At 43.7% G+C, this 72089-nt stretch overlaps 1 protein-coding gene across 3 annotated transcripts; it reads right to left on the reverse strand.

Moving 5' to 3' along the window:
• Positions 1-531: 531 nt before the first annotated feature.
• Positions 532-60615, reverse strand: PLEKHB2 (pleckstrin homology domain containing B2). 3 transcript variants are annotated; one of them, XM_038748465.1, is made up of 10 exons: positions 60537-60612; positions 51600-51627; positions 46873-46893; positions 25530-25575; positions 22662-22814; positions 13393-13495; positions 12348-12387; positions 10453-10542; positions 7649-7754; positions 532-4593 (listed from the first exon to the last, which is right to left on the reverse strand). In XM_038748465.1, exons 4-10 carry the CDS (start codon positions 25564-25566, stop codon positions 4457-4459), a joined length of 666 nt encoding a protein of 221 aa, XP_038604393.1. In that variant the 5' UTR covers positions 25567-25575; positions 46873-46893; positions 51600-51627; positions 60537-60612; the 3' UTR covers positions 532-4456. The 3 variants fall into 3 exon arrangements, with proteins under 3 accessions (XP_038604393.1, XP_038604318.1, XP_038604244.1); XM_038748390.1 differs by lacking the exon at positions 46873-46893 and having other exon boundaries at positions 60537-60611; XM_038748316.1 differs by lacking the exons at positions 46873-46893; positions 51600-51627 and having other exon boundaries at positions 60537-60615.
• Between the last annotated feature and the right edge of the window lie 11474 nt (positions 60616-72089).

Genomic DNA, 72089 nt, shown 5'->3' on the forward strand with positions numbered 1-72089 from the left:
TTATTTATTTACTTGTACATAACTATTCTATTTATTTTATTTTGTTAGTATGTTTGGTTTTGTTCTCTGTCTCCCCCTTTTAGACTGTGAGCCCACTGTTGGGTTGGGACTGTCTCTATATGTTGCCAGCTTGTACTTCCCAAGCGCTTAGTACAGTGCTCTGCACACAGTAAGCGCTCAATAAATATGATTGATTGATTGATTGATTGATTGATTGCTGCCGGCTGGCAGGAACAACCAGTATCAAAGAGCTCTAACCCAGCTCGGCCACCTGCTTCCCAGTCCTCCCTACAACCACTGTCCTGGAGCCTTGGAAACCAGCAGTCATTTCTCTAGAGGTCTGCCCAATTTTTGCAGTTCACACGTTTGGTCTTCTTCGAAGTCCTGGAAACACAATCCGTGATGGGGAGATGCTAATTTGGAAGTAATTTTTCTCTAAGGTACCACCAGATCCATATTAAAGTGGAAGGGGTAGCACTTTCAGACAGGTTTACTGAAGAAAAGTAAATAAAAGAAGTGATAAGGTCTAGGTTGCAGTTTAACAATAACTTTATTAAAGAACATTTTCACTATAAATGTAGATTTGTATTTAGACAAAAAATGGACACAGCATTTAGGAGAAAGCAGGAGATGGGAATAACAGTCACAGATAAAAATTATATCGACTGGTTATTGAAGCTATGCAGGGGAATTGGAGTAGAGAGCTGAGCAATCACCTGGATAGTCTGATCAATGGAGCCAGCCAATCTTGGTCAATTAGGCCCTCAAAAGCTCTTTTTTTCCTCAATAGCCTGAATTATCCAAATAATTGCTTCGATTCTCCACTTACGCTTGGCTTGAGTTGACACAACAGATATTTTGCCTTGTGGGTAAGCATTTTCACCATTTAGATCATTCACTGTCTACTCTACAGGAAAAAAATGAAGTCTAAAAATACAGTGAGTAATTTTTCCCTCACTCCCTCAACTTTATCAGCTGACTGAAGACAAAGAGCCAAAGTATCAGAGCAAACAGTAAAGCAGTATAGACTGCTACGGATGCGACAGTCAGATCGTCCTAGGCTTAATTCTTTAAAAAAAAAAATAGACAAAAAAAGGAAATGAAAAAAAAACTCTTTTAAACACATAAACCTTACATTCCTGGACCATCAATACCTCTACATTTTCATCCTTTTAGAAAGAAAACCACGGAGATGCAGCATCCCATGATGCATTAGAGGCTACTGTTTTAGAGATGCTAGTCTTTAAAGCTACTGAATGAGTTGTCCACATTACACAATTTTTTTGCACATTCAATTCTGATCACACTTACCACAACACCCAGGCCTCGCCTCCTCACAATACCATAACAATCTCTGCTATTCTAAGAAACTCCCAGAGAGCAGATGAAACTGGGTATGAGCCCAGACGCTAAATCAACCCCCCTAAAAAGAGCCACACTGGCTCTGGGAGGAACCAGATGACACACTTTTGGGGCAATTCATCCCCAGATTTATCAAAAAGCTTCACACCAGTGTTCTATAAGATTGGAGTGTTAATGTCTAATCTCAACACCTCAGTTCAGAGCTTCGTGCCTCAATCTAGATCACTGGATATTCTTCCAACTAGGTCCAGAAGGGATTAGAAAGGGTTTGAAGTGATCTCCCTCTGGAGTGGTGTAAATATAAAGATGTAGTGATTGTTTAAGGTCATTCGAGTCATACACCAACAACATTAGGGCAGTAATATGGGGCTCCAATTCTACTTCATAATAAAAAAATCCCTCTGAATGTTGAAGCTTGCTTCAAACTCTAGGGTCTGTGTTAACTATTTTGAGTGATCAAATGATTATCTCCTTAGAGGCGTTATTATTTGTTACAGTTGTTAAAGTGTAAGGATGAACAACAATATTTTTTAAGCAACCAAAGTGTGCTAGATAATAGCCTGGAACGCTCAGCTTCTAAATGCTTTGTATTATTCATTAGGGAAAAATCTACATGGCAGTTTGTTTTTCCTTTTAGCTCTAAGTATTCATTTAAAAGGGATTTGACCCTGCAAACGCTTGCGGGAAGGTAGCAAATGTGTAAATTTTGAGGTTTGGTTAGAGTTCAGTTGCCCAGGTATTTTTGCATTGAATATGAATTAGCTGGTAGAAACGTCAAGGACATTTTGCCGCATAAAGTAGAATATAATCATGAGGAGTGAATCTGATTGTGACTCTAGGAAATATGATACCTTATGCTTCTCCAAACTATTTGAAAGAATGCTTTACAGAAAACAGGAAAGGTTAGCAGGTTTGACCCATTTCTATAAGTGTGGCCCTGAGGATCACGGAATAGATGAATATTAACAATGCTAGTAATATCACTGAGCTAAGAAAAAATACTGGGTTGCGATCATAATGGAAATCAATCATCTATAAGGAGTAGGCAAGTAGGCATATCATGGAAAATGGAAAGAAACAGGGGTTTGAGCAATTTAATGAATTAAATCTTGGATTTACTTTCTATCATTTAGGCATTTTATTCCTTTAAGTAATTTCACCATCCATATTCTAATGAAGCACTACTCTCCTTATCATAATATTTTACCCTTGAGGAAGAATTCATCACAGAATTCCAGGCTCTTCAATCTTTCCATTGCTATCTATAGGTATGTTAAACTAGCATTTGTATTCTAATGGAGTCAAGAAAGATGTAATCATCTCATCAACTTGTTAAATCTTTCAGAAAGACAGAAAAATCCATAACACTACTATTTGCACAAAATAATGCTTCAAAGAGCCCCCAAAAGCCTTATGTTGTTTTAATCTTCCAAACATGCCTCCAATTCCATCTACTTAAATATTTTCTGCCACAATCCAGCTTTCCCAACTCGTGGATTCTGATTAGTTTGCAAGTGAAAGCACAAACCCCGCCAAAATAATTAAGACTAGAGTTAACACCAGAAATAGAAAAATAGAAGTGTCTTCTATACACAAGGCAATTCTACCATTGTAAAAGGTACAATAAATATTGCTAAATGACTATGCATATCTCATTGGTGGCTTCCCTTCCTCGGTCACAATGGGAGTGAAGGAATAAAATGAGTTTTCAAGCACATCAGGTTGCCATTTGGAAGCGACAAGTCATTAGGAGAACCCCTAAAAATCTTCTATCAAAGGAATTCAAAAGGGATTAAACCAGACCAGTTTGGACAAAGCTGTGTTCAAGTATGTCAGCTGCTAGAATGCTAGGGCAGCTGGCAGGAAGCTCCATAAAGGGCCGCCTTTTTTTTTTTTAACTCATTTTTCCCGGCTCCTCCATTTTTCCAATTAACCTTGTCTTCCCACCCAAACTCAACTCTCTAGACTAAGCAAGCTCCTAACCCCCTAACTGGTAACCTGACCAAGGATTCACATGCTTCTCCCTACCTGCTGTGAGCTGAGGGGTTTCTGTTCTCCCTTTTCCTACTGCCAAACGGAGAAGCCAATGGCCGTATCCTATCCCGGCCCTGCAAAAAGGTCAGGGAGCTGACATCCGGACAGTGGCAAAACCAAAGTCCGCCAATGTTCTTTTTCCTTTATCTGGACAGAACGGGTGGTTTTAAAAGTTAGGTGCAGGGCGAGAGCACTGACTCATGAGCAGAACAGCCAAATCAGCCTGGACTTTTAATATGATTTACCCTGAAGGTGACAAACCAATTAAGGAAGTCTGTCATCTTTCACATGCCCTGAAAATACCTGCTGCAGTTTTTCAGGTCTCCAAGGTGTTTCTCCTTAGGGGAAGTTCCTTAATCCCTATTAAGGGGTTCCCCCCAAATAAAAACATTAGTTCTGCAAGGAATCACCGACCTTTAGAATTCGTAAATTCACTCGCATTTATGGAGGAAATAGGGTCACCAGTTCAATGACACTGTCTACTGGAGGTGCCGGCTACTGGATTCTGCCTTCAGAATATCTCCACCACCAAGGGACTTCAGTAATGTGCACGGTTTACCTCGCCTCATCTGTTCTGCACTTAACACGTAAGCTTGAGAGTTAACCATTGGATTAAGTGGGCTCTCCGTGGCTGGAAATAACCACTTGTACGAGGATCATGCCATTAGCAGTATATTCCTAAAATGGGTGACAAAGTCGTACCACTTAATGCTCTGCGTTGAACACTACAATGATAATGCTCTTCATAATGGATGAGATCATATAAGTCGTTCTTATGTAACTGAGCTTCATAAAAGAGCTCTCCTGAAATGAGCAAGTACCCCTTTCAACCATATTTCAACTAAACGGTGCACTTAAATTCCCTCCTTGTGATATTTATCACCAGTTAATTACAACTGAGATGTCACTAATAAAAAAGTACTATTCTAATTGTCTTATTAAAAATCTTTACAGTAAAACAGGAGTACTTTGCAAAATATATTATTATTGCACGCGCACACATACACACACAAAATAAATAAAGGTTTTTGGAGCTAGGACGACAGAGGTTGCAAGAAATCTAGAAGACCCAGAAAAGCGATCCCAGCGCCATTCCGGTTGCTGCTCCGGCGAGCATGCCCAGGGCCAGGTCTCCATCGTTGTCGCGATAGCGCTCTCTGATGATCACGTGATTGGCAGGGGGTTGCCCGTACGGCCCTAGCAGGGATGCAAACAGAGGTGGTAATTATGTACCTGTCTACAAATCATTCGCTAAAAGTTATTTACATTCGTATCTTTCTAACTGTCTAGACTGCAAGCTTGTTATGGGCACCTGTCCACCAACTCTGCTGCAGTACACTTTCCTAAGAGCTCAGCACAGTGTTCTGCAGAGAGTAAGTGCTTAATAAATACCACCATTCATCATCCAAGCATATTTAGTGAGCGCTTTCTGTACGCAAGGCAGTGTATTAAGTGCTTGAGAGAGTCCAGTGCTTAGAACACAGTGCTTGGCACAGGGTAAGCACTTAACAAATATCATTTTATTGTTATTGCAATAATGATGTTGATAGGTGATTGAGGAATACAAAATTAAACAGTCATTTGATCCTAGAAAACAGACTGTGGTTTCACTTTAGGGCCCACTTTCTAGCCCTTAAATAGATTTTACCTCATTTCTAATCCTGGACTGAAGGAGCATTACCACTCATTTTTCAATTTAATATGATGAATGAAGGCATATTCTCTTTAGGCGTATATCAGTGCTGTTTTGTGAGTTATTAATTTTAAGATAAGATGTTGCCCCAGTCCCCAATCTAGCCATGCTAATAGACGTCACCTACTCACCATAAGTAGATACTACAGATGGATTGCAGCCATTCTGGAGCCTGAGGTCCCAATGACCATTAAGGAAGGAGCCAATACAGTACCAGATTCCCCAAAGCTTCTTGCCTCTATTTTCCAAGGCATTGGAACCCCTTCCTACACCTGTTGTGGTCCTGGACCCCTCAGCAGGCAAGGCTGTGTCCAGTCTGAATGCCAAATAACCTAATCCCAAGCTTGTCAGATCTTCAGAAGTATAATTAATCACTTTTACTGAGCACTTACAGTGTGCAGAGCACTGTATTAAGTGTTTGGAAGAGTGCGATAACAGAGCTGATACACATGTTCTCTGCCCACAAGGGGCTAACATGTTTCTAACTCTGAAAAACAGAATCTTAAGACATCCGCAGCACCTCAGCGCTTCATTTCCCATTGGCAAACTCCTATTCCCAGATCCAATGGAATCACAAATAGAATAATCAATTATAAGTGAGCAAAGAAAGAGAGAGAGAGAAGGAGAAAGATACAGAGGAGAAAAAGAGAGCTCCAAGTTGTGGTGTATGGGGAGTTCAGGGATTCCCAGAGAAAAATCTAATGATAAAACAGTAGCTAGGAGCTAATTGGCTTACTGGCAATATAACATAAGGAAAGGGGAGGACAAACTCATTAAACTTTCAGCCATTATTACCTAAGAATTACTCTTTAATAGGGAAGTTATGAAATTTAAAACAGAAACTTTCCATCATGCAAATTAGACTTTAAATTAAAACTAAAGCTTCTCATATAAAACTTGCCCTCAAAGTTTAACCATTAAGTGGAAGTGGATTACTATATTTCAGAGCACGGAAGGTGCCACATTTTTCTTGGCTTTATTTTTATATGCCAGTGTGTTTTATAGAGAAGACTACTGCTGCTGGCATACGCTTAACCATCTCTCCCAATACTGATTTAATGTGTCTGCCTCTGGGTGGGAGAAGACTAAAAGATAGCCAGCAAACACACACATGAGTAAAAGTAGGTTTGGAGCTTAAGTGGAAGGAGAGAGGAAGTTCGGAGAAGAAGCAGTGATCAGCAGAGAAGCAAGGCTGATAACAAATAAGTGAATAGGGAATATATACTAGATTGTAATTCTCCTGGAGGACATTGTAGTCTCCCAAGAACTTGGTATGATGCTCTGAACAGGGTCAGTGCTCAATAAATGTCACTGACTGAATATAGGTAGTAAAGAGTACGATGCCATGTGGAAATCTACCACAGGAGGACACTAAGTAGGCACTTCTTAAATACATGCGCTCTTTGTTTGGTGAGTCTTGGCTTCTAGGTAATCAGATGGTCTTTGCAGAACTCCCCCTGACTGTATTCTCCCTCCAGATTAATCAGTTAATAAGACTGCAAAGGCAATCCTCTAGAGCAGGGCAAATTTGAGTTTAGGGATTGTCAGGGATCAAGGCAAATGGAGGTGTCCTTCCACAAAGAAATCAGGTGAAGAGAGCAGGACTGAATCTGAAAGAAAGACAGACACTGGCAGGACCAGAGCTGTCCCTGAGAGGAAGAGAACGAGCAAAAAGAGATCCAGAAACAGAACGAGCAACATGACAGCGGAATTCTCTGCTGCAACAGAGAGCTGGCTGCCGAAACCAAGCCCCCAGATAACTCTGAAATGTTCTTACAACCTCATTTTATCTTCCAGGACAAAAGCAGAGAGACAGGATAGGCTCAGTTAATCGTATTTATTGACCACTTACTGTGTGCAGAGCACTGTATTAAGCACTCAGTGAAGTACAATACAACAATAAACTTATCCATTCCCTGCCCACAAGGAGCTTACAGTCTAGAGGAGGACACAGACATTAATATAAATGAATTAATACAGATATGAACATAAGGGCTGTGAGGTTGTTGGGGGGAGGGAATGAGCAAAGGGAGCAACTCAGGGTGACACAGAAGGGAGTGGGAGAAGAGGAAAGGAGGGCTTGGCTGGAGAAGGCCTCTTGGATGCACACAGTAAGTGCTCAATAAATATGACTGAATGAATGTGCCTTCAATAAGGATTTATTGTCCTAGTGACAACCAGGACTGGGCTGCAGAATAGCCCTTCAACTGTCAGAATGGCCAAGGATGCTATTGCAGGGAGTACAGTGAAAGAGTCAATGCAGTTTAATTTTTTTATCAGCTCCTTTATTTTGGATTCATCTATCACACTGGATGAGCCTTACCGACTAACAGTATCCACCCTTTGTGGTGTAACTAGTGTCACCTGGTGAAGTTATATGTTTAAGCCATACCTACGCTAGCATTCTAAAGAACTTTCAAAAAATATTCCAGGCTGATATAAATGCGTAAAATGAAGATGGTTCTTTCTCCTGCACACATAAAACACATTAATTTACAAATACAGTTTTTGAATGGCTGTGCTGTGTAAACATTGGATGATGGGATAGGTAGGGGTTACCTGGATATGGGTATTGGTATGGTACGGCATATGCCTGTCCATTAGAGGCATAGATGACTTGAGTTCCTGGAGGGTATGCGCCATTATACTGACCATAACCAAGCACCTAATTAAATAAAATATACTCATTAGAAATACTGACATTTCAAAACCTTTCCTGGAATTACTGAGAGGACTGGAGTGCAATTTACAATCAACACAAACAGCCTGACATCAAATTGTCATCTGTGGAATGCCAGTCTTCCAAATGGAATGGCGGCCTTCCAAATGTCACCCATGGGCAGTGGAGGAAGGATAGGCAATATCCACTGCCTAAGACTTGAAGAAACCTGGAAGGAAGACCAGAAATGGGTGAGACCATGGTTTTCCCCCATTTAGCTCCCCTGGTCTTCCTTCCTTCCTTCCTTCAAGCAGCAGCATGTCTTAGTGGAAAGAGCGCAGGCTTGGGAGTCAGAGGACATGGGTTCTAATTCCTGCTCTGCCACTTGTCAGCTGTGTGTGACTTTGGGCAAGTCACTTAACTTCTCTCTGCCTCAGTTACCTCATCTGTAAAACGGGGATTAAGAATGTGAGCCCCACGTGGGACAACCTGATTACCTTTTATCTACCCAGCGTGGCTCAGTGGAAAGAGCCTGGGCTTTGGAGTCAGAGGTCATGGGTTCAAATCCTGGCTCTGCCAATTGTCAGCTGTGTGACCTTGGGCAAGTCACTTTACTTCTCTGGGCCTCAGTTACCTCATCTGTAAAATGGGGATTAAGACTGTGAGCCCCACCGTGGGACGCCCTGATCACCTTGTATCCTCCCCGGCGCTGAGAACAGTGCTCTGCACATAGTAAGCGTTTAACAAATGCCATCATGATTATGATTATGATTATTATCATTATTATTATTATTACCCCAGTGCTTAGAACAGTGTTTGGCACATAGTAAAAGCTTAACAAGTACTATTATTATTCCCCTTCCACCATCTCTCCCATTCCTTGACCAGTTAAATCTCAGGCCCTCCTTCTAGACTGTGATCCCACTGTTGTGTAGGGACCGTCTCTATATGTTGCCAACTTGTACTTCCCATGCGCTCAGTACAGTGCTCTGCACACAATAAGCGATCAATAAATACGATTGAATGAATGAATGAAAGTGCCCTCGGCTTTCCTCTGTTCTCCATGGACAAGGTTTAGGGGATGAAGACTTACTACTTGTTCAACAGAAATAAGGACAATGCATCATGGTAATGAAAAATACGCTGATCATACACCCCTGGTCCTACGTTTAACCAACCACTACTTAATGGGATGGATAACCGAGTGGTTCAGACTGGAAATAGATGCTTCAGGGTGGATTCCTCAGAGGAGGCCAAAACCTTGCTGAAATGCCTGGTGCCAGTAAATACAGTGTTGAATTGGCAGCTAGGGAATCACTTTTCTCTTCTTCTCATCCATTGACTCAATCGCATGTATTGAGTGCTTACTGTGCACAGAGCACTATACTAAGCTGTGGGTGCCCTGTACGGATCTGTTCTGATTCACCTACTCTTCTTGCTTTATACTCACTGTCTTGGGCAGCTCACCTGTTCACACGGTTTCAGCTCTCTTCACCCCGTTTCCTAACTCACTGACCTAGTTTCCAACTGGATAGCCTGCTCGACTTCCCTGCCTCCGTCCCTTCGCTTCATGCTGTCCCTCAAGCTTGGGACTTCCACCGTCACCACATCACAAAGACTAAAGTTCTCCCCATTCAAGGACTTCTTAAAATCCCACCATTCCCAATGAGCTTTCCCCAACTCATTTCCCAGCACCCTCAGCCATATCGTCCCATCAGCCAACCCTACCACTTATGAACTTATTAATGCCCTCTTTTGAACTTAGATATATAGGTGTACTCATTTCATTTGCTCTAGCTGTAAATATGTTTATTACTGTCTTTCCCGTTAGAGTGTATGGCTCCTTGTGGGTAGGAAATGTGTCACTTCATTATTCTGCACTTCTCCGGGGCAAGTAAAGGGCACCATATCAAGTGGGTGCTCAATAAATGCTGAGCCCTGGAGGAACACCAGAGATGGCTCAGAGCAGCCAAGGGGATTCTGCTCCAGGCAGTCCCACTTATGGGGTCAGGGATCTTCATAGAGTTAGGACAGTTCCATGAACCCTATTATTACTCAAACGGGAGATTAAAGCTTAAAAGAAGCATGGCTAGTGGGTACAGCACAGGCCTTCGAGTCAGAAAGACCTGCGCTCTGATCCTAGCTCTGCCACATGTCCGCTTTGTGACCTTGGGCAAGTCACTTAACTCGTCCATGCCTGTTACCTCATCTGTAAAATGGGGATAAGAATGTGAGCCCCAAGTGGGACAAGGACTGTGTCCAACCTGATTAACTTGTACCTACCTTAGCGCTTAAAACAGTGCTTGACGCAAGTACTTTTATTAGTATTATTATTATTACTACTACTACTAATAATAAAGGTTTGGTCATGAGAAAATGATGGAAAGCTACAGCTGGAGCACCCCATCAAAAGTTTCTTAACCAAAAGCCACAAGCGGATTCTACTTGGGAATATCTGCAGCAAGGTTCCCGCAGTCACCTCCAACTCCCATGGTGGTGCCAGAACTCTACCACAGACACCACAAGAGTGCTGGGGGCAGGAAACCCATAAGGAAAATGCAGGATGATGAAACAACAATCTGCCGTTTTCTCATAATACCCTTCACTCGGGCTCAGTTAGAGACAAGTGTTGGTGAGAAAGTCAAAACTAGACTCCAACCACAATTCTGACGATTTAATAGAACCTTCTAATTTATTCACTTACCTCATTGGACGGTGGGGCATAAGCTGTGTACGGAGGAGGAGAGGAAGCTACGGCGGTCTCATCGTACATGGCTTCTGAACCGGCATATCCCTGCACATTAAGGGAAAATAATGGGTCAGTCATTGCACAGTGAATAGCTTGGTCAACAGTAACTGTAAATACCCTTTTTCCCCGCCCTGTCTCTACATGTATATATGTTTGTACGTATTTATTACTCTAGTCATTTATTTTATTTGTACATGTTTTTACTATTTATTTTATCTTGTTAATATGTTTGGTTTTGTTGTCTGTCTCCCCCTTCTAGACTGTGAGCCTGCTGTTGGGTAGGGACCGTCTCTATATGTTGCCAACTTGTACTTCCCAAGCGCTTAGTACAGTACTCTGCACACAGTAAGCGCTCAATAAATACGACTGAATGAATGAATGAATGATCTGGCTTGGTTAAAATGGCAGGTGAATGACAGAGACCACTCTCCTAAGTAATAACAGTAATAATGAATAATTATGGTATTTGTTAAGGGCTTACTACATGCCAGGCACTGTACTAGGCACAGGAGTGGATACAAGCTAAGCAGGTTGGACACAGTCCCTGTCCCACATGGGGCTCACAGTCTCAATCCCCATTTAACAGATAAGGTAACTGAGCCAGAGAGAGGTAAAGTGACTTGCCCAAGATCACACAGCAGTCTAATCAGCAGAGTCAGGATTAGATCCCATAACCTTCTGACTCCCACACTTACCACAAGAGTGAACCTTCCAGTACAAAAGAAAAACTGAACCAAAAGGTAACCCAGTCATCAGAGCTTCGGATGGAGTCACGAAGACTCCCAGGATTCCCTTTCTTCTGTACTTTCCCAAGTTCAGTGCTCAGAGCACGACAGTCGCTCAATAAATACCATCGTTTCACTGATGCTTCATCTGGAAAATATCCTGCAACCTAAAATGCTCTGCTCTCCAGGATTCAGTATTGGAAATGTCAGCATGTTTGTAGAAGTTAATTTTATAAGTGCCCCAAATGAAACTGCTCCTTTGTTAAAAGTGGAGGAAAAAAAGGAACAGCTACTTCTTAAAAAGTTATAAATAATTCACCAAGCCATCCTGGACTGCAGCCACTTACTATTGAGATTAACTAGGATCAGGTTTTCCATAAAGAAAAGGGTAATTACTGTTGCACTGTTCTCATTAACTCAGAACAAGAGATTTCCTTGAGCCAACAAGGGTGCGTTACAGAAAATCTCTGGAAACCAAGTGGTTGGTTTTCCACCTCACACTAGGGCCTTTACTGTGGTTTTCACGAAGCACATGCACTCGAGCTGTGTGACATGCCTTTTACATCCTTTCCAAAAGGAGCAGCGATTTCACATTTTGCTTTATCTGAAGAACTAAAGCTTTAGGACTAGGAAACTTCCTTCTCGGGGTTTGACCTTCAGAAGTAATGATTCAATTTGTTCGACTGACGTTTGCAAGGATGGTATTCTCCACAGTGACGCTGACCTTTACCAACATTGGATATGTGGTATCAATTATCTCTCAGGGTCAAATGAAGGACTAAAGCAGCTCAGTGGTATCTAATACACTTCTAAAGTTCTTTTGGCATTTGTTCTCAGAAACTGGAGGATGAGCCGTTGCCTGATGTTTTCAGATTCTCATGCCAAGAATCATAACCCCATGGGGCTGCAATGCCTGGGAATCCTATCACCATACTGGTTTCCATCTTAACATTTACTTACATTAATATCTACCTCCCAATTAAGACTGTAAGCTCATTGTGGGTAGGGAACACATCTACCCACACAGTTGTAGTCTACTCTCCCAAGTGCTTAGTACAGTGCTCTGCACATAGTAAGTGCTCCATAAATACCATTCATTAACATATTGTAAACACTGCTACTTACAGTATTTGTTCTGGCATCTTGAAGGGCAAATCGCCAAGCCCTACCAAAAAAAGAAAAATGGGAGTTTAGCCACTTTCTTGGTGAAACAGTTCTGCAGACAGCTAGTACTTGTTTCAGCAATGTTCTAAATTCAGCAATGTAATAAACTATAGATGGAATTGCCATTTATCGAGGGATGATTTCCCCACTTAAGGAACAGTACACTACATTTTACCTAGATTTCAACTGAAAATCCATGTCAAAAATCACTGTTCCATCATCTTAGTAAAGCGATACAGCTGACTTGATTATTCTCTGGAGGATTGCTAGCGGCAGGTTTTACAACCTCACCACATGCTGGTCTTTCTTCCTTCTGACTTTCGCCCATCCCGGGTTGTTCATAATCCAAGAAATGCCTACGCTGGTTCATCCAACCTCCACTGTCCGCACTGGCCCTGGTCCACACTGTCCTGCTGCTCAAAAGGAATTCATGTCACCTTCCCTGCTTTCAATTATCTGTTTTCACGTCTGGACTGTTCAGAATGTGACACTGCGGGTATAACAGTATCAACAGACCAATTTCCACATGTGGAATTCCAAACAAACCCAAAGAAAGGTGATAAGGTGAAAACATGCGCTCTGCTAAAACAGTGCACGTTCAGTTTTAGCTAAGCAAAGGCAAATCAGGACTTACACATATTCATCCTAGACTTTTCCTAATTCTTCCCCCACCCCTGATCCATGTGTTGGCTTATCCCATATTTACTCGGCTTTTATTTTCTAGAAAAATAATCTGACCTACATTTTGTAATGCTCCCAGAGCTTTACGTTCATTTCAGTTTGCATTTCCTTTTGCTTTTTTCCAAAATCGCCACTAGCTCCAACACACCAAAACATCAGAGGGTCAAAGGGCAGGGAGGGAAATGAGTGAAGGGAGAAGTGTGTTGGCTCCATCCCCTAGTTAGGAGAAGGGGATCTTCCTTTCCTTCCCAGTAGCTCCTGGAGCCACCTGTTTCCATAAGGTAGGAGAGGGTGGCTGATGAAGCAGGGAAAGAAGGAAACTCACAAGCAGTCATCCGCACTTTCTGCACATAGATTGATTGTCTTCCCATCTCGGCAAACAATCTGTAGCATACGGTCCTTCGGTTTCCCTTCAGGAGGATGAAGATCTACGCAAAAAATAAAGAGGGTAAGAGGCTACGGAAACATTTCTCCAAGGCTAATTTGGGCTCCAATAAACGGGTGCTTTTGTCTTGGAAGAGGAAATTTCATAGCAGGCCAACGAGGGGCCCTCAGGAAGGGAGAAGGAAGAGTTCATTTTACTGCTTAAATGATAATCATCTTTGTGGTAGCTGTTAAGCGCTATGTGCCGAGCACTGTACTAAATGCTGGGGTATATACAAGATCATCAAGTCCCAAATGAGACTCCCAGTCTAAATGGAAACTGCTATGGACCCGCGGCTTTCAGGTTGACTTTCACTAACCCCGGATCAAAGTTCAAAAATTATCAGCTTCCGGGTGCTTAGCTGGGAAAAAAAAAACAAAAACCTCCCTTTGAGCCCAAAGAGCCACTAATTCTGATTTAAATGAGAACCCTGACTATACAGCTGAAGCCAAGAAGAGTTTAACGGGTAAAAAAAAAAAGGCAACCTATATTTGAGATGCTGGTTAGGTACCTGAAAGCAGTCACTTCATGGCTTGGGACATCTTAATAACAATAGCAGTAATAATAGTATTTGTTGAGTGCTTATTATGTGCCAAGCACTATTCTAAACACAGGGACAGATACAAGGTAATCAGGTCCCACATGGGGCTCACAGTCTTTGTCCCCATTTTACAGAGAAGTGAAGTGACTAGCCCAAGGCCACACAGCAGATAAGTGGCAGAGCTGGGATTAGAACCTACATCCTCTGAATTCCAGGCCCATGCCCTATCCACTAGGCCATGCCCGCTGCTGGGTAGGGACCGTCTCTATATGTTGCCAACTTGTACTTCCCAAGTGCTTAGTACAGTGCTCTGCACACAGTAAGCGCTCAATAAATACGATTGAATGAATGAATGCTTCTCCATTCCATGATGGACTGGAACAAAGCAAACCGAGCTAAGCTTGGGTGATATTTGGATGGCATCCTGCTCCCATTTCAGGCCAAAAGCTGAAGTAGCACTGAGAGGCAGCAGACCTAAGTGGAAAACAGCACAGGGCTGGGAGTCGAGAGACCTGGCTTCTAAACCCAGCTTCATCAAGTAATCAATCAGTTGCATTTATTGAGCACTTACTCTATGCAGGGCACTGTACTAAGTACTTGGGAGAGTACAATGTAAGAGTTGGTAGACATGTTCCCTGCCCACAAGGAGCTTACAGTTTAGAGTGGGAGGCAGACATTAAAATAAATTACAAATAGGGGAAAGCTCAGAGAATCATGGTATGTACATATTGTTATTAATACTATTAATAATAATTGTGGTATTTGAGAGCTTTCTATTTGCCAAGCACTGTTTTAAATGCTGGAGTAGATGTAAGTCAGGTTGGACACAGTCCCTGTCCCACATAGGGCTCACACTCTTCATCCCCCATTTTACAAATGAGGGAACCGAGGCACTGAGAAGTGAAGTGACTTGCCCAAGGTCACATAGCAGACAAGTGGCAGAGACAGAATTAGTACCCAGGTCCTTCTGACTCCCAGCCCTGTGCTCTATCCACTAGGCCAGGCTGTGGGGCAGGGGTTTCTAAGGGCTTAGACGATGAAGAGGGGAAAGTAAACAGACTTGGGACAAGATTGTTAGTCCAATCAATCAATCAATCAATCGTATTTATTGAGCGCTTACTGTGTGCAGAGCACTGTACTAAGCGCTTGGGAAGTACAAGTTGGCAACATACAGAGACAGTCCCTACCCAACAGTGGGCTCACAGTCTAAAAGGGGGAGAGGGAGGCTTCTTGGAGATGTGATTTTATTAGGGCTCTGAAGACCGGAGAGGGATGGTCTGTCAGATATACAGGGAGAGGGAGTTCCAAGCCAGAAAGAGGATGTGGGAAAGGGTTTGGCAGCAAGAAAGAAGAGGTCGAGGTAGAGTAAATCGGGATTAGAGTGCAGTAGATTGTAGCAGGAGATTAGTGAGGTAAGGTGGGAGGGAGAGAGCTGATGGAGTGCCTTAAAGGAGTTTCTATTTCATGTGGAAGTGGATAATAATAATAATAATGATGGTATTTGTTAAGTGCTTACTATGTGCCAAACACTGTTCTAAGCGCTGGGGTAGATACAAGGTAATCAGGTTGTCCCACGTGGGGCTCACAGTCTCAATCCCCATTTTACAGACAAGGTAACTGAGGCACAGAGAAGTGACTTGCCCAAAGTCACACAGCTGCCAAGTGGCGGAGCAGGATTAGAACCCATGACCTCTGACTCCCAAGCCCATGCTCTTTCCACTAAGTCATGCTGCTCAGTGGAAGATGAGAATGACTGGAGGTTTTTGAGGGGACGGGAGCCATGGACTGAATTTTTTTTTTTTTTAAGAAAATGATCTGAGTAGCAGAGTGAAGTATGGACTGGAGAGGAGACAGATATGAGGCAGGGAGGTCAGCGAGGAGGCTGATGCAGTAGTCATGGTGCTTGGATCAGCATAATGGGGAGTTTGGATGGAGAGAAAGGGGTGGATTCTAGAGATGTTGTGAACATAGAACTGACAGGGTTTGGTAACAGACTGAATATGCAGCTTTATTGAATGCAAGAGGTAAGTCGAGGATAATGCCAAAGTTACGGGCTTCTAAGACATGGTGGATGGTGATGTCTACAGTGATGGAAAACCCAGGTGGTGGACAGGGTTTGGGTGGGAAGATGCAAAGTTCTGTTTCGGACATGTTGAGTTTGATGTTTTGGCGGGGCATTCAAGTAGAGACATCCTGAAAGGCAGGAGGAAATGAGAGATGGAAGGAGAAAGAGATCAAGGCTGGAGAGGGAGATTTGGGAACCATCCATCAAGAGAGGATAATTGAGGCCATGGGAGCAAATGAGTTCTCATTCATTCATTCTATCGTATTTATTGAGTGCTTACTGTGTGCAGAGCACTGGGGAGTGGATGGAGATGGAGAAGAGGAGATCCAGAAATGAGCCTTGAAGGACTCCCACAGTTACAGGGTAGGAGGAAGAAGAGCCAGCCAAAGACATTGAGAAGGAGCAGCTAGAAAAATAGGAGGAGAATGAGAAGAGGGCAATAACAGTGAAGCCAAGGTTAGTGTTTCCAGAAAGAGGGGTGGTCCATGTGTCAAAGACAACTGAGGGGTCAAAGACGACAAGGATGGATTAGAGGCCATTAGATACGGAAAAAAGGGGGTCACCGGTAACCTTAAAAAGGTCAGTTCCCGTGGAGTGAAGTACGCAGTAGCCATATGACAACGTGTCAAGGTATTGAAAGAGAGGAAGTGGAGGCAGCAGGTGTAAACAATTCACTAGAGGAGTTTAGAAAGGAAAGATAGGAGGGAGATGGGGAGATAACTGAAGGGTGCCATGGGGTTCAGGGATGGTTGTTTTAGGATATACCACTGATTGATTGATAGAGGAAAATGGCCTTTCTTTAAAGTATTGGGGGAGGTGCCAGTGAAGAGTGAGTGGTTGAAGATGGTAGTCAGGAATGAAAGATGGGAAGGGGCAAGTGTTTCATTAAGTTGCAAAAGAACAGGGTGGGAGGTACAAGGGGAAGGGGTAGGTTTTAAGAGGAGGCAGGGGACCTCCTCCTGAGAAACAGCTGGGAAGAATGGGAGGGGAGGAGGAAGGGATTGGAGAGGTTCAAGGGAGATTTTAGGGAGATGACACCTGATAGTCTCAATCTGATCAATGAAATCGGTGGCAAGGTTGGGGGTAGGAGGTTTGAGAAGGGAGTTAAAAGGCTGAAACAGCTGGCACAGCAAGGGGCTTGGGAGTCGATAAGGGTGGAGAAGCACTGCTGCTGGCTGAAGGAAAGGGCAGAGTTATAGCAGGTGAGGATGGGTTTGGGATAGTCAAGCTTGACCTGATTTCTTTATTTCCACTAGCAGTTGCTCCGTAGCTCGGCCACGATAGTGGAGGGAGTATACTGTGGAGGTGATCCAGGGCTGCCGGTTCATTCATTCATTCATATAATCATATTTACTGAGTGCTTTCTGGGTGCAGAGAACTGTACTAAGCACTTGGCTTAGTGCCAGGAGGCCTTCCCACACTGAGCCCCTTCCTTCCTCTCCCCCTCGTCCCCCTCTCCATCCCCCCATCCTACCTCCTTCCCTTCCCCATAGCACCTTAATATATTTATATATGTTTGCACATATTTATTACTCTATTTATTTATTTTACCTGTACATATCTATTCTATTTATTTTATTTTATTAGTATGTTTGGTTTTGTTCTCTGTCTCCCCGTTTTAGACTGTGAGCCCACTGTTGGGTAGGGACCGTCTCTATATGTTGCCAACTTGTACTTCCCAAGCACTTAGTACAGTGCTCTGCACACAGTAAGTGCTCAATAAATATGATTGATTGATTGGGAGAGTATAATACAACAATAAAAAGAAACATTTCCTGCCTACAAGTTTACAGTCTAGAGGGGTGGCGACAGATATTAATATAAATGAATTACAGATATGTGCATAAGTGCTGTGGGGCTGGGAGGGGGGATAAACAAACGGAGCAAGTCAGGGTGATGCAGAAAGGAGAGGGAGAAGAGGAAAGAAGGGCTTAAGGAAGGCCTCTTGGAGGAGATGTGCCTTCAGTAAGAATCTGAAGGAGAGGAAAGTAATTGTCTGTCAGTTTTGAGGAGGGAGAGTGTTCCAGGCTAGAGGTAGGACATGGTCAAGGAGTCGGCGGTGAGACAGAGGAGATCGAGGCACAGTGAGAAGGTTAGCATTAGAGGAGCCAAGTGTGCAGCCTGGGTTGTAGTAGAAGAGTAATGAGGTGAGGTAGGAGGGAACAAGGTGATGGAATGCTTTAAAGCCAGTAAAGAGGAGTTTTTGTTTGACACAGAGGTGGATGGGCAACCACTGGAGTTTGTTAAGGAGTGGGGAGACATGTACTGAATGCTTTTGTAGAAAAATGATCCAGGTAGCAGAGAGAAGTATAGACTGGAGTGGGGAGAGACAGGAGGCTGATGCAGGAATCCAGACGGGATGGGATGAGTGACTGTATTAACATGGTACCAGTTTAGATGGAGAGGAAAGGGAGGATTTTAGCGATTTTTGTGACGGTGGAACCACCAGGATTTAGTGATGGATTGAATATGTGGGTTGAATGAGAGAAGTCAAGGATAACATCAAGGTTACAGGCTTGTGAGAAAGGGAGGATGGTGGTGCCATCTACTGTGATGGGAAAGTCAGAGGGAAGACAGGGTTTGGGTGGGAAGATAAAGAGTTCTGTTTTGGACATGGGAAGTTTAAGGTGATGACAGGACAGGCAAATAGAGATGTCTTGAAGGCAAGAGGAAATAAGAGACTGCAGAGAAGGAGAGAGGTCAGGGCTGGTGATGTAGATCTGGGTACCATCCGCACTGAGGTTGATGGTTGGTAGTACAAGATTGACAGAGGGATAGGAGAGAGAAGGTAGTTCAGGGAACAGAGCAGAGTTGAGGGCAAAGGTAGTACAGGGAACAGAGCAGAGTTGAGCGTGTGGCTTGTGTGTCAAGAGAAATGAGATTGGGTAGAGAGATCAAAAAGAGCCCACTGACTTTGGAAAATTGGAGGGTGTCAAAAGATGAGAAGTCTCCTAGGAGAAACAGGAGTTTTTTGCAGAGGGGTTATGAGGGCGAGAAGGCAGGTGAGGAGGTTGTGGTTGGAGCGTGGAACTTCAGCTATGTGACCTTGGGCAAGTCACTTAACTTCTCTGTTCTTAGTTTCCTCATTCACAAATTGGGATAAAATACCTGTGCTTTCTCACCCTTAAACTATAAGCCCCATGAGGAATAGTGACTGTTTCTGATCTGACTGAGCTGAACCTAGTGACTCGCCCAAAGCCACCCAGCTGACAGTTGGCGGAGCCAGAATTTGAACCCATGACCACTGACTCCAAAGCCCGGGCTCTTTCCACTGAGCCACGCTGCTTCTCTCATATCTGATATTCACCCCACCCTGAGCCCCACACCACTTAGGAGAAGCATGTATACATACATATACATATATACATACACATATATACACACATACACGTATACATATGCATATATGTTTACATGTACACATATATATGTATACACACACACATATATATATATGTACATGTATGTATATATGTTTGTATGTATTTATTACTCTATTTCTTATTTTACTTGTACATATTTATTCTATTTATTTTATTTGGTTAATATGTTTTGTTTTGTTTTGTTGTCTGTCTCCCCCTTCTAGACTGTGAGCCCGCTATTGGGTAGGGACCGTCTCTAGATGCTCCAACTTGTACTTCCCAAGTGCTTAGTACAGTGCTCTGCACACAGTAAGTGCTCAATAAATATGATTGAATGAATGAACCTACTCCAGCACTCAGTACAGTGTTTGGCACATAGTAAACACTTAAACACCACAATCATTATTGTCATTAACAAGTCTCTCGCTGAACCAGAAGTGACCTGCATCCAAGGGACTTGGCAAATTTTTCTCATGGTCTTGCCAAGAACTTCTGGTTCAGGGCCACTTGCCCTGCAGGCGGTCAGTGCTGGCAGAAGCGTGTCTTGAAGTGGCACGAACTGGAACGGCGGGCCCCAATGTGCTGGCTGTTTGAGGCTCTACATCACAGCACCCCTTTGCCAGGGAAACACAGTTGGTGATTTCAGTCGTTCTTTCCTGGTTGGGCATTTCCACTTACCGGAATACAGAGAAGAGAGTTCGGACAATGCCCGGCTGTATCTGATCACAGCGATCAGTACAGTGCAATTCCTCTCATGACACGAGGGGATGCACAGGGCTGCTATCTTTCTACATTAGTGAGCATAAAGCCAGGACTCGCAGCATTAACAGAAGAGGGAGTTTGAATATTCCTGTGTGCAACAAGTGGAATCAGAAGTAGGGTACCAGATTTGGTAGAGATTTCAAAAGCTATTTTCTTTAGACTCAAATACCTGGAAGACACAGGTCCGGGCAGGAAGAGCAACTCACTGCTTTTATGGCTCTACAACTCTTCTTACAGTAAGGCAGAATCGGTGGGGAGTTCCTCTAGGTTCTCATTTTGTTGGAGAACAGTAAAAATAACTTTTCAAAAAAGAGAAGTTGAAGCGGGGCAGGGTGATTGAATAATCGTGACGACAGAGGTGAAATGCGGATGAAGTGAGTGGGACAGAGCAGAGCCCCAGAACCCGGAGACAGATGGCAGAGCTGCTGAGCTGGCACCCTGCATGCCTAGCAAGAGCCTAGAAGTGGCACCAGAGGCCCTTCTGAGGTGGCTAAAGTGTTAGTGGTGGGGTTAGTGACCCAGAGCAGTAGGGTGTGAATGCCTCCATTCTGGAAATATAATGGGGAGAGTGGGGGAAAGGGGCAGCTATCTGACCTTCACCCCTAACTATGGTTAGGTCAGAGTTTGGGACGAGAAAGGATAAAAAGATTGTGGAGGTTAGGAAGAAGCAAGGAATACCTGTACCCTTTGCACACTTGATATTCACCCAGCCCTCTCAGCCCTAAAGCACTTACATAGATATCCATAATTTATTTATATTAATGACCATCTCCCCTTCTAATAATGATGGTACTTGTTAAACGCTTACTATGTGCCAGGCAAGGTACTAAGCACTGGGATGGATATAAGGAAATCGGGCTGGACACAGTCCCTGTCCCACATGGGTCTCTGAGTCTCAATCCCCATTTTCCAGATGAGGTACCAGAGGCACAGAGAAGTGAAGTGACTTGCCCAAGGTCGCACAGATAAGATCCCTATGGACAGGGAACATGGCTACTAACTCTGTTGTATTATACTCCTGAGCACTTAGTACAGTCCTCTGTGGACCGCAAGCATTCAATAAATACCACTGACTGATTGTTTGATTGGTACCTGCAAAGCCAAATGCCCTGATGTGGGTGCAAAAGTACCTAAGTTCAGCTCTGCTTGAAGGGATCACTGTTCATAAATGTACTGAGAAAGGGCTGTGTGCTAAGTGCTTAGTACAGTGCTCTGCACCTAGTAAGCACTCAATAAATACAGTTGAATGAATGAAAGAACCAAGTAGGAAATGAAGACAAGCTGTCCCTGATGTCTACAGATTCTTATGCTAAGCACCTTTTGAATCAATCAATTGTATTTATTGAGCGCATACTATGGGCACAGCACTGTACTATGCACTAGAGAAGCAGCGTGGCTCAGTGGAAAGAGCACGGCTTTGGAGTCAGAGGTCATGGGTTCAAATCCCGGCTCCGCCAATTGTCAGCTGTGTGACTTTGGGCAAGTCACTTCACTTCTCTGTGCCTCAGTTACCTCATCTGTAAAATCGGGATTAAGATTGTGAGCCCCCAGTGAGACAGCCTGATCACCTTGTAACCTCCCTAGCGTTTAGAACAGTGCTTTGCACATAGTAAGCACTTAACAAATGCCATTATTATTATTATTATTATTAACACAACAGAATTTGCAGACACATTCCCTGTCCATATGAGCTTATAGTCTAGGGGGAGAGACAGACATTAATACAAATAAATAATTTATAATATAAAATTTTAAGACGTACAAAAGTGCTGTGAGGTTTGGGTTGTGAGGTGAATATCAAACGTCAAAGTAATGGATCAAAGTGCAGTTTATATGCAGTCCCTTTCTTCTGAGGAGCTCCAAGTTCTTGGTCTCATTAATTCTCATAATAAGGACAGGGAAACTAGTTTTACATCCATTTTATATCTGAGGTGACTGACATGCTTAAAGCAATATGGGAAATCAGCAATGAAGGAGCAGCTTGGCCTAGTGGATACAGCGCAGGCCTGGGAACCAGAAGGACCTGGGTTCTAATATAGGCTCAACAACATGTCTGCCTTGTGACCTTGGGCAAATCACTGAACTTCTCTGAGCCTCAATTACCTCATCTGTAAATTCGAGACTACGACTGTAGCCCCATGTGGGACATGGACTGTGTCCAACCTGATTAGTTTGTGATTAGTACAGTATCTGGCACACAGAAAGCACTTAACAACAATATAAAAAAAAAGGAGGCTGTAACCGTCAGATCCTTGGGTAACAAGGCAAAGCTCTATCTGGGTTAACCCCATGTGAAAATCCCCAGAGCTTTCTTTCGCTTCAACAATGAAATGCAATCCAAGAGCACCAATATGTAAAGGATTTTCTCACTCCCATCAGGAAGAGAATAAAGGGTGGGCAAAAGGGTATCAGAAAGAAAACAAGAGACCAAATACTCAACCCCGGCATTCGTTTCCCATTCGGATGTTGATGCAGTCGACCGGTATGTGGATTTTATCCTCCATGTCCTGCCGCAGTTGGTCGTCGTAATAGATGAGGTGACCGTCAGACCACAGATCAAACCAGTTCTTCTTCCAACGCCTCAAAATAGTGCCTGGAAGAGAAATGTTGACTTTTGGCTAAGCAATTGAGTCAAGTGCCCCTTTTCTCTGATAGTTATTAAAAACCAAAGGGGGTTTTGCAATTCAATCCCTTCTGTGGGACTATCTGATAATGTACCTTTCAATAGTCAGTCAAAGCAAGAGTAAAGTAAAGGGCTCAGAGCTTAAACAACATAAAATAAGTGACCTGTAGATACCTGATTTGAGATAAAAGGATGGGTTGCGATCATTTCCCCTTCCCCACTAATTCTGGCAGATCAATCAATCAATCAATCAATCAATCGTATTTATTGAGCGCTTACTATGTGCAGAGCACTGTACTAAGCGCTTGGGAAGTACAAATTGGCAACACATAGAGACAGTCCCTACCCAACAGTGGGCAGATCTCACTGTGTCCTGTTTCAGAGGAAAAAGGCAGGTACAGGAAGAGGACTGGAGACAGAGATCAGGAGCAGTGAGAAGTAGCACGCCTATATCATGGGCTTGGGAGTCAGAGAGACCTGGGTTTGTCACTTTTCTGCTATGTGACCTTAGGCAAGTCACTTAACTTCTCTGGGCCTCAATTATCTCCTCTGCAAAATGGGGACTAAGACTGAGCCCCACGTAGGACATGGACTGTGGCAAACCTGGTTATCCTACACCTATTCCAGCATTTAGTACAGTGTCTAGCATACACTAAGTGCTGAACAAATGAATACCCCCCAAAAAAAATTAAATCAAGTTTTGTGTTTCTGAGGTGTGTCAGGTGCTCTCTCCAATTTACCCACCTTCTGTCTTCCTGAAGACAAAACTGAACAATTCAGGAACAAGGAAGAGGCCTGAGAAGGTGAGTACACTTATGCCCAGGAGCAAAGTTGAGTCTCCCCACAACTGACCTCGGTTTATCCTTGTGTGACTGTTTCCCAGTACTCACCACCTCACTTAACCTTACCAGGTCTCAGTGTCCCTGTTTAACAAATGGGGATGATTTGCCATCCTAACATTATTAAGGCAAGATTTTAAACGTCTATAATATTCAAACAATCTAAAGTCATATAATGTTGAAACTCGTAAGGAGTCCTTTTGTCCTTGTCTGCTTTACTACACAGTAAGTGCCAAGACAGCGAGTACTGTGTTTTCCTTTTTAAATGCTATACACAGTTCATCCACATTGAGAAGTGGTCAGAATACAGCAAGCACTCCATTGGGTTCAATTAATCAATCAATTGTATTTACTGAACATCTACTGGATGTTGAGCACTGTACTAAGCACTTGGGAAAGCGCTTAGAGATTAAAGGACCTTGTGCTCAGGGAGTTTATAATCTAACAAATGATGTGGTGCCTAAAACAGTCATTAAAACTACATGTTGATGTGAGAGCTGGCACGGAAAGTTCCTGTTCCCACTGTTCAATCCTCCAAATGACTATTGAGGAAGGAAACAAAAAGAACGGCACATTAGTGCAAAGTACCCTGCTCAGAAACATACCTTACGCTTCTCTACCTTCAGTTTTTTGAGAAGACTCTTACTAAGTGCTTGGGAACTTGTACTTCCCAAGTGCTTAGTACAGTGCTCTGCACACAGTAAGCGCTCAATAAATACGATTGATGATGGATGAAACTTATCTTCCACCTGGCACTAATAAATTAGCACAGGCAGTATTTGAACCAATACTCACTTCAATAAGACAGCTCATACCCAGACAAGGGGGGGTCTGCTGTGTTCTTAAAAAGCCAATATTTTTGCTCAACAGTTATCAATTAAAAATAAAAATTAAAAATATGAAAAGGGGCTTGAAGTTTCTAAAAATACTGTAAGATGTAGTCTTGGGGTCAGTCGGTGATCTATTCTACTTCCTCAATCACATGGCACAGTAATCTGCCCATAGTAAGCATTCAATAAATACCATTGGTTGATCTCACTGTCCTTGTAAGATGGGTGGGCCTGTTGTAATAAAATGGTTGGCCGGACCAGTTCTAAAATAGGAAACATCTTTGCTTAGTGCTGCAGGGCTAAGAAATAAGCACGCATCTGATGAGAGCTAAAACTACAAAAAGATAAAGCCAAGAGGAAGTGACTCTGCTCTTTGTTGAATTAGGCCTGTTTTCATTAGAGGAAGTTTGGGGAATGAGTTCAAGTGCTCTCCACCCTTTGGAGGTTCAGTAAGTACTCACTGATGGTGAAAATTTGGTTTCACAGTTCCATAAACTCCATCAATTCCTCTTGGTGTCCAGAAACAAATGGCTTGCAGCCCAGCCATTTCCAAACCTTATTCTCTTTTACCTCTAAATTGGCCTGGCTCTGTAATCTTGTAATCCAGGCCAGAAACTCTTCTATATGCAAAGAAAGCTAAATAGAGTTCCTGGTGGCTGCTCAACCACATAACTGAAAAAAAGGTGATCACTGCTTCTCTTTAGCACCGGATGCAGGCCTCGGCATGTTATGAAGGAAAAAAGATTAAGAAAGACCTGCTCATCTCCCTGGTGCCACTGTGGTATCCAGAGACTCTAGGAGTACAGTGCTCTGCATACAGTAAGCGCTCAATAAATACAACTGAATGAATGAACAGTAAAGGAGAAAGCACGCTGGTGAGGGAAAGAAGGAAGGGAGGGAGGGAGAGGATAATCTCTCTAAAGGATGGTGCTCCAGTAGAGATGTTTGTGATTTGTTTCTGGAAAGGGAGCTGTCTGCCCTACAGTTCCGCAGTAAAGATTAAGATAGCGACTCACTTTGCCGAAGCAACCACCCGCTCTTCACGAACGCCATCTCTTCGCCCTAGGGAGAGAAAACAGGAAGGGTTAGGGAGTCTTGCTGCCAAAACGCGGAAAGGCCAATCAGGGGCTTAATGTATGATCAGCACCCGGGGCAAGAAGGTCACGGGACAGGCTTGCGGCAAAAAGAGAATCTCCCTCTGTCTTTAATCAATCAATCAGTCGTATTTATTGAGCACTTACTGTGTGCAGAGCACTGTACTAAGCACTTGGGAAGTACAAGTTGGCAACATCTAGAGACCGTCCCTACCCAACAGTGGGCTCACAGTCTAGAAGGGGGAGACAGAGAACAAAACCAAACATACTAACAAAATAAAATAAATAGAATAGATATGTACAAGTAAAATAAATAAATAAATAAATAGAGTAATAAATATGTTCAAACATATATACATATATACAGGTGCTGTGGGGAAGAGAAGGAGGTAAGATGGCGGGGATGGAGAGGGGGACGAGGGGGAGAGATTTCCTAGGCAAAGACCACCCCTGCAGGAAGGGTCCAATCTAACGCTGCTACCCAGCAATCTGAATACTACCAGCCGAAGCCAAGAAAAGAAATATCCTTAATAAAATTGTAATTCCAGCTATCACTGTCTCACTATCTATTGCAGTACTCTCCCAAGCACTTAGTACAGTGCTCTGAGCACACAAGCACTAAATAAATAGGACTGACTGAAAATAGATTTCCCCTCCGTTAAAAACACCTTGATTTCCCACAGTGTTTTTATTTCCAAAGCTCTCTCATCTCGACAACTCATTTTTGCCCTCCCAGCGACCCTGTGAGGAACATTGGAAAGGCAAGAATTATCATCCCCATTGTGCAGATGAGGAAACTGAGATACAGAGAAGTTAAGTGGCTTGCCCATGGTCATAAAGCAGGTTAGTGGCAGAGTTTGGACTCAAACTCAGGTCTTCCAGGTGCTAGTTAATCATATCCATTATTTATCTATCTATATCTATTTATTTATTTATTTATTTATTTTCCTTGTACATATCTATTCTATAGATATCTATATCTATTCTATTTATTTTATTTTGTTAGTATGTTTGGTTTTGTTCTCTGTCTCCCCCTTTTAGACTGTGAGCCCACTGTTGGGTAGGGACTGTCTCTATATGTTGCCAACTTGTACTTCCCAAGCGCTTAGTACAGTGCTCTGCACACAGTAAGCGCTCAATAAATACAACTGATAATGATATCTATGAGCGCTTACTGTGTGCACAGCCCTGTACTAAGCATTTGGGAGAGTACAATATAACAATGAACAGACACATTCCCTGCGCACAATGAGCTTACAGTCTAGACTGGCTTTCGCCACATTAAATAAAATACAGCCCTCTAGGCTGTAAGCTCGTTGTGGGCAGGGAATGGTATCTGCTTACTATTGTATTGTACTCTCCCAAAAGCTTAGTACACTGCTCTGCACGTAGTAAGCGGTCAATAAATATGATCGACTAACCTACCCCCCACCAACAAATAAAAAGATACCACGATACCACTGAGGAGGCCCTTCATGAGCCCGTTGTTGCGTAGGGACCGTCTCTATATGTTGCCAATTTGTACTTCCCAAGCACTTAGTACAGTGCTCTGCACACAGTAAGTGCTCAATACATATGACTGAATGAATGAATGAATTCAATCAATCGTATGTATTGAGCACTTACTGTGTGCAAAGCACTGTAACTACAGTTTGGGAGAGCATAACAACAAACGGACACATTCCTGCCCACAAGGAGCTCAAGGTCTAGAGGGGAGACAGACATTGATGTACATGAATGAATAAATTACTAATATATACAAATATATGCATAAGCGCTGTGGGGATGACAGGGAGAAAGACTGAAGGAGCAAGAGCAGCGCAGAAGGGAGCGGGAGGAGAGGAGAGAAGGGCTTAGTCAGGGAAGGCTTCTTGGAGGAATTGTGCCTTAAATAAGGCTTTGAAGGTGGGGAGAGCAATTATCTGTTTGATATGAAAAGGGAGGGCGTTCCAGGCCAGAGGTAGGGTATGTTGCCAACTTGTACTTCCCAAGCGCTTAGTACGGTGCTCTGCACACAGTAAGCGCTCAATAAATACGATTGAATGAATGAATGAATGTGGGCGAGAGGTCGGCGGTGAGACAGACGAGACTAAGGTACCTTAAGGTCCAGGCAAAAAACATTAACACATCTTGCCTTTCTAAATGACTAACAGGAATTGAGAAAAATGGACTCCTGTAACCCCGCCTTGGGAGTGGCAGGGTCTGTTTCCACAATACTACTATTACTTGTGTTCAATACATTGTTTCGGTCATTCTCACAGCATCTCTAAGAGTGGCCAGTTTCCCATCTCCCCAGTAAAGAGAATGGACAAGTCTTGGGTTCAATGGTTCCCTTACTTATTCAGCAAGGGGAAGAGTAGGGTGGAGAAGACAGTCTGGGTCTATGAATTCCGAACCGAGGGCCATTTATGAAAACATTCCCTGCTCTCTTTTAATTCTCCAATCACATTTTACAAATCCAGTTTCCACGAGAATATAAGTAACGCCATATTGGGTTAGAGCCCGTTGTTGGGTAGGGACCTTCTCTATATATTGCCAACTTGTACTTCCCAAGCGCTTAGCACAGTGCTCTGCACACAGTAAGCGCTCAATAAATATGGTTGAATGAATGAATTAATGGTCTTCCAACACAATATTCTAACACAGAGTGGCAATAAGAGGATGGTTGCCCTCTTCGACAACCACAATTTCTTACCAAGAACCATAAAATTTGTAGGTATTTCTCACGTGCTTACGTAGAAGCAGCGCAGCTTAGTGAAAAGAGCCCGGGCTTGGGAGCCAGAGGTCATGGGTTCTAATCCTACTCCGCCACTTGTCAGCTGTGTGACTTTGGGCAAGTCACTTAACTTCTCTGGGCCTCAGTTACCTCATCTGTAAAAGGGGGATTAAGACTGTGAGCCCCACATGGGACAACCTGAATACCTTGTATCTACCCCAGCGCTTAGAACAGTGCTTGGCACACAGTAAGCACTTAAACACCATTATTATTTGAGAAGCAGTGTGGCTTAGTGGGAAGAGTACGGGCTTGGGAGTCAGAGGTAGCACAGTACTCTGCACACAGTAAGCACTCAATAAATACGATTGAATGAATAATCCCGGCTCTGCCACTTGTCAGCTGTGTGACTGGGCAAATCACAACTTCTCTGTGCCTCCATTACCTCATCTGTAAAATGGGAATTAAGCCAAGTGGGACAACCTGATTACCTTGTATCTACCCCAGTGCTTAGAACGGTGCTTGGCACATAGTAAGCACTTAAATACCATCATCATCATAACGTGCCAAATGCCAAATAACCAGATTGGACACCACATTCCCTGTCCCATTTGGGGCTCCCAGGTATTTAGTCTCCATTTTATAGGTGAGGAAACAGAGCCGAGGGTATGTGAAGTAACTTGCCCAAGGCCACAGAAGGCAAGAAGCCAGGATTAGAATGCAGGTCACCTGATTCCCAGGCCTGTGTTTTTTTACACTAGGCCTGTGGGTTTTTTTTTTACACTGTTTCCACTTAATCAGGCATCTGAATATTAAAGCTGAGATCTGTCCCGAGGCTTAGCAGTCAGTCAATCATATTTATTGAGCGCTTACTGTGTGCAGAGCACTGTACTAAGCGCTTGGGAAGTACAAGTTGGCAACATATACAGACAGTCCCTACTCAACAACGGGCTCACAGTCTAGAAGGGGGAGACAGACAACAAAACAAAACGTGAACAGGTGTCAAGTTGTCAGAATAAACAGAAGTAAAGCTAGATGGACATCATTAACAAAATAAAATAAATTAGTAAATATGTCCAAGTAAAACAGAGTAATAAATCTGTACAAACATATCTACAGGTGCTGTGGGGAGGGGAAGGAGGTAGGGCGGGGGGGATGGGGAGGGGGCTCAGCCTGGGTTCTAATCCCTGCTCCGTCACTTGTCTGCTGTGTGACCTTGGGCAAGTCACTCCACTTCTCTGGGCCTCAGTTACCTCGTCTGAGGGACTGTGAGCCCCATGTGGGACAAGGACTGTGTCCAACCTGATTTGCTTGTATCCACCCCACCGCTTAGTACAGTGCCTGGCACATAGTAAGCGCTTAACAAATACCATTATTATTATGGTCATTATTATTCATAATTATTATATAGAGGGGGCTGTGTGACCTTGAGCAAGCCGCTTAACTTCTCTGGGCCTCAGTTTCCTCATCTGTAAAATGGGGATTAAATATCTATTCTACCTCCGATTTAGACGATGAACCCCCTATGGGATACAGGGCTGTGTCCAACCTGATGACCTTATATCTATTACAGTGGTTTACAATAATAAGGGCTTAAATAAATTATACTACGGCTATGAGCTAAAATTGAAACTCTCATTTTATTACTCCGTAAATCACCAGACCCTACATTCTGATCAGCCATAGCTTAGCTTTCCTATTGTCAAGTCGGTCTTTTCGGCCAGATGTTGGGCAAGCTGGCAAAACACGCTTCCGATAGTGTTAACTATTAACGGCAGCAAACATATGGCAAGAAGAAAAGCAGCATGGCCTACTGGAAAGAGCATGGGCCACGGAATCAGAGGACCTGGGTTCTAAACCCAGGTCTGCCACATGTCTGCTGTGTGATGTGGGGCAAGTTACTTAACTTCTCTGTGCCTCAGTTAATAATAATAATAATAATAATTGTGGTATTCGTTAAGCGCTTACTTTGTGCTCTCTGGGCCTCAGTTTCCTCATCTAAAAATGGGGATTAAATCCTACTCCCTCCTACTTAGACTGCAAGCCCTATGTGGGATAGGGACTGTGTTCCAACCTGCTAATCTTGTTGTATCTACCCCAGCACTTGGTGCAGTGATGGCACATAGTAAATGCTTAACAAATATCATTTAAAAAAAAAAAATCAATCGCCAAAGTAGAAGGAATGACATTTGTTTGATCTGGACTATGGAATGTTTCGCACATAGTAAGCACTCAATAAATACGACTGAATGAATATGCAGTCAATTAACAGCCAGATGGTTTTCCAGGAAGATTGGAAAAATACGATCACATTTATTCAAATCCCAAGATATACTAATATAGATGCATCCTTTTAGTTGGGTCCAATTTATAAGGCAGGGGGTTATCAGCGCTTAGAACAGTGCTTTGCACATAGTAAGCGCTTAATAAATGCCATTATTATTATTATCTCTTAAAAGACCTTCAAGTCTTCTGCTTCACTTACCTAATCCCCTTTCATTGTCAAAGGACCCTCACTGCCAGGAAGCAGCAAGGCACAATGGACAGAGGACCGGCCCCGGGAGTCAGAAAGTCATGGGTTCTAATCCCGGCTCTGCCACTAGTCTGCTGTGTGACCCTGGGCAAGTCACTTTACTTCTCTGTTCCTCGGTTAACTAATCTGTAAAATGGGGATTAAGACTGTGAATCCTATGTGAGTCAAGGACTGTACTGTGTCCAACCTGATTATCTTGTACCTACCCCAGTGCTTAGTACAGTGCTTGGCACATACTAAGTGCTTAACAAATATCATCTATTATTATTACACCTAAAAGACGGGAGACATGTGAGCCAGGGACTGTTTTTAACCCAATTAACTTTTAAGTACCTCGGCGCTCAGAACAGTGTTTGACACATAGTAAGTGCTTAAATACCATTAAAATAGAATCAAGGATTTCCTTCCTCTTGTGATCACTGTCACAGCTGGAGCTACAATTTCAGGGGGGTTATGAGTCTCCTTTTCCTACGCTGCCCTTTTGCTTTCCTTCATAGGTCAGTTATGAATATGCATAACACGCACCATCATATCATTTCAAAGTTTTCTCTGCTACTAGCATGAAAATTCTCTTTCTCAACTTTCATTACATGCCCAGAGGCTACTTGAAAAGATTTCACCAGTAAACCTTAGAATTCAAATATGCCCAATTCTAGAACACTGCATAACTACAATTTCCAAAGCACAGTACAATCAATGTGGTTTTTTTTTTTTTTTAAATGCATCCTTCTCTGGAATCTAGCATAAATCTAAAGAAGCACCATGGTCTAGTGGAAAGAGCACGAGCCTGGGAATTAGAGGACCCATGGCTTTGCTCCCATAACTCCAAGTACTATCTCTAAACAATAATAATAATTACAGTATCTGTTAAGCGCTATGTGCTAGGCACTGTACGAAGCGCTGGGGTAGATACAAGCAAATTCATTCATTCATTCAATCGTATTTATTGAGCGCTTACTGTGTGCAGAGCACTGTACTAAGCCCTTGGGAAGTACCAGCTGGCAACATATAGAGACAGTCCCTACCCAACAGTGGGCTCACAGTCTAGAAGGGGGAGACAGACAACAAAACAAAACATATTAACGAGATAAAAAATCAGGTTGGACACAGTCCCTGTCCCACACAGGGCTCACAGTCTCAATTCCCATTTTACAGATGAGAGAACTGAGGCACAGAGAAGTGAAATGGCTTGCCCAAGGCCACACAGCAGATGAGTGGTAGAGCCAGGATCAGAACCCATGACCTTCTGACTCTCAAGCCCGTGCTCTTTCCACTACGCCATGCTGCTCCTCTAAGAAGAAGATTAATTCCCACGTCTACATCTCCAGCCCTGACCTCTCTCCTTCCTTGCATTTTCTCCTGCCTTCAGGTAGCTCCACCTAGATGTCCTGCCTCAAACTAAACATAACCCCAAACTGAACTCATCTTGCCACCCAAACCCTGTCCTTCCCTTGTCTTTCCTATCACTGTAGACAACACCACTATCTTCCCTATCGTTCAACCTTGGCATTGTCCTCGACTCATCTCTCTCACTCCACCCACAGATTCAATCTGTCATTCATTCATTCATTCAATCGTATTTATTGAGCGCTCACTGTGTGCAGAGCACTGTACTAAGCGCTTGGGAAGTACAATTTGGCAACATCTAGAGACGGTCCCTACCCAACAGCGGGCTCACAGTCTAGAAGGGGGAGACAGACAACAAAACAAAACATATTAACAAGATAAAATAAATAGAAAAAACATATACAAATAAAATAAATGAATAGAGTAATAAATACGTACAAACATATATACATGTAGAGAGAGGGCGGGGAGACTCACCAAATCAAGTCTGTTCTACCTTCACAATACTGCTAAAAGGCTGCCTTTCCCCTCCAACTAAAGTATTACTATGCTGATCCAAGCACTTCTCCTACCTCAACTTGACTACTGCATCTGCTTCCGCTCCGATCGTCCGGCCTCCTGGGTCCCTACTACAGTCCACCCTTCACTCTGCTGGATGGATCATTTTTCACTAAAAATATTCATTCCCTGACTCTCCCCTCCTCAAGAACCACCAGTGACTGCCCATCCACCTCCACAACAAACAGAAGCTCCTTTCCATTGGCTTTAAAGACTTCAATAATAATAATAATAATAATAATAATGGCATTTAGTAAGCGCTTACTATGTGCAAAGCACTGTTCTAAGCGCCGGGAAGGTTACAATCAATCAATCAATCGTATTTATTGAGCGCTTACTGTGTGCAGAGCACTGTACGAAGCGCTTGGGAGGTACAAGTTGGCAACATATAGAGACAGTCCCTACCCAACAGTGGGCTCACAGTCTAAAAGGGGGAGACAGAGAACAAAACCAAACATACTAACAAAATAAAATAAATAGAATAGATATGTACAAGTAAAATAAATAAATAAGTAAATAGAGTAATAAATATGTACAAACATATATACATATATACAGGCGCTGTGGGGACGGGAAGGAGGTAAGATGTGGGGGATGGAGAGGGGGACGAGGGGGAGAGGAAGGAAGGGGCTCAGTCTGGGAAGGCCTCCTGGAGGAGGTGAGCTCTCACTAGGGCCTTGAAGGGAGGAAGAGAGCTACCTTGGCGGATGGGCAGAGGGAGGGCATTCCAGGCCCGGGGGATGACGTGGGCCGGGGGTCGATGGCGGGACAGGCGAGAGCGAGGTACGGTGAGGAGATCAGCGGTGGAGGAGCGGAGGGTGCGGGCTGGGCAGTAGAAGGAGAGAAGGGAGGTGAGGTAGGAGGGGGCGAGGTGATGGACAGCCTTGAAGCCCAGGGTACAAGGTAATCAGGTTGTCCCACGGGGGGCTCACAGTCTTAATCCCCATTTTGCAGATGAGGTAACTGAGGCCCAGGCAAGTGAAGTGACTTGCCTAGAGTCACACAGCTGACAGTTGGCGGAGCCGGGATTTGGACCCATGGCCTCTGACTCCAAAGCCCAGGCTCTTTGCACTGAGCCACGTTGCTTCTCTGGCCTCAGAATCTGGCAGTCAGCTCGCCTCCCCCTACCTCACTGACTAATCTCCTACTACAGCCCAGCCCGCCCACTCTGCTCCTCTAGTGCCAACTTTCTCACTGTGCCCCAGTCCCATCTACCTCGCCACTGACCCCCTTCCCGGGTCCTGCCCCTACTCTGAAATTCCCTCCACCTCCATACACGCCAGACCGCCGCTCACTCCCCCGTCAAAGCATTATGAAGATCACTTCTCCTCCAATCAATCAATCAATCGTATTTATTGAGCACTTACTATGTGCAGAGCACTGTACTAAGCGCTTGGGAAGTACAAATTGGCAACACATAGAGACAGTCCCTACCCAACAGTGGGCTCACAGTCTAAAAGGGGGAGACAGAGAACAGAACCAAACATACCAACAAAATAAAATAAATAGGATAGAAATGTACAAGTAAAATAAATAAATAAATAAATAGAGTAATAAATATGTACAACCATATATACATATACACAGGTGCTGTGGGGAAGGGAAGGAGGTAAGATGGGGGGATGGAGAGGGGGACGAGGGGGAGAGGAAGGAAGGGGCTCAGTCTGGGAAGGCCTCCTGGAGGAGGTGAGCTCTCAGCAGGGCCTTGAAGGCCTCCAAGGCCTCCAAGAGGCCTTTCCTGATCATGCCCTCTTTTCCCCAGCTTGCTCTCCCTTCTGCGTCAACTGTGCCCTTGGGACTGTGACCTTTGGACATTTGATATCTGCCCCACCTCCAACCCCACAGCGCTTATGTACATATGATAATAATGATGGCATTTGTTAAGCGCTTACTATGTGCCAAGCACTGTTCTAAGCGCTGATAATAATGGTATTTGTTAAGCGCTTACTATGTGCCAAGCACTGTTCTAAGAGCTGGGGTGGATACAAGGTGATCAGGTTGTCCCACGCGGCGCTCACAGTCTTAATCAATCTAAATACGGTTGAATGAATGAATGAATGTTGCCGATTTGTACTTCCCAAGCGCTTAGTACGATGCTCTTCACACAGTAAGCGCTCAATAAATACGATTGAATGAATGAATGCATGTTTTGTTTTGTTGTCTGTCTCCCCCTTCTAGACTGTGAGCCCACTGTTGGGTAGGGACTGTCCGTCTATGTTGCCAACTTGTACTTCCCAAGCGCTTAGTACAGTGCTCTGCACACAGTAAGCGCTCAATAAATACGATTGAATGAATCCCTTCAAAGCCCTACTGAGAGCTCACCTCCTCCAGGAGGCCTTCCCAGACTGAGCCCCCTCCTTCCTCTCCCTTCCTCCCCCCCACCTTACCTCCTTCCCCTCCCCACAGCACCTGCATATATGTATATATGTTTGTTTGTATTTATTACTCTATTTTATTTGTACCTATTTATTCTATTTATTTTATTTTGTTAATATGCTTTGTTTTGTTGTCTGTCTCCCCCTTCTAGACTGTGAGCCCGCTGTTGGGTAGGGACCATCTATGTTGCCAACTTGTACTTCCCAGGCACTTAGTACAGTGCTCTGCACACAGTAAGCGCTCAATACGATTGAATGAATGAATGAATGACAAGAGGCAGAGCCAGAATTCGAACCCACATCCTCTGACTCCCAAGCCTCCACTCTTGCCACTGAGCCATGACATACCTTTGCATACAGTAAGCGCTCAATAAATATGATTACCTATTCTAAATTACATATCTATTCATATTGATGGATGTTTCCCCCTAAATTGTAAGTTCATTATGAGCAGGGAGCACATCTGCTCATTCTGTTGTATTGTACTCCCCCACGCACTTAGTACAGTGCTCTGCATGTAATAATAATAATAATAATGGCTTTTATTAAGCGCTTACTATGTGCAAAGCACTGTTCTAAGCGCTGGGGAGGTTACAAGGTGATCAGGTTGTCCCACGGGGGGCTCACAGTCTTAATCCCCATTTTACAGATGAGGTAACTGAGGCACAGAGAAGTGAAGTGACTTGCTCAAAGTCACACAGCTGACAAGTGGCGGAGCTGGGATTTGAACCCATGACCTCTGACTCCCAAGCCCGGGCTCTTTCCACTGAGCCACGCTGCTTCTCTAGTAAGCACTCAATAAATACTATTGATTCACTGACTGAGTGACCTGGTTCTAATCCCGTTTCTGCCACTTGTCTGCTCTGTGAGTTTGGGAAAGTCACAACTTCTCCGTGCCTCAGTTGCCACATCTGTAAAATGGTCACGAAATTCCTCCTCTGACTTGGACTGTGAGGGCTATATGGTAGGTCAGGGACTGTCCAACCTGATTAACTTGTATCTATCCAATTTCTGAGAGAAGCAGCATGGTGTAGTGGATAGAGCACGGGCCTGGGAATCACAAGGTCATGGGTTCTAATCCCGGCTCCTTCACTTGAGCAAGTCACTTCACTTCTCTGTACCTCAGTTACCTCTTCTGTAAATCGAGGATTGAGAGTGTGAGCCTCAAGTCGGACAGGGTCTGTGTCCAATCAATTTATTCAGTCATATTTATTGAGCGCTTACTGTGTGCACAGCACTGTACTAAGCACTTGGAAAGTACAATTCAGCAACAGAGACAATCCCTGCCCACAACGGGCTCACAGTCTAGAAGGGGGGAGACGGACATCAAAACAAGTAAACAGGCAACAATAGCGGGAATCCACTTTGCCTGCATCCACTCTGGAGCTTAATACAGTGCCTGGCACATAGTGAAGCGCTTAAATACCAAAATTATTATTTATTATTACAGTGTCTGGCACATACTAAGCACTTAAAATTGCATCAAAACAAACAAAAAACCTAACAACATTATGCTGAATTTCTAGAATAATGAGTCTTGCAATATAGATCCTGGCATACAGAGTAGCAGAAACTATTGAAGGATGTCCCTGACACACCTAGGAACCAAAAAAAGGCAACTTTTACATATAAAGGACCTTCAGAATAGAAAACTTTTGTTTTTCTGCCCCAGAGTTCAGTTCCAATTCTTCATCACATGTTTTCAACATCTCCCTTAATAAAACTCCTTCCATTTCAATGCACCTTTCCAATTTCCAATTCCCCATCCATCCTTTGCAAACATAAATGTCAAAATTCACAGACCACAAACCTCAAACAAAATATGCTGGCTTCCTTCTGAGCTGCAGGAGTTTTCCCTTACTAAATCTGACTTTCTGGAAAGATTTATTTTTTTTTTCTTTCAGCTTATCACCAATGGCTGGTACTGTAGCCAATGAAAAATACTACATATCATAAAATAAATAAAATAAATTGCAGTATCACTTTAACTTCCCCATTTGGATTTAGTACTGGTTAAAAGGAGACTAGTAAAGCAAAGCAATTTGTGTGTCAATGATTAAATATACAGAGTAGCTACCAGTTAGATTTTACTTTAAAGAGCAAGACAAAAAGGCCAAGAATGAAGCGTCAATTTCCTCAAACTATGACCTACTTAGAGTTGGTAAGTAAAAAACTAAATTTGATTCCTAAAATTCTGACAAAATATAAATTACTTCCCCATTTTCACAACATAGTTATGCTAGTGAAGATGGAGGTATACATATCAAGCAAAAATTTGGCCACTAAGTCTATGCACAAAATAACCCACCTGTTTACATTTTTAAAGTTATAAATATTAAAACATGATCTCACAGGATCCTATATATTGCTTTCTGAATTCTTCCTTAGCACAATGTCTTATTCTTGGGTAAATGACTCAAAGAACAGAGGCTCTGAGAAAGCGATGGAAGGCACACAGATCCAAATGAAAATGCTGCCAGGGATTGTGTGAATGATAAACACAACGGTCCAGCAAATGGCAACCTTGACAATCAGACAAAATTTTTTTAATGATATTTGTTAAGCACTTACTATGTGCCAGGCCCTGTACTAAGCGCTGGAGCAGATACAAGCTTATTGAGTTGGATACAGTCCAGGTCTCTCGTGGGGTTCGCAGTCTTAATCCCCATTTTACAGATGAGGTGACTGTGGCTTAGTTACCTCATCCGTAAAATCACACGCCAGACAAGTGGCAGAGCTGAAATTAGAATTCAGGTCGTTCAGATTCCCTATGCAAATAATTTCATCAGATATACTACCTTTGAACCCAAAGAATATCTGAACACAACACTCACACACAATTTTAGAAAGAATCCTTGGGTTCAACAGAAGACTCCCAATTAAGATTGTCCTCCCCAAAAAAGACTTAAAGAAATGCTCAGTATTGACTCAGGTCGACTAGGACAATTTACAAAAAAATATTTCTGGATGTCTTTGAATGATAAATCCAACATGGGGCAAGTGAATGTATAATAATGTCCCTTCAAAACTCGACTTTTTGGACGATTACAGAACCCAGGGTCTGTGACAAATTCCATATTTGGTGGAGCAGATGGCTTGTGTGAGTCTTCCATAATTATAACAATACTTTTGAAAAATGCAAACAAAGTGTCTTTAAAAATCTCTTAGGGATCATCTAGCAGAAAAGGCACTAGACTTTCGGTACAAGCTCTTCAAATGACTCTGTGACTGTGGCTAAATCATTTAATTTTTCCATTTCACAGTTCCTTAAACTGCAAAAGGGGGGACAACAACATGTGAGCCTACTTATTCTAATGGGATTTGTGAAGACAGATAGGTCTACAGACAAAAGGTCCTGTATTAATCATTCAGTCAAGGCTATTTCATTCATTCAACCACGTTTATTGAGCACTCTGCTAAGCATTTGGGAGAAGACAATCTAACACAAACAAAACCATTCCCTGTCCACACTGAGCTTACAGTCTAGAAGGGGAGATAGAAATTAATATAAATGAATAAATTACAGATCTGTACATAAGTGCTGTGGGGCTGGGAGGGGGGATAATAATAATAATGATGAGATTGATTAAGCACTTACTATGTGCAAAGTACTGTTCTAAGCACTGGGGAGGTTACAAGGTGATCAGGTTGTCCCACGGGGGGCTCACAGTCTTCATCCCCATTTTACAGATGAGGTCACTGAGGCACAGAGAAGTGAAGTGACTTGCCCAAAGTCACACAGCTGACAAGTCGCGGAACTGGGATTTGAACCCACGACCTCTGACTCCCAAGCCCGGGCTCCTGCCGCTGAGCCACGCTGCTTCGCTGTGGGATGCTCTCTAATGGGATGAATGAAGAGGGCAAGTCAGGACAACGCAGAAGGGAGTGGAAGAAGAGGAAAGCGTGGACTTAGTTGGGGAAGGCCTCTTGGAGGAGATGTGCCTTCAGGAAGTCCTTGAAAAGGAAGGACGGTCTCAAATTTGAGAAGGAAGGATGGTCTGTATGCAGAGCACTGCAGTAAATGCTTGGCAGTGTACAATAGATAGATAAAAATCCCTGCTCTCAAGAAGCTTCCCATCTAGTGGGGGAAGCACACAAAAACATAATGACATGTAACATAAATGACATATTTATTTGACATAAATGACAAATAAGGGAAGCAATAGAATAAAGGGATATGTACTTAAGTGCTGTGGGGGTGGGAGAAGTGCCAAAGTGATGATGATGATGGTATTTGGAGAGCGCTTACTATGTGCCAAGCACTCTTCTAAGTGCGGGGGTAGATACAAGGTAATCAGGTGGTCCCACGTGGGGCTCAAAGTCAATTCCCATTTTACAGATCAAGTAACCAAGGCTCAGAAGTGAAGTGACTTGCCCAAAGTCACACAGCTGACAAGTGGCAGAGCCGGGATTAGAACCCATGACCTCTGTCTCCCAAGCTCACGCTCTTTACCCCTCGCCCCCCTCTCCATCCCCCCCATCTTACCTCCTTCCCTGCCCCACAGCACCTGTATATATGTATATATGTTTGTACATATTTATTACCCTATCTTACTTGTACATACCTATTCTATTTATTTTATTTTGTTAATATGTTTGGTTTTGTTCTCTGTCTCCCCCTTCTAGACTGTGAGCCCACTGTTGGGTAGGGACTGTCTCTATATGTTGCCAGCTTGTACTTCCCAAGCACTTAGTACAGTGCCCTGCACACAGTAAGTGCTCAATAAATACGATTGATTGATTGATTTCCAATCTTTCCACTAAGCCATGCTGCGTCTCTCCTAAAGTGTTTAGGAGATACAGACTTGAGTGCATAGGGAATACAAAAAGGATGGAAACTTGGGTAGGGAGATTTGTCAAGAAGGGCTTCCTGGAAAAGATATGATTTTAGTACGTCTTTGGAGGAGGAGAGAGTAGTGGTCTGTCAGATGTGAGGAGGGAGGCAGTTCCAGATAGGTGGGATGCCTTCAGCAAGGAGTCGAAGGGCAAGACGGATGAGAGTGTGCCCCAGTAAATGGACTGGTGTTACGGGAACGAAATGATATGGCGGGGTTGAAGTGGGAGAGAAGCGAGGAGAGGTAGGAGGGAGAGAGCTGACAGTGCTGGAAAGGTGACAGTGAGAAGTTTCTGTTTGATGCAGAGAGGGATGGGGAAAAATCACCCTAGAAATTTCCTTCAGGAAAATTTAACTCATGAAAAAAACCACATCTAAGAGAAGATTATTAAAATTTCAGCCCAGAATTAAAATTACCCATCATTGATAAAATCTGTTAGGAAAAAAAAAGATTTTTTCATGTATGCACAGGGAAAGAGCCAAGGACGGAGAGAGAGATAACCCAGCCAGAGATAAAATCTACCAGATCAAAGATAGAGATTTGTGGGGTTGGCGGTCCACTTTGAGACTGCCAAGAGAGGAAGAGATAAAGAGGGTATTATTCACACTGACATTTGACAAAAAAAAAAAACAAAACCCAAGGCTCTGATACCAATTAAACAAACCTCCTGTTAGTTTCTGTCAGTTTGAATCCCTCCAACCTCCACTTGGGAGAAGTAGAACCAGGGAAGATCAGTGCCTAGCTAGATATACAAGAAAACCACCCATTACCCTTATCTAAACTTAAGGGTTCTATACAGATCCACAGAGAGAAGTCTCTCCTGAATATCCAATCCAAATCAAATAAGAAGCTAGATGAAATGCATTTTATTTTTGAAATCTAGTTTCCACTTAGATGAGGGCCAGGAAATTAAATATTAACAACCTATGGATTTACAAAGAAAAAAAACAGCAATATTAGCTAATAATTGTGAAGCATATTTTGTGTCTGCCTCTCCCACTAGATTGCAAACGTCTTATTAGCAGAGATTGTGCCTAACTTTACTGAACATTTTTTTTTTAAGTTTTATGGTATTTAAGTGCTTACTGTGTGTCAGGCACTAGAAGCACTGGGGTAGAAATAAGATAAGAAGCAGAGATAAGATGAGAAGCAGTGTGGCTCAGTGGAAAAAGCACGGGCTTTGGGGTCAAAGGTCATGGGTTCAAATTCCGGCTCCGCCAATTGTCAGCTGTGTGACTTTGGGCAAGTCACTTCACTTCTCTGGGCCTCAGATACCTCATCTGTAAAATGGGGATGAAGACTGTGAGCCCCCCGTGGGACAACCTGATCACTCTGTAACCTCCCCAGAGCTTAGAACAGTGCTTTGCACATAGTAAGCGCTTAATAAATGTCATCATTATTATTATTATTATTATTATAATAACCAAGTAGGACTCAGTCCATGTCCCGTATGAGGCTTATGTGGATCCTCAATCATTATGATAGTCATTTTCAAAAATGTAAACAAAACACCTTTAATAACCTCTTAGGGACATAGTCTAGCAGAAAAACTAGACTCTCTGTACGAGCTCTGCAAATGACTATGTGACTTTGGCTAAAAATCACTGTTTGATTAACCTTTCCATAGTAGCCACTCAACATATACTATGCAATGCTTGAAGAAAGCAGCCAAAAAGACTCCTGGTAATGCCTGGCACTGATTCCTGCCCAGTTATTCACCTGAAATAACCATTCTCAACTCCCCACCCCCAAGACTGGAGCATTCATTGTCTATCCCTACAACTGGGGCAACAGGTTTGTTCTTCCCTACCGTATACTTAGTTTCAACGCAAGTGAAGCTTCAAATCTGACATTTCCTATTCCTGCGACAGCAGACATCTTAGTGAACAAAGCAGTCCGGGTGCGACGGGGAGTGTTAGCGCCGTTTCACTCCAAGACTTCAAGGTGGTCTGATTTCCTGGTGATTTTTAAAAGTTGCAAGTTTAATGTTTAACGTTGCAAGGTGTTCCTTGCATTTTTGTGGAGCAGGGAAATCAGAAGCTCTATGATCAATTTAATGTGGAGCTCTGCCGTTAACCCGTACTGTGTCTGACCTTGGGCAGAATAATAATAATATAATAATAATAATAATGGCACTTATTAAGCACTTACTATGTGCAAAGCACTGTTCTAAGCGCTGGGGAGGTTACAAGGTGATCAGGTTGTCCCACATGGGGCTCACAGCCTTAATCCCCATTTTACAGATGAGGTCACTGAGGTATGGAGAAGTTAAATGACTTGCCCAAAGTCACACAGCTGACAATTGGTGGATCTGGGATTTGAACCCCTGACCTCTGACACCAAAGCCTGGGCTCTTTCCACTGAGCCACGCTGCTTCTATAATAATAATAATGGCATTTGTTAAGCACTTACTATGTGCAAAGCACTGTTCTAAGCGCTGGGGGGGATACAAGGTGATCAGGTTGTCCCAAGTGGGGCTCACAGTCTTAATCCCCATTTTACAGATGAGGTAACTGAGGCTCGGAGAAGTTAAGTGACTTGCCCAAGGTCACACAGCAGACATGTGGCGGAGCCGGGATTCGAACCCCTGACCTCTGACTCCAAAGCCCGCGCTCTTTCCACTGAGCCAGAAGGTTTTACCTTCTGTGTTGTGTTTTCACCAGGTGCAAAAGAGGGCTAAGTATTACGTAGAAATAGAAGTTGAAAGGGTTAATAAGTAGTGGTCGTAAATCACGGTGCAAATATCAAGTGCTAAAGAAGCAATTCATCACCTGTGACAAATCTGTTAACCATCAAGGGCAGAACTTGTTTCCTGCCTTGCATTCCTATCCAGTTTTATATAACCATCACTGGAAGTGCTGCCGAGTGTATTATACTAACGGCTTCATTAACTTGGGTTTGTTTCATTTCTGTGTTGGCCTGAAAATCAACGTTTGACAGCAAACATCTTGAGAAAAATTTGGTGTTTTGATGAAATCATCTTTCTTTGGTTTTAACTGGAATGTCTTTCTTCATCACATCTGGGTTCATTTCCAGCCCAAAGCCACAGGCATGGCTAACACCTTACCTCAACATTCAATCAATCGTATTTATTGAGCGCTTACTGTGTGCAGAGCACTGTACTAAGCGCTTGGGAAGTACAAGTTGGCAACATATAGAGACGGTCCCTACCCAACAGTGGGCTCACACTCTAAAAGGGGGAGACAGAGAACAAAACCAAACATACTAACAAAATAAAATAAATAGAATAGATATGTACAAGTAAAATAAATAAATAAATAGAGTAATAAATATGTACAAACATATACACATATATACAGGTGCTGTGGGGAAGGGAAGGAGGTAAGATGAGGGGGATGGAGAGGGGGATGAGGGGGAGAGGGATCAATCAATCAATCATATTTATTGAGCGCTTACTGTGTGCAGAGCACTGTACTAAGCGCTTGGGAAGTCCAAGTTGGCAACATATAGAGATGGTCCCTACCCAACAGTGGGCTCACAGTCTAACAGAGGGAGACAGAGAACAAAACCAAACATACTAACAAAATAAAATAAATAGAATAGCTATGTACGAGAAAAATAAATAAATAGAGTAATAAATATGTACAAACATACATACATATATATAGGTGCTGTGGGGAAGGGAAGGAGGTAAGATGAGGGGGATGGAGAGGGGGACAAGGGGGAGAGGAATCAATCAATCGTATTTATTGAGCGCTTACTGTGTGCAGAGCACTGTACTAAGCGCTTGGGAAGTACAAGTTGGCAACATATAGAGACAGTCCCTACCCAACAGTGGGCTCACAGTCTAAAAGGGGAAGACAGAGAACAAAACCAACCATACTAACAAAATAAAATAAATAGAATAGATATGTACAAGTAAAATAAATAGAGTAATAAATATGTACAAACATATATACATATATGCAGGTGCTAACCCAGTAACTCTCAAGCCCTGAGTCACATTTTATTGTACTCAAGCCTTTAAAATGTCATGTTCACAAATTATCTAACATTGGCAGATGTGAATATGGGGACAAAAGCCCAGAGAAAGAAACGATACATTTCCTGATCCCCATTACTCAGAAAATATTCTTTTGTCACCTAGCCAAAACCACCTGATCTATGCCAAAGAAGCCTCTGAGCCTAAGGCAGTGTTCCCCTCTAGACCACTGTGGAGCCCCCCAAGACAAGAGAATCTGGGTCAATAATCGGGGGTAGGCAAAATGAATTGAGAACAGAGAAATGAAACAAAAAAAATCAGTGGCATTTGTTGAGTATTTACTATGTGCAGAGCAATGTACTAAGCCCTTGAGAGAGTATAATACAACAGAATTAGCCTAAAAAATAATAAATGAAAATGTTCGGGGAAGCAAAATACCTTTTGAGTCATGAAATAGTGTGGCCTACTAGGAAGAACACAGATTAAGAAGCCAGGGGACCTGGGTCCTAATTCATTCAATCGTATTTATTGAGCGCTTACTGTGTGCAGAGCACTGTACTAAGCGCTTGGGAAGTACAAGTTGGCAACATATACAGACAGTCCCTATTCAACAACGGGCTCACAGTCTAGAAGGGGGAGACAGACAACAAAACAAAACGTGTGAACAGGTGTCAAGTCGTCAGAATAAACAGAAGTAAAGCTAGATGGACACCATTAACAAAATAAAATAAATAAAATAGTAAATATGTCCAAGTAAAATAGAGTAATAAATCTGTACAAACATATCTACAGGTGCTGTGGGGAGGGGAAGGAGGTAGGGCGGGAGGGATGGGGAGGGGGCTCAGTCTGGGTTCTAATCCCTGCTCCGTCACTTGTCTGCTGTGTGACCTTGGGCAAGTCACTCCACTTCTCTGGGCCTCAGTTACCTCATCTGAGGGACTGTGAGCCCCATGGGGGACAAGGACTGTGTCCAACCTGATTTGCTTGTATCCACCCCACTGCTTAGTACAGTGCCTGGCAAACAGTAAGCGCTTAACAAATATCATTATTATTATGGTCATTATTATTATTATTATAATTATTATTATATAGAGGGGGCTGTGTGACCTTGAGTAAGCCGCTTAACTTCTCTGGGCCTCAGTTTCCTCATCTGTAAAACGGGGATTAAATATCTATTCTCCCTCCGATTTAGACAATGAGCCCCCTATGGGATACAGGGTTGTGTCCAACCTGATGACCTTATATCTATTCCAGTGCTTAGTACAGTGGTTGACAATAATGAGGGCTTAAATAAATTATAATCATTACTATTATTGAGTCTTAGGCATATGCATCTGTGTCTGCGGATACTGTTCTATCCATCAGGATGTGGTCTTTAAGAAAATCTTTACGAAAACCATTAGGTAGGGGTTCCCTAAAAGTAGATCCTCAAAAAATGTAAATACAAATTTAGTAAATGGACTTATCAAAACAGCTTCATTCCCCATATCAGAACACATCTGATCTTGGATGCATGCTTTTTTAATTTTTAACTCAGATGCAAATATTCACAGAGACATCTTTCAGTTTAAGCTGCAGCCAAGGAAGAAGCAAAAGACAATAAACAGTTGGAGAAGAAATGTGTGGATATTTGACAAAAGAACATCTATAAATTCCTCAACCCCACATACTGAAGCCAATAAAAGAGTCCAGGGCTGTTTTCATGAACATCTACATTTTTACTTTCTTACGGAATTTTACTTTCAAAATCCTAGCAACATCAGCAATTAGCCATTTATTTCCACATTAAAACGTCCACCATGCCAACGATATTTGATTTATAAGAGGGGCGGGACTCTCATTCAAAACATTTAGGAGTCCCTATAGAACAACAATAATAATGATGATGATGATAATAATAATAATAACATTTACTAAGCATCTCCTATTTGCCACACACTTTACTAAGTGCTAAGATAGATACAATATAAACGGGTCAGATGCAGTGCCTGTTCCATATGCAGTTTACAATCTAAGAGGAAGAGGGAACGGAGATTTAATCTCCAATTTACAGAGGAGGAAACTGAGGCAAAGAGAAGCGACTTGCCCAAGGTCACGCGGCAGGCAAGTGGATGAGCCTAAATTTGAACTCGGGTCCTTTCCACTAGGCCATGCTGCTTCCCATGGGATCTGTTCTTTGAAAGGAAGAATCGGCATACAAGAAGTCAGGGGATTTCAGAGAAGCAACGTGGCTTAGTGGAAAGAGCTTGGTCTTGGGAGTCAGAGGTCATGGGTTCTAATACTGACTCCGCCACATCAGCTGTGTGACTTTGGGCAAGTCACTTAACATCTCTGTGCCTCCGTTACCTCATCTGTAAAATGGGGATTATGCTTGAGTTCCACGTGGGACACCCTGATAACCTTGTATCTACCCCAGTGCTTAGAAGAGTGCTTGGCACATACTAAGCGCTTAACAAATACCACCATCATTATTATTATTATGTCTGGGAATGATTGGTGTGACTGGAACCGTGTGGTGTTAGTCTAGGAAGGCTTCATGGAGCGGGTGAGTTTTTACCCATTTGAATGATAAGTCAGTGAGTTCAGGCAGAAAAAGCTCTACTCGATACCCAATAAAATGCCACTAATGAAGGGGAAAACGATCATTTTACTTTAATATCGAAGCAGTTAGCAATTATCTGCATTATAAGGACAGAAAACTGGACCTGCAAGAAATTTAACAAGGTCTATTAAAAATGAATGAGCTAATACATCCTCAAAATAGGAGCAACATTGTGTTATTTGGTTAGCTCACCTTACAAGTTAGATGTACCATAAACATGCTTTGCGAAATGATAATCAAAGCTGTTAGTACAAAAGCCAAAGTTGCTGCTGTATTTGTTAGTAAAAGCCTGTACTGTGGCTAGTTTGGCTGGACAGTATATATATTTTTTTAAAAGACAGTGTGAAACACCCACATACCTTATTTTGATAGTATTACATCTATAGAGACAAAGGCAATATACTGCAGTTAGACTAGAAAGCTACGGTTACCTACAATTCCCCCCCCATCTTACCTCCTTCCCTTCCCCACAGCACCTGTACATATGTATATATGTTTGTACATATTTATTACTCTATTTATTTATTTTACTTATACATATCTATTCTATTTATTTTATTTTGTTAGTATGCTTGGTTTTGTCTCCCCCTTTTAGACTGTGAGCCCACTGGTGGGTAGGGACTGTCTCTATATGTTGCCAATTTGTACTTCCCAAGCGCTTAGTACAGTGCTCTGCACACAGTAAGCGCTCAATAAATACGATTGATGATGATGATGTTGATGATTACTTCCTGCTTCCCTTTGGTCTCTCGCTACATGTCATAATAATGCTACTTATACTTGTGGTAATTGTTAAGCGCTTCCTATGTGCCAAGCACTGTACTAAGCGCTAGGGTGGATACCAGATAATCAGGTCCCACATGGGACTCACAGTCTAAGTAGGAGGGAAAACAGATTTTGAATCCCCATTTTGCAGATGATGGATCTGCGGCACAAAGTCAAATTGTTTGCCCCAGGTCATTCATTCATTCAATCGTATTTATTGAGCGCTTACTGTGTGCAGAGCACTGTACTAAGCGCTTGGGAAGTACAAGTTGGCAACATATAGAGATGGTCCCTACCCAACAGCGGGCTCACAGTCTAGAAGGGGGAGACAGACAACAAAACAAAACATTCATTCAATTGTATTTATTGAGCGCTTACTGTGTGCAGAGCACTGTACTAAGCGCTTGGGAAGTACAAGTTGGCAACATATAGAGATGGTCCCTACCCAGACCAGTGGCAGAGCCGGGATTCGAACTTCCAGGCCTGTGCTCTTTTCACTAGACCGCGGTGCTTCCACGTTGTGCACGCTCACATATACATGCAGACAGATTCCTCCTCACAACCCCTACCCCAACCCAGCCCCTTTCCTCTTTGCCGCCTGCCATCTTTCATTCATTCATTCAATCGTATTTATTGAGCGCTTACAGTGGGCAGAGCACTGTACTAAGCGCTTGGGAATTACAAGTTGGCAACATATAGAGACGGTCCCTACCCAACACCAGGCTCACAGTCTAGAAGGTCTGGGAAGGCCATCTAGATACCCCCAAAAAACAAAGCACAAAAGTGGAAACACCACAGAGCTGAAAACTTGGAGGGCCAAAGCGCAGCACGATCAATCAATCAATCGTATTTATTGAGCGCTTACTGTGTGCAGAGCACTGTACTAAGCGCTTGGGAAGTACGATGCTTTAACTACAACTCCCAGGCTGATGTGTGCACAGCACAGGGATGTGTGAGCCCGCTGTTGGGTAGGGACCGTCTCTATATGTTGCCAACTTGTACTTCCCAAGCGCTTAGTACAGTGCTCTGCACACAGTAAGCGCTCAATAAATACGATTTAATGAATGAATTTGTTTGAAGCAGCTGGAGGCCCAGCGGGACAGAGGTCACAAAAGAAGTGATCTCTTAAATCCTGATCATCCTCAGGTCAGTTATCAGCTCACACTGCCCTAAGTCTGTTCCTTTCGGAGGTGGTTCATTTAGGATTCGAGCGCTCTGAAAAGTTGTCACTATGGTTCGTTGTATGCCTCTGAGGTGTTTAATCCTACCTTCAACTCATTAGGTTGTGAAATTTACAAATGGGAAGCAGTTCGTCTAATTAAAAGAGCTCGGGCCTGGGAGTCTTGAGGACCTGGGTTCTAATGCTGACTTGTCCGTTGGACAAGTCCGTTGGGTGAACTCGGGCAAGTCACCTAACTTCTCCATGACTCAGTTCCCTCATCTGTAAAACGGGGATTAAATACCTATATTCCTTCCCCCTTAGACTCTCAGCTCCCTGTGAAACAGGAACTGTATCCGACCTGATTATCTTGATTATCCTGATTATCTTGTATCTAACTCAGTGCTCAGTACAGTGCTAGTGGCCCATGGTAAATGCTTAATAAATGCCACAGTTATTTTTATCACTGTTAAGGACAAACCGTAATGTCCTGATAAAGAGTGAAACTCCTAACGGATAAAGTTTAAAACCACAAGGACGAATCTGTTATTTCAAGGACTGTGACTTCTCCTTTCTCTCCTGCAAGGAAAAGCCTATCCACATCTCTGAAGGAGGAAGGTGAAACACAGTAGCTCCTTGTAGCTTCATACGTAAGAGGCTTGCAAGAAAAATCATTTATTATCCATGAAGTAACAATTTTTCAGAGACACATGAGCTTAACACAAAAGCCACCCTGACATGGCTAATCACCAATTTAACTGATGATTTCTTACTAATCAAACTTATAGCTTGAACAGACTGTAAGTTCCTTGTGGGCAGAAAGTATGTCTACCAACTCTGTTATACCATGCCTTCCCAGGCATTTAGTATAGTGCTCTGCACACTGTAAGAGCTGAAGAATAATAATAATAATAATGGCATTTATTATGTGCTTACTATGTGCAAAGCACTGTTCTAAGCACAGGGGAGGTTACAAAGTGATCAGGTTGTCCCACGGGGGGCTCACAGTCTTATTACCCATTTTACAGATGAGGTATTGAGGCCCAGAGAAGTTAAGTGACTTGTCCAAAGTCACACAGCTGACAATTGGTGGAGCCAGGGTTTGAACCCATGACCTCTGACTCCAAAGCCCAGGCTCTTGCCACTGAGCCACGCTGCTACCATCGATGATGCTAATTAATGATGGGTCTGTTGTGTGACCTTGGACAGGTCACTTTACTTCTCTGACTGAGACTGAGCCCCCTCCTTCCTCTTCCCCTCGTCCCCCTCCATCCCTCCTGTCTTACCTCCTTCCATTCCCCACAGCACCTGTATATATGTTTGTACATATTTATTACTCTATTTATTTTTTACTTGTACATATCTATTCTATTTATTTTATTTTGTTAATATGTTTTGTTTTGTTGTCTGTCTCCCCCTTCTAGACCATGAGCCCACTGTTGGGTAGGGACTGTCTCTATATGTTGCCAACTTGTACTTCCCAAGTGCTTAGTACAGTGCTCTGCACACAGTAAGCGCTCAATAAATACGATTGACTGAATGACTGATTGATTGACTGATCTGTACTATCCCTTAGCACTCGATAGTCATACCACAGCACTTAGGTACACATAATAATAATAATAATGATATTCGTTAAGTGCTTATGTGCTGAGCACCGTTCTAAGCACTGGGGTAGATACAAGGTGATCAGGTTGTCCCACGTGGGGCTCAGTCTTAATCCCCATTTTACAGATGAGGGAACTGAGGCACAGAGAAGTTAAGGGGCTTGCCCAAAGTCACACAGCTGACAAGTGGCGGAGACGGTATTCGAACCCATGACCCTTGACTCCCAAGCCCGGGCTCTTCCCACTAAGCCACGGTGCTTCTCTAATCACGCTGCAGAGCCTTACAGGCTCCCATTTCCCCTACCTGTAATTGATCTGAATCAATCAACCAATCAATCGTATTTATTGAGCGCTTACTGTGTGCAGAGCACTGTACTAAGCGCTTGGGAAGTACAAACTGGCAACATATAGAGACAGTCCCTACCCAACAGTGGGCTCACAGTCTACAAGGGGGAGACAGAGAAGGAAACTATAAAGTTAAAACATGTAGTGCTCAGTTACAGTGATGCACATTCTAGTAAGGAAAAAATAACACTTGTTCCGTCAATCTACGATTTGAATGAAAAACAGTGTAAGAAAATATTGTTTCCCTCTAATTACCAAAACAACTAAAGATTTTTAGGACTTGTCAATTTCTTTTAAATGCTCTGGTGAGGCCTATTACAAGTTACCTGCTATCGGGGGGGAGTTTCCTAACCTGTAATTCAAGATTATATTTGCCTTGGGGAATGAAGAGCTCAGAAAAGTTAGGGAAGGAAAAATGAAAAACAAGTACTCTGTTTCCTTGGGGATAGTATTGCAGTTCTGCCACAGACCAACTGTAAATATTAGCAAATAATTCTGGGCCCTTAGTTCCTGCTTCCATAAAGCAGCGTGGCTCAGTGAAAAGAGCTTGGGCTTTGGAGTCAGAGGTCATGGGTTCAAATCCCCACTCCGCCAATTGTCAGCTGTGTGACTTTGGGCAAGTCACTTCACTTCTCTGGACCTCAGTCCCTCATCTGTAAAATGGGGATGAAGACTGTGAGCCCCACCTGGGACAATTTTATCACCTTGTATCCTCCCCAGCGCTTAGAACAGTGCTTTGCACACAGTAAGCGCTTAATAAATGCCATTATTATTATTATTACTATAGAGATACCCAACAATCAACGATATTTATTGAGCACTTACTGTGTGCACAGCACTGTACTAAGCTCTTGGAAAAGTACAATATAACAGAGTTGGTAGGCATGTTCCCTGCCCACATTGAGCTACTTGTACTTCCCAAGAGCTTAGTACAGTGCTCTGCACACAGTAAGCGCTCAATAAATACGATTGAATGAATGAATGAATCTGGAGATGAGCACTTTGTTCATTACCTGCATTAACAGAATCCACTTCCCACGCTAAAATTATTGAAAATTGACCTGGGAGCCTTGCTTCAAGTCAAGAAGAAAACCACTCCTAACTTTTCTTCCCACACCACCGGCTACCCAAATGGCTCATTCCCACCCCAACATCCTGTTCCAGGCTTTGTTTAGTGCCCTTGCTGGCATCACCTAACACAAATATTTACCTTTTACACTGGGCTTATTTTATCCTCCCTGGAAGGAAACAGAAAATAAAAAATAAGCGCATCACCACCACTTTTCCCTCCCTCCTGTGGCCCACTGACCCAAGTATGAAGTCTCTTCTCCTGAACCCCTCCAAATGCAAAATGTAATTAATTTCAACCACTGAAGGCGTTCACCTAGTGACACTTAACTCTGTGTGATGACTCCAAAACAACTGCAATTTTCCCCACGAAAATGAAGGCCTCCCCCGCAACCCCTTGCATTTATTAGTCTTCTTGTTACATAACCCAGTGCTTGCCCCTCCACTTCAATCATTGTCATATTTACTGAGCACTTACTGTGTGCAGAGCACTGTACTAAGCGCTTCCAGCCAGTCCTGCCAGAATTGCCTCTACCGGGCAGCCTGCAAGGGGTATTAAAGAGAGCCCTAAATCCTGGGGAAAAGGGCGCAGGCCTGGCTAGCAGAGAAGCAGCGTGGCTCAGTGGAAAGAGCCCGGGCTTTGGAGTCAGAGGTCATGGGTTCAAATCCCGGCTCCGCCAACTGTCAGCTGTGTGACTTTGGGCAGGTCACTTCACTTCTCTGGGCCTCAGTCACCTCATCTGTAAAATGGGGATGAATCAATCAATCAATCGTATTTATTGAGCGCTTACTGTGTGCAGAGCACTGGATTAAGCGCTTGGAAGCACAAGTTGGCAACATATAGAGACGGTCCCTACCCAACAGTGGGCTCACAGTCTAAAAGGGGAAGACTTAAGAGACTTAAGGGAAAGGATGAGGACTGTGAGCCCTCCGTGGGGCAACCTGATCACCTTGTATCCTCCCCAGCACTTAGAACAGTGCTTTGCACATAGTAAGCGCTTAATAAATGCCATTATTATTATTATTATTATTACAAAACCAGCTTGGAGCAAGGGCCCTGCTGACCTGGCTCTCTCTCCCGGCGCTTGCTCGTCTGGCAGAACGCCAACCCCATCAGGCGACCAAGACAGCAGGGTCCAATTCCCAATTTTGGTCAGCCTGAGCCTCCTCCTGTGGCCGGCCCATCACGCAAGACCCCCCAACCTCTCTAAGACCAGCAGCGATCGAGGCAGCCCCATCCCCTCCCTCCGCACATAATAATGATGATGGCATTTGTTAAGCCCTTACTATGTGCAGAGCACTGTTCTAAGCACTGGGGGGATACAAGGTGATCAAGTTGCCCCACGTGGGGCTCACAGTCTTCATCTCCATTTTACAGATGAGGCAACTGAGGCTTAGAGAAGTTAAGTGACTTGCCCAAGGTCACACAGCAGACATGTGGCAGAGCCGGGATTCGAACCCATGTCCTCTGACTCCAAAGCCCGGGCTCTTTCCACTGAGCCACGCTGCTTCTCCGCCAAGCTAAGCTCTCTTCCTCCCTTCAAAGCCCTACTGAGAGCTCACCTCCTCCAGGAGGCCTTCCCACACTGTGCCCCCTCCTTCCTCTCCCCCTCCTCCCCCACCTCGCCTTACCTCCTTCCCCTCCCCACAGCACCTGTATATATGTTTGTACGGATGTATTACTTTATTTTATTTGTACATATTTATTTTATTTTGTTAATATGTCGTTTTGTTGTCTGTCTCCCCCTTCTAGACTGTGAGCCCGCTGTTGGGTAGGGACCGACTCTATATGTTGCCAACTTGTACTTCCCAAGCGCTTAGTACAGTGCTCTGTACACAGTAAGTGCTCAATAAATACGACAATGAATGAATGAATATTGTCTCATAAGCTTATTAGGGGCAGGGAAATGTGTCTGCTCAGTCTCTTCAATCGTACTCTCCCAAGCACTTAGAACAGTGCCCTGCACATAATAATAATAATATCATTATATAATAAAATATTATTCCTATATTTAAGTGCTTACTATGTGCCGCTCACTGTTCTAAGCGCTAGGGCAAATACAAGCAGCGTGGCTCAGTGGAAAGAGCCCGGGCTTTGGAGTCAGAGGTCATGGGTTCAAATCCCGGCTCCGCCAACTGTCAGCTGTGTGACTTTGGACAGGTCACTTCACTTCTCTGTGCCGCAGTTACCTCCTCTGTAAACTGGGGATTAAGACTGTGAGACAACCTGATCACCCTGTAGCCTCCCCAGCGCTTAGAACAGTGCTTTGCACATAGTAAGCGCTTAATAAATGCCATTATTGTTATTATTATTATTATTATTATTATTACAAGGCAATTAGGGTGGACACAGCTCCTGTCCCACATGGGGCTCACGGTCTCAATCCCCATTTTACAGATGAGGTAACTGAGGCACAGAGAAGTGAAGTGCCGTGGCTTAGTAGAAAGAGCCCGGGCTTGGGAGTCAGAGGTCATGGGTTCTAATCCCAACTCCGCCACTTATCAGCTGTGTGAATTTGGGCAAGTCACTTCATTTCTCTGTCTCAGTGCCCTCATCTGTAAAATAGGGATTGAGACCGTGAGCCCCACGTGGGACAGACTGATTACCTTGTACCTATCCCAACGCTCAGAACAGTGCTTGGCACGTAGTAAGCGCTTAACAAATACCATCATTATTATTCCTACTTCCTCAAGGTCACCCAGCGGACAAGTGGCGGAGCGGGGATTAAAACCCACAACCTCTGACTCCCAAATCCCCGGCTCGCCACCAGGCCACACTGAATCAATCGATCGTATTTACTGAGCGCTTACTGTGTGCAGAGCACTGTACTAAGCGCTCGGGAAGTACAAGAAGCAGCGAAGAAGAGAAGGAGCGTGGCTCAGTGGAAAGAGCCCGGGCTTTGGAGTCAGAGGTCATGAGTTCGAATCCCGACTCCGCCACATGTCTGCTGTGTGATCTTGGGCAAGTCACTTCTCTGGGTCTCAGTTACCTCATCTGTAAAATGGGGATTAAGACTGTGAGCCCCACGTGGGACAACCTGATCACCCTGTATCCTCCCCAGCGCTTAGAACAGTGCTTTGCACATAGTAAGCGCTTAATAAATGTCAATTATTATTATTATTATTACAAGTCGGCAACACATAGGGACAGTCCCTACCCAACAGTGGGCTCACGGCCTAGAAGGGGGGCACTGAACATAGGAAGCGCTCAGTAAATACCACTGATGGACTGACTGATTGATTACGGGGTAGGACTCCAACTTGTACTTCCTAAGCGCTTAGTACAATGCTCTGCACACAGTAAGTGCTCAATAAATACGATTGATTGATTGATTGACTCAATCAGTGGTATTTAATGAGCGCTTACCACGGGCAGAACACTGTACTAAGTGCTTGGGAGGGCCCTAGGACTGCGGGTGGGGAAAGGGAGAAGGGGGAGAGAAAGTTACAGTTAGGACTGCAATTCTATTTATTTATTTAATGCCTGTTCGCGTGTATTGATGTCTGTCTCTCCCGCCGACACCTCTATACTGTGAGCCCGTTGTGGGCAGGGATTGTCTCTTTATTACTACATTGTACTTTCAAAGCGCTTAGTAAAGTGCTCTGCACGCAGCAAGCGCTCAGTAAATACGATTGATTGACTGAATGAATGACTAGGAACTGGGGGAAGGCACGGGGAGGGGGTTGGGAACTATGGATAAAAGAAAATAAAATTAAAACTGAAAAGCAGAAGAGAAACAGGGGTAATGGGCACTGCCCGAGAGGCTGAGCACTGGAGGTGGGCAGTGGCCACTGCCGGGGTAGGGGGCAACTAGAGGTCAGCTTGTGGTGGGCAGGGATTGTCGCTGTTTATTCTTGCATTGTTCCTTCCTATCATCAATCGTATTTATTGAGCGCTTACTGGGTGCAGAGCACTGTACTAAGCGCTCGGGAAGTCCAAGTTGGCAACATGTAGAGACGGTCCCTACCCAACAGTGGGCTCACAGTCTAAAAGGGGGAGACAGAGAACAAAACCAAACATACTAACAAAATAAAATAAACAGAATAGATATGTACAAGTAAAATAAATAGAGTAATAAATATGCACAAACATATATACATCATCATCATCATCAATCGTATTTATTGAGCGCTTACTGGGTGCAGAGCACTGTACTAAGCGCTCGGGAAGTCCAAGTTGGCAACATATAGAGACGGTCCCTACCCAATAGTGGGCTCACAGTCTAAAAGGGGGAGAATATACATCATCATCATCATCAATCATATTTATTGAGCGCTTACTGGGTGCAGAGCACTGTACTAAGCGCTCGGGAAGTCCAAGTTGGCAACATATAGAGACGGTCCCTACCCAACAGTGGGCTCACAGTCTAAAAGGGGGAGAGAGAACAAAACCAAACATACTAGCAAAATAAAATAAATAGAATAGATATGTACAAGTAAAATAAATAAATAAATAAAGAGTAATAAATATGCACAAACATATATACATCATCATCATCATCAATCGTATTTATTGAGCGCTTACTGGGTGCACAGCACTGTACTAAGCACTCGGGAAGTCCAAGTTGGCAACATCTAGAGACGGTCCCTACCCAACAGTGGGCTCACAGTCTAAAAGGGGGAGACAGAGAACAAAACCAAACATACTAACAAAATAAATAGAATAGATATGTACAAGTAAAATAAATAGAGTAATAAATATGTACAAACATATATACATATATACAGGTGCTGTGGGGAAGGGAAGGAGGTAAGATGGGGGGGATGGAGAGGGGGGCGAGGGGGAGAGGAAGGAAGGGGCTCAGTCCTAAACGCTTAGCACAGTGCTCTGCACACAGTGAGCGCTTCATAAATACGACTGACGGAACAAACTAGACGGAGAGGCGCGTGAGAGTGGGGCAAGTGGGGATAAATTAGGATTCATGAGCAGCAGTGTGGTTAAGTGGAAAGCTCACCTTGTAACCTCCCCAGCGCTTAGAACATTGCTTTGCTCATAGTAAGCGCTTAATAAATGCCATCATTATTATTATTATTAAGCGTTTACTAAGGGTCAAACACTGTTCTAAGTGCTGGGGTAGAGACAAGGTTATCAGGTTGGACACAGTCCCCTTCCCACATGGGGTTCACAGTCTTAACCCCCATTTTACAGATGAGGGAAGTGAGGCCCAGAGAAGCAGCGTGGCTCAGTGGAAACAGCCCGGGCTTTGGAGTCAGAGGTCATGGGTTCAAATCTCGACTCCGCCAATTATCAGCTGTGTGACTTTGGGCACTTAACTTCTCAGTACCTCACTTACTTCATCTGTAAAATGGGGATTAAGACTGTGAGCCCCCCGTGGAACAACCTGATCACCATGTAACCTCCCCAGCGCTTAGAACAGTGCTTTACTCACAGTAAGTGCTTAATAAATGCCATTATTATTATTATTAAGCATTTACTAAGGGTCGAATAATAATAATGATGGCATTTGTTAAGCGCTTACTATGTGCAATGCCATTCTTATTATTATTATTAAGCATTTACTAAGGGTCGAATACTGTTCTAAGCGTTGGGATAGAGACAAGGTTATCAGGTTAGACACAGTTCCTGCCCCCCATGGGGCTCACAGTCTTAACCCCCATTTTACAGATGCAACGTGACCCAGCGGAAAGAGCCCGGGCTTTGGAGTCTGCGGTCATGGGTTCAAATCCCAGCTCCGCCAATTGTCAGCTGTGTGACTTTGGGCCAGTCACTTACCTTCTCTGTGCCTCACTTACCTCATCTGTAAAATGAGGATTAAGACTGTGAGCCCCCCCGTGGGACAACCTGATCACCTCATAACCTCCCCAGGGTTTAGAACAGTGCTTTGCTCACAGTAAGCGCTTAATAAATGCCATTATCATTATTATTAAGCATTTAGTAAGGGTCAAGCACTGTTCTAAACGAGACAAGGTTATCAGGTTGGACACAGTCCCTGCCCACCATGGGGTTCACTGTCTTAACCCCCATTTTACAGATGAGGGAACTGAGGCCCAGAGAAGCAACGTGGCCCAGTGGAAAAAGCCTGGGCTTTGGAGTCAGAGGTCATGGGTTCAACTCCTCCATCCGCCAATTGTCAGCTGTGTGACTTTGGGCAAGTCACTTCACTGGGCCTCATTTCCCTCATCTAGAAAATGGGGATTAAGACTGTGAGCCCCCCATGGGACAACCTGATCACCTTGTAACCTCCCCAGCGCTTAGAACAGTGCTTTGCTCACAGTAAGCACTTAAAAATGCCATTATTATTATTATTATTAAGCATTTACTAAGGGTCAAACACTGTTCTAAGCACTGGGGTAAAGACAAGGTTATCATGTAGGACACAGTCCCTGCCCCCCATGGGGTTCACTGTCTTATCCCCCATTTTACAGATGAGGGAACTGAGGCCCAGAGAAGTAGGCGTGACCCAGTGGAAAGAGCCTGGGGTTTGGAGTCTCTGGTCATGGGTTCAAATCCCCGCTCCACCAATTGCCAGCTGTGCTACTTTGGGCCAGTCACTTAACTTCTCTGTGCCTCACTTACCTCATCTGTAAAATGGGGATTAAGACTGTGAGCCCCCCATGGGACAACCTGATCACCTCGTAACCTCCCCAACGTTTAGAACAGTGCTTTGCTCACAGTAAGCGCTTAATGCCATTACCATTATTATTAAGCATTTAGTAAGGGTCAAGCACTGTTCTAAGCGCTGGGGTAGAGACAAGGTTATCAGGTTGGACACAATCCCTGCCCGCCATGGGGCTCACAATCTTAACCCCCATTTTACAGATGAAGGAACTGAGGCCCAGAGAAGCAACGTGGCCCAGTGGAAAGAGCCCGGGCTTTGGAGTCAGAGGTCATGGGTTCAAATCCCCGCTCCACCAACTGCCAGCTGTGTGACTTTGGGCAAGTCAGTAAACTTCTCTCGGCCTCGGTTCCCTCATCTGTAAAATGGGGATTAAGACTGTGAGCCCCCCATGGGACAACCTGATCACCTTGTAACCTCCCCAGTGATTAGAAAAGAGTGCTTTGCTCATAGTAAGCACTTAATAAATGCCATTATTATTAGCATTAGGCATTTACTAAGGGTCAAACACTGTTCTAAGCGCTGGGGTAGAGACAAGGTTATCAGGTTGGCCAAAATAGTCTTAACCCCCATTTTCCAGATGAGGGAACTGAGGCCCCAGAAAATAATAATAATAATGATGGCATTTGTTAAGCGCTTACTATGTGCAAAGCACTGTTTTAAGCGCTAAAAAGTGAACTGACTTACCCAAGGTCACACAGCAGACTAGTGGCGGAGCCAGGATTCATTCATTCATTCGCATTTATTGAATGCTTACTGTGTGCAGCACACTGTACGAAGTGCTTGGGAAGTACAAGTTGGCAACATATAGAGACGGTCCCTACCCAACAGTGGGCTCACAGTCTAGAAAGGGGAGACAGACAACAAAACATATTAACAAAATAAATAAATAGAATAAACATGTACAGACAACAAAACATATTAACAAAGTTAAATAAATAGAATAAATATGTACAAATAAAATAAATAGAGTAATAAATACGTACAAACATATATACAGGTGCTGTGGGGAAGGGAAGGAGGTAAGGCGGGGGCGATGGGGAGGAGGGGGAGATAAAAGAGGGGGCTCAGTCTGGGAAGGCCTCCTGGAGGAAGTGAGCTCTGGTAGGGCTTTGAAGGGATTGATTCAATCGTATTTAATTGAGCGCTTACTGTGTGCAGAGCACTGTACTAAGCGCTTGGGAAGTCCAAGTTGGCAACATATAGAGACGATCCCTACCCAACGGCGGGCTCACAGTCTAGAAGGGGGAGACAGAGAACAAAACAAAACATTCATTCATTCAATCGTATTTATTGAGCGCTTACTGTGTGCAGAGCACTGTACTAAGCGCTTGGGAAGTCCAAGTTGGCAACATACAGAGATGGTCCCTACCCAACAGCGGGCTCACAGTCTAGCAGGGGGAGACAGACAACAAACCAAACATATTAACAAAATAAAATAAACAGAATAAATAGGTACAAATAAAATAGAGTAATAAATACATACAAACATATATACATATATACAGGTACTGTGGGGAAGGGAAGGAGGTAAGGGGGGCGAGGGGGAGTAGGGGAGAGGAAGGAGGGGGTTCAGTCTGGGAAGGCCTCCTGGAGGAGGTGAGCTCTCAGTAGGGCTTTGAAGGGATTCATTCAATCGTGTTTATAGAGCGCTTACTGTATGCAGAGCACTGTACTAAGCGCTTGGGAAGTCCAAGTTGGCAACATACAGAGATGGTCCCTACCCAACAGCGGGCTCACAGTCTAGAAGGGGGAGACAGACAACAAAACAAAACATTCATTCATTCAATCGTATTTATTGAGCGCTTCCTGTGTGCGGAGCACTGTACTAAGCGCTTGGGAAGTACAAGTTGGCAACATATAGGGACGGTCCCTACCCAACAGCGGGCTCACAGTCTAGAAGGGGGAGACAGACGACAAAACGAAACATATTAACAAAATAAAATAAATAGAATAAAGATGTGCAAGTAAAATAGAGTAATAAATACGTACAAACATACATCCATTCATTCATTCAATCGTATTTATTGAGCGCTTACTGTGTGCAGAGCACTGTACTAAGCGTTTGGGAAGTCCAAGTTGGCAACATATGGGGACGGTCCCTACCCAACAGCGGGCTCACAGTCTAGAAAGGGGAGACAGACGACAAAACAAAACATATTAACAAAATAAAATAAATAGAATAAAGATGTGCAAGTAAAATAGAGTAATAAATACGTACAAACATACATCCATTCATTCATTCAATCGCATTTATTGAGCACTTACTGTGTGCAGAGCACCGTACTAAGCGCTTGGGAAGTACAAGCTGGCAACATATGGACACGGTCCCTACCCAACAGCGGGCTCACAGTCTAGGAGGGGGAGACAGACAACAAAACAAAACATATTAACGAGATAAAATAAATAGGAAAAACATGTACAAATAAAATAAATGATTAAATAGTGCGATAAATACGTACAAACACCTATACATGTAAAGACAGGGCGGGGAGACTCACCTCCCGCACAGCCCAAAGTGTAGGCCTCTCCCTCCGCCTTCAGGGCCGCACTAACCCCCGCTGCACTCCGCCTGGGGCCCGCCAGGGGGCGCCCCCGAGCGCGCCGACACTGCGCATGCCCACCGCCGCAGGGCCTTCTGGGGGTTGTAGTTTCCCCCCGCCGGCGGTTGGTGCGCGCGCACCGCGCTGCCGTTGCCGAGGCGTCTCGAGCGCGGCCTGGAAAACGGAAAGGCCTGCGGCCTGCACCGAAACACAATACTAACCATGGCATTTAGTAAGCGCTCACTATGTGCAAAGCACTGTGCTAAGCGCTGGGGAGGTTACAAGGTGATCAGGTTGTCCCACAGAGGGCTTATAGTCTTCATCCCCATTTTACAGATGAGGGAACTGAGGCCCAGTGAAGTGACTTGCCCAAAGTCACACAGCTGACAAGTGGCAGATCCTGGGTTTGAACCCCTGACCTCTGACTCCAAAGCCCGGGCTCTTTCCACTGAGCCACGCCGAAATGTTCTGCTTTTGTGCAGACTAGGCGAACCACCCATTCTTGCAATCAATCAATCGTATTTATTGAGCGCTTACTGTGTGCAGAGCACCGTACTAAGCGTTGGGAAGTACAAGTCGGCAACATATAGGGACGGTCCCTACCCAACAATCAATCAATCAATCCTATTTATTGAACGCTTACTGTGTGCAGAGCACCGTACTAAGCGCTTGGGAAGTACAAGTCGGCAACATATAGAGACGGTCCCTACCCAACAATCAATCAATCAATCAATCGTATTTATTGAACGCTTTCTGTGTGCAGAGCACCGTACTGAGCGCTTGGGAAGTACAAGTCGGCAACATATACAGACGGTCCCTACCCAACAATCAATCAATCAATCAATCGTATTTACTGAGCGCTTACTGTGTGCAGAGCACCGTACTAAGCGCTTGGGAAGTACAAGTCGGCAACATATAGAGATGGTCCCTACCCAACAGTAGGCTCACAGTCTAGAAAGGGGGGACAGACAACAAAACAAAACACTCATTCAATCACATTTATTAAGTGCTTACTGTGTGCAGAGCACCGTACTAAGCGCTTGGGAAGGACAAGTCGGCAACATATAGAGACGGTCCCTACCCAACAATCAATCAATCAATCAATCAATCGTATTTATTGAGCGCTTACTGTGTACAGAGCACCGTACTAAGCGCTTGGGAAGTACAAGTTGGCAACATATAGAGACGGTCCCTACCCAACAGCGGTCTCACAGTCTAGAAGTGGGGGACAGACAACAAAACAAAACATTCATTCATTCAATCGCATTTATTAAGTGCTTACTGTGTGCAGAGCACCGTACTAAGCACTTGGGAAGGACAAGTCGGCAACATAGAGAGACGGTCCCGACCCAACAGCGGGCTCACAGTCTGGAAGTGGGAGACAGACAACAAAACAGAACAAAACATTCATTGATTCTTTCAATCGTATTTATTGAGCGCTTACTGTGTGCAGAGCACCGTACTAAGCACTTGGGAAGTACAAGTTGGCAACATATAGAGACGGTCCCTACTCAACAGAAGGCTCACAGTCTAGAAAGGGGAAACAGACAACAAAACAAAACATGTGGACAGGTGTCAAGTCATCAGAATAAATAGAAGTAAAGCTATAAATCCCTCTCTTCGTTGAGCTCTACTCTGCAAAAGCCAAATTCGCAACATATAGAGATGGTCCCTACGCAACAACGGGCTCACAGTCTAGAAGGGCGAGACAGACAACAAAACAGAACATGTGGACAGGTGTCAAGTCATCAGAATAAATAGAAGTAAAGCTATAAATCCCTCTCTTTGTTGATCTCTACTCTGCAAAAGCCAAATTCGCAACATATAGAGATGGTCCCTACCCAACAACGGTCTCACAGTCTAGAAGGGGGAGACAGACAACAAAACAAAACATGCACACGGGTGTCAAGTCATCAGAATAAATAGAAGTAAAGCTATAAATCCCTCTCTTTGTTGATCTCTACTCTGCAAAAGACAATTAAATTCATTCATTCATTTAGAGAAGCAGTGTGGCTCAGTGGAAAGAGCCCGGGCTTGGGAGTCAGAGGTCATGGATTCTAATCCCCGCTCCCCCACATGTCTGCTGTGTGACCTTGGGCAAGTCACTTAACTTCTCTGAGTCTCAGTTCCCTCGCCTGGAAAATGGGGATGAAGACTGTGAGCCCCACGTGGAACAACGTGATCACCTTGTATCCCCCTCCAGTGCTTAGAACAGTGCTTTGCATATAGTAATCACTTAAATGTCATTGTTATTATTCTTTCAATTGTATTTATTGAGTGCTTTCTGTCTGCAGCTCACTGGACTAAGCACTTTAAATCAGCAACATATAGAGACGGTCCCTACCCAACAACGGGCTCACAGTCTAGAAGGGGGAGACAGACAGCAAAACAAAACAAAATGTGAGAAGCAGTGTGGCTTAGTGGAAAGAGCCCCAGCTTGGAAGTCAGAGGTTTTGGGTTCTAATCCCGGCTCCGCACAAAGCTGCGTGACTTTGGGCAAGTCACTTCACTTCTCTGGGCCTCAGTTCCCTCATCTGTAAAATGGGGATGAAGACTGTGCACGCCATGTGGGACAACCTGATTACCTTGTATCTACCCCAGCACTTGGAGCAGTGCTTGACACATAGTAAGCGCTTAACAAATACCATTATTATTATTATTATTAAATAACTAAAATTCATTAATTCAATCATATTTATTGAGCACTTACTGTGTGCAAAGCACTGTACTAAGCACTTGGAAAGTACAATTTGGCAACAGACTAGCAAAAACACAGGCCTGCGGGGTGCATTAATAATACTAATAATGATGGTATTTGTTAAGTGATTACTATGGGCTGAGCACTAAGCACTGGGGGGGGGGGGGATACAAGGTAATCAGGTTGTCCCACGTGGGGCTCAAAGTCTTAATCCCCATTTTACAGATGAGGGAACTGAGGTCCAGAGACGCGAAGTTAAGCACTCAGTACAGTGCTCTGTACACAGTAAGCGCTCAATAAATACGACTGAATGAATGAATGAATGAAGTGACTGGTCCAAAGTCACCCAGCTGACAAGTGGCGGAGCAGGGATTAGAACCCATGACCTCAGACTCCCAGGACTGGACTCTTTCCATTAAGCCATGATGCTTCTCGTGGTATGGTTCACCTTACCATGGCCAAATTAAAATTTCCCCACCAGGAACTTCTGAAAAAGGGCAGGGAGGGCAGCCGCCTTGTTTATTTCTTGCTAGTAACCCTTTTTGAAAATATTTGTTTTGCCCAATCAAAAAACCACACCTTTGGTGAGGCCAAACCCTTCAAACGTTTTTTTGGGGGTTTTTTTGAATCATTATTTGGAGTTCGTATTTGTCCTGTTTTATACCAGCAGGGCAAATTTTAGTAGGTTTAACCTCTGTCTTAACATCTTACCTCCTTCCCTTACCCACAGCACCTGTATATATGTATATATGTTTGTACATATTTATTACTCTATTTATTTATTTTACTTGTACCTATCTATTCTATTTATTTTATTTTGTTAGTATGTTTGGTTTTGTTCTCGGTCTTCCCCTTCTAGACTGTGAGCCCACTGTTGGGTAGGGACTGTCTCTATATGTTGCCAGCTTGTACATCCCAAGTGCTTAGTACAGTGCTATGCACACAGTAAGCACTCAAAAAATGCGACTGATTGATTGATTGATTGATTGTCCAAAAAGAATATCCTTTCAATAATCCTTTCAATAAGCGCTTACTATGAGAAGCATAGAAAAGCTGCAGAGAAGCAATGTGGCTCAATGGAAAGAGCACGGGCTTGGAAGTCAGAGGTCATGAGTTCTAATTCCCTGCCCCGCCACATGTCAGCTGTGTGGCTTTGGACAAGCCACTTAACTTCTCTGTGCTTCAGTTCCCTCATCTGTACAATGGGGATTAAGACTGTGAGCCCCAGGTGGGACAACCTGATTACCTTGTATCCCCCCCCCCCCCCCAGTGCTTAGAACAGTGCTTGGCACGGCGCTTAACAAATACCATCATCATTAATATTATTATTATTATTAAGCGTCAAGCACTGTTCTGAGCACTGGAGTAGGTACAAGGTAATGAGGTTGGGCATGGTCCCCGTTCCATATGGGGCTCACAGTCTTAATTCCCATTTTACAGATGAGGGAACTGAGGCACAGCGAAGCAATTTGCCCAAAGTCACACAGCAAACAAGTGGCAGAGCTGGTATTAGAACCCAGGTCTTTTTTGACTCCCAAATCCATGTTCTACCTGTTAGGCCATGCTGCTTCTATGCCCAGACTCCTTCCACATCAGAAATTTTAGTCAAGTTTTGCGGCTTGAAAGTGACACGTGTGTTCTTCAGGATCTGGGAAGAAAGGCTTTGGAGTATGGTTGAACATCAGAGGGCCCTTCAGAGAAATAGTCTAGATTCAGGAGGCTTCAAACATCATCATCATCATCAATCGCATTTATTGAGCGCTTACTATGTGCAGAGCACTGTACTAAATGCTTGGGAAGTACAAATTGGCAACATATAGAGACAAAATCTACCCAGCAGTGGGCTCACAGTCTAAAAGGGGGAGACAGAGAACAAAACCAAACATACTAACAAAATAAAATAAATAGAATAGATACGTACAAGTAAAATAAATAAATAAATAAATAGAGTAATAAACATGTACAAACATATATACATATATACTGGTGCTGTGGGGAAGGGAAGGAGGTAAGAAGGGGGGGGATGGAGAAGGGGACGAGGGGGAGACAAACAGACTTTGGCAAAATTGTGCATGTTCATTCATTCATTCAATCCTATTTCTTGTGCACTTACTATACGCAGAGCACTGTACTAAGTGCTTGGAATATGCGCCTGTATATATGTATATATGTTTGTACATATTTATTACTCTATTTATTTATTTTACTTGTACATATCTATTCTATTTATTTTATTTTGTTAGTATGTTTGGTTTTGTTCTCTGTCTCCCCCTTCTAGACTGTGAGCCCACTGTTGGGTAGGGACTGTCTCTCCATGTTGCCAACTTGTACTTCCCAAGCGCTTAGTACAGTGCTCTGTACACAGTAAGTGCTCAATAAATACGATTGATTGATTGACTGATTGGAAAGTACAATTCAGCAACAAATAGAGACAATCCCTACCCAACAATGGGCTCACGGTCTAGAAGGGGGAAGACAGACTACAAAACAAAACAAGTATACAGGCATCAATAGCATCAATATAAATAAATAGAATTATAGATATAAACATCATTAATAAAATAAATAGAATATGTACATATATACACAAGTACTGTGGGGCGGGGAGGGGGTAGAGCAGAGGGAGTTGGAGTGATGGGAAGGGGAGGAGGAGGAGAGGGATAAAGGGGTTCAGGCTGGGAAGGCCTCCTGGAGGAGGTGAGCTCTCAGTGGGGCCTTGAAGGGAGGAAGAGAGCTAGCTTGGCGGATGGGCAGAGGGATTGGGGGCATTCCAGGCCCGGGGGATGACGTGGGCCGGGGGACGATGGCGGGACAGGCGAGAACGAGGTACGGTGAGGAGATTAGCGGCGGAGGAGCGGAGGGTGCGGGATGGGCTGGAAAACGAGAGAAGGGAGAAGCATGTGATATCATTATGTTACACTGCATTCCCAACATAAGGCATGTTACATCACAATCAATCAATCATATTTATTCAATGCTTACATATTCTATACATATTCAGTGCTTACATATTCTTACATATTCTATACATATTCAATGCTAGTTACTAGAGCACAGTAGCAAGTACTAGATCATGGTATGAGAAGCAGCTTGGCTTACTGGAAAGAGCACGGGCTTGGGAGTCAGAGGTCATGGGTTCTAATGCCGACTCTGCCACATGTCTGCTGTGTGACCTTGGGAAAGTCACTTAACTTCTCTGTGCCTCAGTTCCCTCCTCTGTAAAATGGAGATTAAGACTGTGAGCCCTACGTGGGACAACCCGATTAGCTTGTATCTACCCCAGTGCTTAGAACAGTGCTTGACACATAGTAAGCGCTTAACAAATACTATTATTAGGGAAAGCTTCTTGGAGAAGATATAATAATGATTTTAGACTGTGAGCCCACTGTTGGGTAGGGACTGTCTCAATATGTTGCCAACTTGTACTTCCCAAGTGCTGAGTACAGTGCTCTGCACACAGTAAGCACTCAATAAATATGATTGATGATGATGATAATAATGGTGGCATTTGTTAAGCGCTTACTACATGCAAAGCACTATGATTTTAGCAGGGTCTTAAAGATAGGGAGAGAGGGGGTCTGTTAGATCTGAAGGACGATAGAGTTCCAGGTCAAAGGAAGGGTATTCTCACAACAAGAGAGACAGTGTCAAGGTGTCAGCTGTGTGACTTTGGGCAAGTCACTTGACTTCTCCGTGCCTCAGTTACCTCATCTGTAAAACAGGGATTAAGACTGTGAGCCCCATATGGAGCAACCTGATTACCTTGTATCTGCCCCAGCGCTTAGAACAGAGCATGGCACATAGTAAGCGCTTAACAAATACTATTATTATTATTATTATTATTATTATTATTATTATTATTATTGTTATTATTACTAAGTACTTGGAAGAGTATGATACAACAGAATTAGCAGACATGTTCACAAGAATTTGAGTGATATTGGATGTGCTTTTGACCCAATTAAAATTATGGCATAGTTCCTAAAGGTTCATAGAGAGGAATAAAATATCACTCTGGTATCAGGCTAGTAATAATAACAATAATTTGTTAAGGGCTTTTCTACTAAGTGCTAAGCACTGATATAGATACAATACGTTCAGTTCAGACACAGATCTTGTCCCATATAATAATAATAATAATAGTGTTTGTTAAGCGCTTACTATGTGCCAAGCACTGTTCTCAGCACTGGGGTAGATACAAGGTAACCAGATTGTACCATGTGGGGCTCCCATCAATCCCCATTTTACAGATGAGGTGACTGAGGCACAGAGAAGTTAAGTGGGATTGGCTCTGTTGCTGAATTGTACTTTCCAAGCACTTAGGGCAGTGCTCTGCACACAATAAGCGCTCAATAAATAAGATTGAATGAATGAATGAAGTGCCTTGCCCAAGGTTACACAGCAGATAAATGAGGCTCACTGTCTAAGGAAGGAGAAATGGTATTAAATCCTCATTTTACAAATGAGGAAATGAGGCATAAGGAAGTTCAGTGACTTGCCCAAGGTTACACAGCAGTCATGTGGAAGAGCTCGTATTAGGTTTTCTGACTCCCAATCCCTTGTTCCTTCCCTTAGGTCACATAGGATTTGCAAGTGAAGCTAGATATACCAACTTTTCATTCCGGATTTTATTTACTTCTTTTTCCTTCCGCTTCCCTGCCTGCTCCTTCCCTTGTTTTACCTCCTTGACTGTGTTGGGGTTTTTTTTATCCAGTCAGAATAAATTAAAAAAATTTGGCTTCAGCTATGCCTGTGGTTTTTAGCTTCCCGTATAAAAAATAAACCCACCCCTTGGACCCATAAAGAGAGACACACTGGAACAAACCTACCATTATCCTTTCTTATTGGGAAAACTCATAAAACAGGGGGGCCCCACAGTATTCGTGCCTGTCATCAATTTACTGTTGTTGGAATGAAGTTGTGTTTTAAAGCAATTCATTTTTCTTCCAGGAGACTTCCAGAATTGTTTTAAACATTCACCAACTTTTGAAACTTGAACTCCAAGGTAACCGTAGTAAATGCAGGAATCTAAAAGGTGAGATGTGTGTTTAAGGAAAGGAATTTCTTTAAACAAACTAAATTCTCTTCTTAACCCCTTGCAATCTGGCTTTTGCCCCCTCCACTCCATGGGAACTGCCCTCTCTAAGGTCACCAATGAACTCCTTCTCACCTCTTATCCATCTTAGTCCTCCTCCACCTCTCAGGTGCCTTTCACACTGTAGACCACCCCCTTCTCCTGGGAACATTATCTAACTTTGACTTTGACACTGTGCTGTCCTGGCTTTCCTCCGACCTCTCTGGTTCATTCATTCAATCGTATTTATTGAGTGCTTACTGTGTGCAGAGCACTGTACTAAGCACTTGGGAAGTACAAATTGGCAACATACAGAGACGGTCCCCACCCAACAACAGGCTCACAGTCTAGAAGGGGGAGACAGACAACAAAACAAAACATGTGGACAGGTGTCAAGTCATCAGAATAAATAGAAATAAAGCTAGATGCACATCATGGTTCCTCCTTTCCAGTCTCTCCTTCATCACCTCTTCCTCTCCCTACCACTTTGTAACTATGGGAGTTCCCGTAAGGCTCAGTTCTGGGGTCCCCTTTTACACTCATTCCCTTGGAGAACTCATTCATTCCCACAGCTTCAGCTACTATTTTATGCAGATGATTCCCAAATATATCTCTCCAGGCCAGACGTCCCTCCTCTGCAGTCTATGCCTTAAGGATATCTCTACTTAGATGTCCTGCCAACATCTCAAACTTAATATGTCCAAAGCCAAACTCCTCATCTTCCCACCCAAACCCTCTCCTCCCCTTGATTTTCCCATGTTGGCAGACAACATCACCATTTCCCCTGACTCACATTAGTGCTTGGCATTATCCTAGAATCATCTCTTAGTCACCCCACATATTCAGTCTGGCACCAAATCCTGGCAGTTCTATCTTCAATCCATTAATCAATCAATCAATTGTATTTATTGTTCACATAACAATAATAATAATAATAATAATGGTATTTGTTAAGCGCTTACTATGTGCCAGACACTGTACTAAGTGCTGTGGTATATTCAATCAAATGGGGTCGGACACAGTTCCCGTTCCACATGGGGCTCAAAGTCTCAATCCCATTTTACAGGTGAGGTCACTCAGGCACAGAGGAGTGAAGTGACTTGCCCTAGGCCACAGGGCAGGTAAGTGGGGGAACTGGAATTAGAACCCATAACCTTTTGATTCCCAGGCCCATAGCCTATCCGTGACACCATGCTAGTGACTTACTCAAGGTCAAATAGCAGTAATGTGATGGTACTGAGTGTCGAACCCAGATCCTTCTGACACACAGGCCAGTGCTCTCTCCACTAAGCCATGTTGCTTACAGTGCGCAGAGCAGTGTACTAAGCACTTGGGGGAGTTCATTCATTCATTCATTCAATCGTATTTATTGAGCACTTACTGTGTGCAGAGCACTGTACTAAGCGCTTGGGAAGTACAAGTTGGCAACATATAGAGATGGTCCCTACCCAACAGTGGGCTCACAGGCTAGAAGGGGGAGACAGAGAAGAAAACAAAACATACTAACAAAATAAAATAAATAGAATAAATATGTACAAGTAAAATCAATAGAGTAATAACTGCGTACAAACATATATACATATATACAGGTGCTGTGGGGAAGGGAAGGAGGTAAGGCGGGGGAATGCAGAGGGGGAGGAGGGGGGAGGAAGGAGTGGGCTCAGTCTGGGAAGGCCTTCTGGAAGAGGTGAGCTCTCAGTAGGGCCTTGAAGGGAGGAAGAGAGCTAGCTTGGCGGATGTGCAGAAGGAGGGCATTCCAGGCCAGGGGGAGGACATGGGCCGGGGGTCGATGGCGGGACAGGCGAGAACGAGGCACGGTGAGGAGATTAGCGGCAGAAAAGCGGAGGGTGCGGGCTGGGCTGGAGAAGGAGAGAAGGGAGGTGAGGTAGGAGGGAGCGAGGTGATGGACAGCCTTGAAGCCCAGGGTGAGGAGTTTCTGCCTGATGCGCAGATTGATCGGTAGCCACTGGAGATTTTTGAGGAGGTGAGTAACATGCCCAGATCGTTTCTGGAGAAAGACAATCCGGGCAGCAGCGTGAAGTATGGATTGAAGTGGGGAGAGATAGGAGGATGGGAGATGGGAGAGGAGGCTGATACAGTAATCCAGACGGGATAGGATGAGAGCTTGAACGAGCAGGGTAGCGGTTTGGATGGAGAGGAAAGGGCGGATCTTGGCAATGTTGCGGAGCTGAGACCGGCAGGTTTCGGTGACGGCTTGGATGTGAGGGGTGAACGAGAGAGCGGAGTCGAGGATGACACCAAGGTTGCGGGCTTGTGAGACGGGAAGGATGGTAGTGCCGTCAACAGTGATGGGAAAGTCAGAGAGGGGAGGGTTTGGGAGGGAAGACAAGGAGTTCAGTCTTGGACATGTTGAGTTTTAGGTGGCGGGCAGACATCCAGATGGAGATGTCCTGAAGGCAAGAGGAGATACGAGCCTGGAGGGAGGGAGAGAGAGCAGGGGCAGAGATGTAGATTCAATCTAACAGACTTGGTAGACATATTCCCTTCCCACAGTGAGCTTATACTCTAGGGGGGCTTCACAACATCTCTATAATCTGCCCCTTCCATTCCATCAAATTGTTTACACTCTGGTCCAAACACATTATATCCTGCCTCAGCTACTACATCAGCCTCCTTGCTCCTTGCCTCCAGGCCATACTTATCTCTGCTGCCCGGATCATTAAAAAAAAAAAATTGCCTACATTTCCCCACTCCCCAGAAGTCTCCAGTGGCTGCCCATCCAACTACACATCAAATAGAAACTCCTTGCCACCAGATTTAAGGCACTCAAACAGCTCTCCCCCTCCTACCAACCTAACTAATCTACCACAGTCTGGTGTATTTAGTTCACTCTTCTAATGCCAACCTATTCACTACACCTTGACACTGTCTCTCTTGTTGTGAGAACACCCCTCCTCTGACCCTGAACTCTGTTGTACTTCATATCTAACAGACCCCCTCTCTCCCTATCTTTAAGGCCCTACTAAAATCATAATAATTTGCACATATAAGTGCTTAACAAATGCCATCATTATTTTATCTTCTCCAAGAAGCTTTCCCTAATAATAATAATAATAATAATAATAATGGTATTTGTTAAGCACTTACTATGCCAAGCACTGTTCTAAGCGCTGGGGTAGATACAAACTAATCAGGTTGACCCACGTAGGGCTCACAGTCTTAATTTCCATTTTACAGATGAGGGAACTGAGGCACAGAGAAGTTGTGTCTTTCCCAAGGTCACACAACAGACAAGCAGCGGATTTGGGATTAGAACCCATGACCTTTGACTCCCAAGCCTGTGCTCTATCCACTCAGCCGCGTTGCTTCTCACTAAGTGCTTAGAACAGTGCTTTGCACATAGTAAGCACTTAATAAATGCCATTATTATTATTATTATTATTAAGCCATGCTGCTTCTCTCCCTAACTAACCTCTCTTTTTTCCAACCTGTTCACCCTCTCTTCTATATCACTTATATTCACTTCATTCATTCAATCGTATTTATTGAGCATTTACTGTTTGCAGAGCACTGTACTAAGCACTTATATTCAATTGAGTCCAAACTCTTAAACTCTTTGATTCTCAACCCAGCCCCAGCCCCATGGCACTTTGATAAGTATCATTATATTCTGCTGTTTCCACTATGTATAATTTATTAGAATGTCTATCTTCATCTCTGGACTGTAAGCTTTTTGTGGGCAGGAATCATTTCTAGAAACTCTTATTGCATTATACTC

Source organism: Tachyglossus aculeatus, chromosome 1 (assembly GCF_015852505.1).
Source record: "Tachyglossus aculeatus isolate mTacAcu1 chromosome 1, mTacAcu1.pri, whole genome shotgun sequence".
Classification (NCBI taxonomy): domain Eukaryota; kingdom Metazoa; phylum Chordata; class Mammalia; order Monotremata; family Tachyglossidae; genus Tachyglossus; species Tachyglossus aculeatus.

Bases quoted from the DNA above. Each gene is read 5' to 3' on its own strand.
- PLEKHB2 (XM_038748316.1), bottom strand. From the start codon at position 25,566: ATGGCGTTCGTGAAGAGCGGGTGGTTGCTTCGGCAAA. The intron at 13,496-22,661 runs GTTGAGTATTTG...TTTTTTGCGTAG, and splicing joins AATGGGAAACGAATGCCGGG to ATCTTCATCCTCCTGAAGGG. The intron at 12,388-13,392 runs GTGAGTTTCCTT...TTTTTTTGGTAG, and splicing joins GAAAGTGCGGATGACTGCTT to GGCTTGGCGATTTGCCCTTC.